The 72,089-nt window shown below is 46.6% G+C and overlaps 1 protein-coding gene across 1 annotated transcript; it reads left to right on the plus strand.

The window, feature by feature from the left end:
* Window positions 1-18,523: 18,523 nt before the first annotated feature.
* On the plus strand, window positions 18,524-35,604 carry GOLGA5 (golgin A5). The gene is made up of 13 exons (XM_069737015.1): window positions 18,524-18,709; window positions 19,758-20,314; window positions 20,524-20,745; window positions 29,682-29,901; window positions 29,978-30,101; window positions 30,197-30,400; window positions 30,560-30,730; window positions 31,531-31,659; window positions 31,793-31,891; window positions 32,278-32,497; window positions 32,585-32,690; window positions 33,811-33,874; window positions 35,046-35,604. The coding sequence occupies exons 2-13, from the start codon at window positions 19,801-19,803 to the stop codon at window positions 35,124-35,126; spliced, it is 2,154 nt and encodes a 717-aa protein (XP_069593116.1). The 5' UTR covers window positions 18,524-18,709; window positions 19,758-19,800; the 3' UTR covers window positions 35,127-35,604.
* Window positions 35,605-72,089: the final 36,485 nt, after the last annotated feature.

Here is a 72,089-nt window from a genome sequence, read left to right on the forward strand (position 1 = left end):
CCTCTAGTGTGGTGTGATAGGATTAGGGATTGCGGTCAGCAGAGTTCCCACGTCTCAGAGCTCGTCCTATGTTATTAGTTACCATCAGGTCATTTTCAGTGCTCTTAATCACCAGGTCCATTGTGGTTCTAAATCACCTGTTCATAACAGGAAATATGCTGGACACACTGGGGGCAATATGCTGGACACACTGGGGGCAATATGCTGGACACACTGGGGGCAATATGCTGGACACACTGGGGGCAGTATGCTGGACACACTGGGGGCAGGATGCTGGACACACTGGGGGCAGGATGCTGGACACACTGTGGCAGAATACTGGACACACTGGGGGCAATATTCTGGAGGCACTGGGGCAGATTGCTGGACACACTGGGGGCAATATGCTGGACACACTGGGGCAGGATGCTGGACACACTGGGGGCCGGATGCTGGACACATTGGGGGCAGAGATGCTGGACATTGGGGGCAGAGATCCTGGACATTGGGGGCAGAGATGCTGGACACACTGGGGGCAGGACTGGAGACAGATGGGGCAGGATTGGAGACATGGGCAGAATGTTCAGTAGATACGAGGCATGATTGGAGACACGGGGCAGAATGAAAGACATCGGGCAGGATTGGAGACAGATCGTGCAGGATCATGGGGCCGGATGGATTCGATGGAGACTGATGGGGCAGGATGGGGAGATCATATAGGGCAGAATGGATACTCATGAGGGCAGGATGGGAGAACATATGGCTGGAGCCAGGAATGAGATTCAAGGGCCTGGATGGGGGATATTATTTTTACCATAGGGGCTAATTAAGGTATATTATTACTGCAGTGATGTATTTATTTATTTATTTTTGAGGACACTGTTTTAAATGGGGGGGGGGGGGCGGTCCTGTTACTGTGTTGAGTGACACTATGTTGCCTCTTTTTCTTCATGTGGTGTAATGTAGAAGTTAGGAAAAATTAAGTAATGTGTTCTGCAAGCAGAGCTAACTGTGTTATTTCATGCAGAGACGAGTCCTGGCTGGATGATGTGATGGCAGTCTGTGTTGGATGAAAGATGAAGGACTTCACCTAGAGACGTCACTGGTGAGTCAGTGTTACCTATATACTGACACTATACACTGTATACTATATACAGAGGTCATGTGTATAATGTCACCGGTGATCACTGTATTACTTCTACACAGACACTGCATACTAAGTACAGATCTCCTGTGAATACTGGCACTTATGGTGATAGTATTGTGTTTTTTGGGTTTTTTTCTTCCTAACTGAAGGGTAAATTGACTAGATCAATGGATGTTTGACAGGTTATAGTTTCACACAGCAACTATTTTTCTGGAATAATCTGGTTGAGGTATATGATGACCCCGTCGCATGACCCCGTCGCATGACCCCTTCGCATGACCCCATCACATGACCCAGTCACAAGACCGGGGGGCCCACAGTGTCTGAACAGCCCGGGGCCCTGGCTACCCTCAATCCACCCCTAATTATACTATATGGAGCACTATCAGGAGTGCATTATACTATATGGAGCACTATGAGGCGTATATTATACAATATGGAGGACTGTTGTGAATTCTGTGGCAGAGCTCCCTCCTGTGGTCACAAGTGGTACTTCGGCTGATTCTCTCTGTGAGCTTCTGTTGGTGGAGGGAAGTGGTACTGCGGCTTCTGAGTTTCCTCCCTCAGGTGATCTGGTGAGGTCGTTAGGTGCTTCTCTACTTAACTCCACCTGATGCTTTGATCCTGGCTTCCTGTCAATGTTCCAGTGTTGGACTTGCTTTTCCCTGGATCATTCCTGTGGCCTGCTGCTCTGCATAGCTAAGTTCTTCTTTGCTATTTGTTTGCTATTTTTTCTGTCCAGCTTGTCTATTTTGTTGCTGGAAGCTCTGGGACGCAAAGGGTGTACCTCCGTGCCGTTAGTTCGGTACGGAGGGTCTTTTTGCCCCCTTTGCGTGGTTTTCTTTAGGGTTTTGTGTAGACCGCAAAGTTACCTTTTCTATCCTCGCTCTGTTAAGAAAGTCGGGCCTCACTTTGCTGAATCTATTTCATCTCTACGTTTGTCTTTTTATCTTAACTCACAGTCATTATATGTGGGGGGCTGCCTTTTCCTTTGGGGTATTTCTCTGAGGCAAGGTAGGCTTATTTTCTATCTTCAGGCTAGTTAGTTTCTCAGGCTGTGCCGAGTTGCATAGGCAGAGTTAGGCGCAATCCACGGCTGCCTCTAGTGTTGTTTGGAGAGGATTAGGGATTGCGGTCTGCAGAGTTCCCACGTCTCAGAGCTCGTTCTATGATTTTGGGTTATTGTCAGATCACTGTATGTGCTCTGACCGCTATGTCCATTGTGGTACTGAATTGCCTTTCATAACAGTACAGGAAGCCAAAAGTACTAATGATTCTCAATAGAGGGAAAAAAGAAGTTCTGAGACCATTTTTTTTTCTTTGCACTGTGTTTTGCCTTTTTTTTCCCAGAGACATTTGGGTGGTTCAGTACACAGGTGTAGCGATGGACATTAGAAGTCTGTCTTCATTTGTGGATCAGCTCTCGGGAAGAGTATAAAAGATTCAAGACACTATTGATCAGAAATCTATGTTAGAACCAAGAATTCCTATTCCTGATTTGTTTTTTGGAGATAGAACTAAGTTTCTGAGTTTCAAAAATAATTGTAAATTATTTCTGGCCTTGAAACCTCGCTCCTCTGGTGATCCAGTTCAACAGGTTTTGATTGTTATTTCTTTTTTGCGCGGCGACCCTCAGGACTGGGCATTTTCTCTTGCGCCAGGAGATCCTGCATTGAGTAATATCGATGCGTTTTTCCTGGCCCTCGGATTGCTGTACGATGAACCTAATTCAGTGGATCAGGCAGAGAAAAATTTGCTGGCTCTTTGTCAGGGTCAGGATGAGATAGAGGTATATTGTCAGAAATTTAGAAAGTGGTCCGTGCTCACTCAATGGAATGAATCTGCGCTGGCAGCTATGTTCAGAAAGGGTCTCTCTGAAGCCCTTAAGGATGTCATGGTGGGATTTCCTATGCCTGCTGGTTTGAATGAGTCTATGTCTTTGGCCATTCTGATCGGTCGACGCTTGCGTGAGCGTAAATCTGTGCACCATTTGGCGGTATTACCTGAGCTTAAACCTGAGCCTATGCAGTGCGATAGGACTTTGACCAGAGTTGAACGGCAAGAACACAGACGTCTGAATGGGCTGTGTTTCTACTGTGGTGATTCCACTCATGCTATCTCTGATTGTCCTAAGCGCACTAAGCGGTTCGCTAGGTCTGCCACCATTGGTACGGTACAGTCAAAATTTCTTCTGTCCGTTACCTTGATCTGTTCTTTGTCATCGTATTCTGTCATGGCATTTGTGGATTCAGGCACTGCCCTGAATTTGATGGACTTGGAGTATGCTAAGCATTGTGGGTTTCTCTTAGAGCCCTTGCAGTGTCCTATTCCATTGAGAGGAATTGATGCCACGCCTTTGGCCAAGAATAAGCCTCAATACTGGACCCAGCTGACCATGTGCATGGCTCCTGCACATCAGGAGGTTATTCGCTTTCTGGTGTTGCATAATCTGCATGATGTGGTCGTGTTGGGGTTGCCATGGCTAGAAGCCCATAATCCAGTATTAGATTGGAAATCCATGTCGGTGTCCAGCTGGGGTTGTCAGGGGGTACATGGTGATGTTCCATTTCTGTCAATTTCGTCATCCACCCCTTCTGAGGTTCCAGAGTTCTTGTCTGATTACCGGGATGTATTTGATGAGCCCAAGTCCGATGCCCTACCTCCGCATAGGGATTGTGATTGTGCTATCAATTTGATTCCTGGTAGTAAATTCCCAAAAGGTCGGTTTAATTTATCCGTGCCTGAGCACGCCGCTATGCGCAGTTATGTGAAGGAATCCCTGGAGAAGGGGCATATTCGCCCGTCATCGTCACCATTAGGAGCAGGGTTCTTTTTTGTAGCCAAGAAGGATGGTTCGCTGAGACCTTGTATAGATTACCGCCTTCTAAATAAGATCACGGTTAAATTTCAGTACCCCTTGCCATTGTTATCTGATTTGTTTGCTCGGATTAAGGGGGCTAGTTGGTTCAGCAAGATAGATCTTTGTGGTGCGTATAATCTGGTGCGAATCAGGCGAGGAGATGAATGGAAAACTGCATTTAATACGCCCGAGGGTCATTTTGAGTATCTAGTGATGCCATTCGGACTTGCCAATGCTCCATCAGTGTTTCAGTCCTTTATGCATGACATCTTCTGAGAGTACCTGGATAAATTACTGATTGTGTACTTGGATGACATTTTTATCTTCTCGGATGATTGGGAGTCTCATGTGAAGCAGGTCAGAACAGTTTTTCAGGTCCTGCGTGCTAATTCTTTGTTTGTGAAGGGATCAAAGTGTCTCTTTGGTGTGCAGAAGGTTTCATTTTTGGGGTTCATCTTTTCCCCTTCTACTATCGAGATGGATCCTGTTAAGGTCCAAGCCATCCATGATTGGACTCAGCCGACATCTCTGAAAAGTCTGCAAAAGTTCCTGGGCTTTGCTAATTTTTATCGTCGCTTCATCTGCAATTTTTCTAGTATTGCCAAACCATTGACCGATTTGACCAAGAAGGGTGCTGATTTGGTCAATTGGTCTTCTGCTGCTGTGGAAGCTTTTCAGGAGTTGAAGCGTCGTTTTTCTTCTGCCCCTGTGTTGTGTCAACCAGATGTTTCTCTTCCGTTCCAGGTCGAGGTTGATGCTTCTGAGATTGGAGCAGGGGCTGTTTTGTCGCAGAGAGGTTCTGATTGCTCAGTGATGAAACCATGCGCTTTTTTTTCCAGGAAGTTTTCGCCTGCTGAGCGAAATTATGATGTGGGCAACCGAGAGTTGCTGGCCATGAAGTGAGCATTCGAGGAGTGGCGTCATTGGCTTGAAGGAGCTAAGCATCGCGTGGTGGTATTGACTGATCATAAGAACTTGACTTATCTTGAGTCTGCTAAGCGGTTAAATCCTAGACAGGCTCGTTGGTCGCTGTTTTTTGCCCGTTTTGACTTTGTGATTTCGTACCTTCCGGGCTCTAAAAATGTGAAGGCGGATGCTCTGTCTAGGAGTTTTGTGCCCGACTCTCCGGGTTTGTCTGAGCCGGCGGGTATCCTCAAGGAAGGAGTAATTGTGTCTGCCATCTCCCCTGATTTGCGGCGGGTGCTGCAAAAATTTCAGGCTAATAAACCTGATCGTTGTCCAGCGGAGAAACTGCTTGTCCCTGATAGGTGGACCAATAAAGTTATCTCTGAGGTTCATTGTTCGGTGTTGGCTGGTCATCCTGGAATCTTTGGTACCAGAGAGTTAGTGGCTAGATCCTTTTGGTGGCCGTCTCTGTCGCGGGATGTGCGTGCTTTTGTGCAGTCCTGTGGGATTTGTGCTCGGGCTAAGCCCTGCTGTTCTCGTGCCAGTGGGTTGCTTTTGCCCTTGCCGGTCCCGAAAAGGCCTTGGACACATATCTCTATGGATTTTATTTCTGATCTTCCCATTTCTCAAAAGATGTCAGTCATTTGGGTGGTCTGTGATCGCTTTTCTAAGATGGTCCAGCTGGTACCCTTGTCTAAATTGCCTTCCTCCTCTGATTTGGTGCCATTGTTCTTCCAGCATGTGGTTCGTTTACATGGCATTCCAGAGAATATAGTTTCTGACAGAGGTTCCCAGTTTGTTTCAAGGTTTTGGCGAGCCTTTTGTGGTAGGATGGGCATTGACTTGTCTTTTTCCTCGTCTTTCCATCCTCAGACTAATGGCCAGACCGAACGAACCAATCAGACCTTGGAAACATATCTGAGATGCTTTGTTTCTGCCGATCAGGATGACTGGGTGTCCTTTTTGCCTTTGGCTGAGTTCGCCCTTAATAATCGGGCCAGCTCGGCTACCTTGGTTTCGCCATTTTTCTGCAATTCTGGGTTCCATCCTCGTTTCTCTTCAGGACAGGTTGAGTCTTCGGACTGTCCTGGTGTGGATACTGTGGTGGACAGGTTGCAGCAGATTTGGACTCATGTAGTGGACAATTTGACCTTGTCCCAGGAGAAGGCTCAACGTTTCGCTAATCGCAGACGCCGTGTGGGTCCCCGACTTCGTGTTGGGAATCTGGTTTGGTTATCTTCTCGTCATATTCCTATGAAGGTTTCCTCTCCTAAGTTTAAACCTCGTTTCATTGGTCCGTATAGGATTTCTGAGGTTCTTAATCCTGTGTCTTTTCGTCTGACCCTTCCAGATTCTTTTTCCATACATAAAGTATTCCATAGGTCATTGTTGCGGAGATACGTGGCACCTATGGTTCCATCTGTTGATCCTCCTGCCCAGGTTGTGGTGGAGGGGGAATTGGAGTATATTGTGGAGAAGATTTTGGATTCTCGTGTTTCTAGACGGAAACTCCAGTATCTGGTTAAATGGAAGGGTTATGCTCAGGAAGATAATTCCTGGGTTTTTGCCTCTGATGTCCATGCTCCCGATCTTGTTCGTGCCTTTCATGTGGCTCATCCTGGTCGGCCTGGGGGCTCTGGTGAGGGTTCGGTGACCCCTCCTCAAGGGGGGGGGGGTACTGTTGTGAATTCTGTGGCAGAGCTCCCTCCTGTGGTCACAAGTGGTACTTCGGCTGATTCTCTCTGTGAGCTTCTGTTGGTGGAGGGAAGTGGTACTGCGGCTTCTGAGTTTCCTCCCTCAGGTGATCTGGTGAGGTCGTTAGGTGCTTCTCTACTTAACTCCACCTGATGCTTTGATCCTGGCTTCCTGTCAATGTTCCAGTGTTGGACTTGCTTTTCCCTGGATCATTCCTGTGGCCTGCTGCTCTGCATAGCTAAGTTCTTCTTTGCTATTTGTTTGCTATTTTTTCTGTCCAGCTTGTCTATTTTGTTGCTGGAAGCTCTGGGACGCAAAGGGTGTACCTCCGTGCCGTTAGTTCGGTACGGAGGGTCTTTTTGCCCCCTTTGCGTGGTTTTCTTTAGGGTTTTGTGTAGACCGCAAAGTTACCTTTTCTATCCTCGCTCTGTTAAGAAAGTCGGGCCTCACTTTGCTGAATCTATTTCATCTCTACGTTTGTCTTTTCATCTTAACTCACAGTCATTATATGTGGGGGGCTGCCTTTTCCTTTGGGGTATTTCTCTGAGGCAAGGTAGGCTTATTTTCTATCTTCAGGCTAGTTAGTTTCTCAGGCTGTGCCGAGTTGCATAGGCAGAGTTAGGCGCAATCCACGGCTGCCTCTAGTGTTGTTTGGAGAGGATTAGGGATTGCGGTCTGCAGAGTTCCCACGTCTCAGAGCTCGTTCTATGATTTTGGGTTATTGTCAGATCACTGTATGTGCTCTGACCGCTATGTCCATTGTGGTACTGAATTGCCTTTCATAACAGAGGACTGAGCAGTGTATTATACTACATGGAGCACTATGAGGAGTGTATTATTATTATTATACATTTTTATAGCGCCATTAATTCCATGGCGCTTTACATGTGAATACGGGGCAAATATAGACAAATACATTAAACATGAGCAGATAACAAGGCACACGAGTACATAAGGAGGGAGGACCCTGCCCGCGAGGGCTCACAGTCTGCAGGGGGTGGGTGAGGATACACTAGGAGAGGGAAGAGCTGGCTGTACGGCTGTTCAGTAGGTTGAGGATCACTGCAGGCTGTAGGCTTGTCGGAAGAGATGAGTCTTCAGGTTCTTTTTGAAGGTTTCTATGGTAGGCGCAAGTCTGATGTGTTGGGGTAGAGAGTTCCAGAGTATGGGGGAAGCACGGGAGAAGTCTTGGATGCGGTTATGGGAAGAAGAGATGAGAGGGGAGTAGAGAAGGAGGTCTTGGGAGGATCGGAGGTCGCGTGTAGGTAGGTACCGGGAGACCATGTCACAGATGTATGGAGGAGACAGGTTGTGGATGGCTTTGTATGTCAGTGTGAGGGTTTTGAACTGGAGTCTCTGGGCGATAGGAAGCCAGTGAAGGGCTTGACACAGGGGAGAGGCTGGGGAATAGCGGGGGGACAGGTGGATTAGTCGGGCAGCAGAGTGTAGGATGGATTGGAGTGGTGCCAGAGTGCTAGAGGGGAGTCCAGAGAGTAGGAGGTTGCAGTAGTCGAGGCGGGAGATGATAAGGGCATGCACTAGCGTTTTTGCAGTGTTGCGGTCAAGGAAAGCACGGATCCGGGAAATATTTTTGAGTTTGAGACGACAGGAGGAGGCAAGGGCTTGGATATGTGGCTTGAAAGAGAGGGCAGAGTCGAGGATCACCCCGAGGCACCGGGCGTGTGGGACTGGGGATAGTGAGCAGCCATTGACATTGATGGATAGGTCTGGTGGAGGGGTAGAGTGAGATGGGGGAAAGATGATGAATTCTGTTTTGTCCATGTTCAGTTGTAGAAAGCGAGCAGAAAAGAAGGCTGAAATGGCAGACAGACAGTGCGGGATTTTGGTAAGCAAGGAGGAGAGGTCAGGTCCGGAGAGGTAGATCTGCGTGTCGTCAGCGTAGAGATGGTACTGCATACCGTGGGATTCTATGAGCTGTCCCAGGCCGAAAGTGTAGATGGAGAAGAGTAGGGGTCCTAGAACAGAGCCTTGAGGAACACCGACTGACAAGGGGCGAAGTGAGGAGGTGGAGTGGGGGAGGGAGACACTGAATGTTCGGTCTGTCAGATATGACGAGATCCAGGAAAGGGCCAAGTCTGTGATGCCAAGGGATGAGAGGATTTGTAGCAAAAGGGAGTGGTCTACAGTGTCAAAGGCAGAAGACAAGTCCAGGAGAAGGAGGACAGAGTAGTGTCGCTTGCTCCTGGCAGTTAGTAGGTCATTGGTGACTTTAGTTAGGGCAGTTTCAGTTGAGTGATGGGAACGGAAGCCTGATTGTAACCGATCAAAGAGGGAGCAGGAGGAGAAGTGGGAGGACAGTTCAAGATGGACGTGTTGCTCCAGCAATTTGGAGGCATAAGGGAGAAGAGATATTGGGCGATAGCTAGACACAGAGGATGGGTCGAGGGAGGGCTTTTTGAGGATGGGTGTGATCTTGGCATGCTTGAAGGATGAGGGAAAGACACCTGTTGTGAGTGAGAGGTTGAAGAGGTGTGTTAGGGTTGGGATGAAGACCGTGGAAAGGTTAGGGATGAGGTGGGATGGGAGCGGGTCAAGCGTGCAGGTGGTGAGGTGTGATCTTGACAGGAGGGTGGAGAGCTGATCTTCTGTCATGGTGGTGTATTATACTATATGGAGGATGGAGCTGTGTATTTTAATATATGGAGGACTGTGAGGAGTGTATAATACTTTATGGAGGACTGAGAAGTGTATTATACTATATGGAGGACTGAGGAGTGTATTATACTATATGGAGGACTGAGGAGTGTATTATACTATATGGAGGACTGAGGAATGTATAATACTATATGGAGGACTGAGGAGTGTATTTTACTATATGGAGGACTGAGTAGTGTATTATACTATATGGAGGACTGAGGAGTGTATTATACTATATGGAGGACTGAGGAGTGTATTATACTATATGGAGGACTATGAGGGGTGCATTATACTATATGGAGCACTATGAGAAGTGTAGTATACTATATACTATATAGTAGAATACACTCCCCATAGTCCTCCATATAGTAGAATACACTCCTCAGTCCTCCATATAGTATTATACACTCCTCAGTCCTCCATATAGTATTATACACTCCTCAGTCTAAGAGGAGTGTATAATACTATATGGAGGATTGAGGAGTGTATAATACTATATGGAGGACTGAGGAGTGTATTATACTATATGGAGGACTGAGGAGTGTATTCTACTATGTGGAGGACTATGGGGAGTGTATTCTACTATATGGAGGACTATGGGGAGTGTATTATACTATATGGAGGACTATGGGGCACATTATATTATATGGAGTACTATGGGAAGTGTATTATACTATATGGAGGACTGAGGTGCACATTATAATATATGGAGGACTATGGTGTGTATTATACTAACAAGCAAAATGCTGCATATTCATCAAGTGATTGGATTGTTTATGCCGGAACAAAAATCATTGTTCACAGCAGCACATCGCCGCTGTAAACTGTAGATGTGCTGCTGATAACATGATACTGTATGGGGACAGATTGATCTAATAGTGATTGTTCTGTCCCCATTATTCTTTCTCAGTTGGTGTAAAGAGGCCGGGAAACAAGTGTCGAATGGCTTCAATATTGTCGATCACAGTCGTTTAGCGGCCTGAATTCAGCGCACGTAAATACAACAGAAATGCTTTGGTGTGATGTGCAATATGTTATAATTTGAGGCCACATTTTAAACTTTTGCCCTAGGGCCCCATTTTGCCTAAAACCGGCCCTGAATATTGCATAGCACTCGGACCGCTGTTAACCTAATGGGCAGCTCCCATCACCGTATTTTTTCTCTGGCGTATTCAGCGTACGAGTGAAATCGATTGTACTCGTATATCGCCCGAGTCTCATCAATACAAGTCTATGGGTGCGAGAAAAAATCGGACACCACACGGACCATCAGTGTGACTTGCGAGAAATACGCACACATTTTCCTCATTTCAGCCCATTGAGCCATTAAATTCATTGGGGAAAAGCAGTGAGAAATGTAAAGCCATATGGATGTCATACGGATGCATAGGTGCGAGAAAATCGCATCATCGCATTGCAAACGTATTACATACAGATGCCCCTACAGAGAACACTCGTGTGACTCTTGGCCGAGAAAATCGGACTGATTTTTCATACGTTAAGTGTGACTCCAGCCTTAGAGTAATGATGGCCGAATCGGAATATTTGGTAGGACTGGTTAGCTATATAATGTGCATGGGGTCGTCCTAAATCTCAATACAAGATGTTGGGGTTGACAATTTAAAAATGTTGAATGACATCAACTTGCCCAATTCACTTCTCCCAGAAGGGATAAACAGCTGCCAAAGATGTCTGGGAGGAGACAGGGGAGTCTGAAGGGGGACAGAGGAGTCTGGAAGGGGACAGAGGAGTCTGGAGGGGGCAGGGGAGTCTGGTGGGGGAAATGGAGTCTGGAGGAAGACAGCAGAGTCTGGAGGGGGACAGTGGAGTCTGGAGGAAAACAGAAAAATCTGGAGGGGAAAGGGAGTCTGATGGAAGACAGAAAAGTCTGGAGGGGGCAATGGAGACTGGAGGAAGACAGCGGAGCCTGGAGTAAGACAGCGGAGTCTGGAGGGGGACAGCGGAGTCTGGAGGAGGACAGCGGAGTCTGGAGGGGATAGCGGAGTCTGGAGGAAGACAGCGGAGTCTGGAGGAAGACAGCGGAGTCTGGAGGAAGACAGAGGAGTCTGGAGGAAGACAACGGGGTCTGGAGGGGGCAGTGGATTCTGGTTGAAGACAGCGGAGTCTGGAGGGGGCAGGGGAGTCTGGAGGAAGACAGCGGAGTCTGGAGTAGGCAGCGGAGTCTGGTTGAAGACAGCAGAGTCTGGAGGAGGCAGGGGAGTCTGGAGGAAGACAGCGGAGTCTGGAGTAGGCAGCGGAGTCTGGTTGAAGACAGCAGAGTCTGGAGGGGGCAGGGGAGTCTGGAGGAAGACAGCGGAGTCTGGAGGGGGACAGCAGAATCTGGAGGAAGACAGCGGAGTCTGGAGGGGGCAGCGGAGTCTGGAGGAAGACAGCGGAGTCTGGAGGGGGCAGGGGAGTCTGGAGGGGGCAGGGGAGTCTGGAGGAAGACAGCGGAGTCTGGAGGAAGACAGCGAAGTCTGGAGGAAGACAGCGGAGTCTGGAGGGGGACAGCGGAGTCTGGATGGGGACAGCGGAGTCTGGATGGGGACAGCGGAGTCTGGAGGAAGACAGCGGAGTCTGGAGGGGGACAGCGGAGTCTGGAGAAAGACTGCAGAGTCTGGAGGGGGCAGGGGAGTCTGGAGGAAGACAGCAGAGTCTGAAGGAAGACAGAGGAGTCTGAGGGGGACAGAAAAGTCTGGAAGGGGACAAGAGTCTGGAGGACAGAAAAAAAAGTCTGGAGGAGGTGGGCAGGGGAGTCTGGAGGAGAATAAGCAACCACCAATGATGTCTGGAGTGGGAAAGGGGAGTCTGAAGGAGATTTGGAGGTAAAAGTGAATTATGGAGGAGGGGACAGAGGGGCCTGTAGGGGCCAGAGACCTTGCAGGAGCGCAGTGGTTCAGGTGCTGGTAGGTCAAGGTGTATGGGAGGATCGGGAGCCATTCTGGTTGGGGTAATGAGCTCAGGTCCTGGCAGTGGTGTCCCAGGACTGTGCCGTCCATCGCAGCCTCATCCCGCCACCACATGCCCCTCACACTCATGCCCTCACACTTTCTCTCTCTCTCTATATATATATATCTATATATATAATTGTCTAAGGGTTTTTCCGTCTGTCTGTCTATCTGTCTGTCTGTCTGTCTTTCTGTCTGTCTGTCCTGGAAATCCCGCCTCTCTGATTGGTCGAGGCCGCCAGGCCTTGACCAATCAGCAACGGGCACAGCGACGATGATATCATAAAGGACGTAGAAATCCCACGTTTCTGATTCAGCGACGGGCACAGTCTGCTGCGAATTCTGGAATCATCATTGTCCTCCACTGCTGTCAAGTGCCGCCATTGTGTAGGGTGCGTGCCTGCGTCTCCCTGTATGTAGAATGGGTCGTAAACGAAAATACGCCAATGAGGATTACAGAAAAGCAGCAGCAGCAGCAGCAAGAAAACGACAACATCGGGAACAGGAGACATCACAACAAACTGACGCCAGACAAGCCCAGGATGTGGAATCTCACAGACAACGTCGCCAACAGGAGACACCACAAGAAACTGACGCCAGACAAGCCCAGGATGTGGAATCTCACAGACAACGTCGCCAACAGGAGACACCACAAGAAACTGACGCCAGACAAGCCCAGGATGTGGAATCTCACAGACAACGTCGCCAACAGGAGACACCACAAGAAACTGACGCCAGACAAGCCCAGGATGTGGAATCTCACAGACAACGTCGCCAACAGGAGACACCACAAGAAACTGACGCCAGACAAGCCCAGGATGTGGAATCTCACAACGTCGCCAACAGGAGACACCACAAGAAACTGACGCCAGACAAGCCCAGGATGCGGAATCTCACAGACAACGTCGCCAACAGGAGACACCACAACAAACTGTTGTGCAACAGGAACAACATGATCGCCAAATTCATAAAAAACGAATGCTCTACCAACTAAGGCACGACCAGGACAATATTCAACAACTTGCACATCATGTAACAGACAATGAAAGTACAATTCATGAACACTACTGTGGGAATATGAATGCAGTTTGCTCTAAATGCGACTCTCTGAATTTCATTGATGAAAAACCATCTGATAATCAGTTTACTCAATGCTGCCAAAAAAGAAAAGTTATGCTACCGAGACCTCACTACTCAGATCTGTTTGAGCAGTTAATGAAAGGAATGCATCAACATAGTAGAAATTTTATGGAAAATATCAGAAGCATCAACAGTTCTCATGCGTTTGCTTCATTCGGTGCCAACATTGCACCGCCCCCTGGATTCGGACTTTATTGTTTTGAAATTCACGGCCAGATCTACCATCGCACTGGAACACTTCACCCAGAAATAGGACAACCACCAAAATTTCCACAATTATACATCATTGATACAAATGAGGTTACAGAACAAAGGATGAACCTAAAAGAAAACGAAAGGTGTGATGCTGAACTGATGAACCAAATTGCTGTACATTTACAAAAAATAAGCCCATTTGCTGCCGCATATCGCATGCTAAAAGACGTTCAAGCTGAGGAGGAACAGAGGGCTATACAAAATGGTACTGCAATGCCTTCTATTGTCATGGCCATTAAACAAGAACGTAAACAGGATCCCCGACTTTACAACAAGCCACGTGTAAGTGAGGTCACAGTTGTTTTTCAAAACGATGATGGAGAACCTCCTTTTCAAAGGGATATATTAGTCCATCTTAAGCCAGACCAAAACAACCCTTTGGTTCCTAAGACACAACGAATTAGCATTTTGCACAGCAACCTTGATGCTCTTCTGTATCCGCTATTCTTTCCAAGAGGTGAACAAGGGTGGCATGAAAACCTAAACCAACAAGGAACTTCAAGAAGAATTACACAGCTGCAATACTACAGTTTTCGTCTGTCTGTCCGAAATTACTTCAATCCTATTTTAAACGGTGGGAAACTGACACAACAGTACTTAGTTGACGCATATGTTAAAATTGAAGCTAATCGTCTAAATTTCATAAGAATGAACCAAAAACAACTTAAAGTTGAAGACTACTGCGTTCTTCAAGAACATTTGCAAAAACAATCAATTGAAAAGGGAATTCCAATTGGAAAAACAGTAATCCTCCCGTCGTCGTTTGAAGGTAGCCCCCGCAACATGCAACAGCGTTATCAAGATGCAATGGCAATAGTAACAAAGTTTGGAAGACCTGACATTTTTGTCACAATGACCTGTAATCCTAAATGGCCAGAAATTACCGAAAATCTAGAACCCTGGCAAAAAGTTGAACACAGGCCGGACTTAGTCGCACGCGGATTTCGACTGAAACTCATCAGCCTTTTGAAAGACATCAAAAATGGACTTTTTGGAAGAGTCGTAGCAATGGTACACGTCATAGAGTTTCAGAAACGAGGTCTCCCACATGCGCATATACTAATTATCTTAGACACGGATTCCAAGATTCGTACGGAGGAAGAAATCGACAATATAGTGTGGGCTGAAATTCCTAACCAAGAAAAGTATCCAGAACTGTATAATATTGTAGTCTCTCATATGGTTCATGGCCCATGCGGTGTAGCAAATCCAAAAAGTCCATGCATGGAAAACGGAAAGTGTACAAAAGGGTTTCCAAAGGAGTTGAAACAGCACACTGTTAAAGACTTGGATGGCTACCCATCCTACCGGCGACAACACATTGATAACATTGCTTGCAACAATAAAATTATAAATAACTCATGGATAGTCCCATACAACCCGTACTTATCAAAATGCTACAACTGTCACATCAACATAGAAGTCTGTGCTTCAATAAAAAGTGTAAAATATCTCTTCAAGTACATCTACAAGGGGCATGACAAAGCTAACATCGAAATACAACAGAAAACAGTCAATCACGATGAATCATCAACTTTTGTTGACTCAAGATATGTCAGTGCTCCAGAAGCAGCTTGGAGGATATTTGCATTTCCAATGCATTCACAGTCCCATGCCATTATACGTTTAGCTATTCATTTACCAAATCAACAGCAGCTTTATTTCTTTGAAGATGCTGAAGTCAAAGATGTCTCAAAAACTTTAAGCACGACATCAACATTAATGGAATGGTTTTTGCTGAACCAACGTGACGAAAACGCAAGGCAGTATTTGTACCGAGAGATTCCAGAGCATTACGTTTGGAATAAAACTTGGAATCCAAGACAACGAGGAGTTAGCAGAATAATTGGACGCATGTATACTGTTAGTGTCAAGGATCAAGAAAGATATTGCCTTCGGCTGTTACTACTACATATCAAAAGAGCTAAAACGTATGACGATTTGAAAACAGTTAACGGAGTATTGCACGATACATTTAAAGCTGCAGCTTTGGCCTTAGGACTTCTATTGGATGATACTGTGTGGAAACTTACTTTAGAAGACGCAGTTACTCTACATATGCCTAAGCAACTTCGTGAATTGTTTGCCTACATCTGTGTATTTGGACCGCCTACAAATCCAGCTCAACTTTGGACAAATTTTAAAGAACATCTAATCGAGGACTACTGCCTACGTCTTCACAGCAGAAGTGGAAGTTGTCAAAATTGCGAATCATATGCCATGCAAAATGTCCAAAATATCTTACTACTACATGGAAAAACGTTTTCAGACTTTAATTTGCCCCAGCCTGCCATTCAAGTTCCACAAGTTCCAGAGTATGACGAAGCTTATGAATTATTGCTGGCAACAGAGAAGACAAACTCCTTAAATGAACAACAACGGATTGCATATGACACTATTGTGAGCGCTATAGAAAACCAAGCAGATGCAAGGCCAAAATGTTTCTTTATTGACGGTCCAGGAGGGAGCGGTAAAACATACCTCTATGAAGCTTTAATGCATCACGTTAGAGGGTTGGGAAAAGTCGTATTGCCATCGGCTACAACAGGGATTGCAGCAAACCTTTTACGAGGAGGTCGCACTATCCATTCACTCTTTGGGATACCAGTTCCAGTCAACGAAATCTCTATTTCCAGAATAAAACAAGACACATTTGCAGGAAGACTGTTAAAAAATGCACGTTTTCATACTTGACGAGTGCACCATGGCACCCAAATACGCTTTGAGCTTAATTGACAGACTTCTGCGTGAAGTAATGACTACAAATGTTGCTGAAAAAAATAAAATTCCGTTTGGAGGTAAAGTTTTTGTCATTGGTGGAGATTTTAGGCAATGCCTTCCAGTCATACCAAATGGAACAAGAACAGATGTTATCGAGTCCAGCTTAAAAATGGCTGACCTTTCGAAACAGTTCAATAAACTCCAACTAATTAACAATATGCGATCTTCGGACCCAGAGTATAGCAACTGGCTTCTTAAACTTGGCAACGGTGAACTTAGCAACCAATACAACCTTGGAGAAGATATTATTGAAATACCAGAAGACATGTTGTGCACTGACTGCATCGTAACTGATGTTTTTGGACAATGCATTGAAATTGATGTGAACGACCAAAGCAGTGTTGAGAGGGCCTCTTCTCATGCAATTCTCTGTCCCAAGAATGATGCCGTGGCTCTGCTAAATTCCCGTGTGATGGATAGAATGCCTAGTGAGTATAAGTTGTATAAAAGTGATGATTCAGTGGATGTGGACAATGAAGATGAACGAGAGCATTATCCAGTTGAATTTTTAAATAGTCTTATGCCATCAGGAATGCCATCCCACAGACTTCAACTGAAAGTTGGAACAATCATAATGTTGCTGCGGAATCTAAATATGAAAAATGGTCTATGTAATGGAACTCGCCTTATTGTTACTGGACTCCATTCTCACGTCATTCAAGCAAGAGTGATCACTGGATCAGCAAAAGGAGATGAAGTGTTCATTCCACGCATTGATTTATGTCCTTCAGACATGGGTCTTCCATTTAGGCTTCGGCGTCGACAGTTTCCAATAAAACCAGCTTTTGCCATGACAATAAACAAGTCACAAGGTCAAACTCTACACCGTGTTGGCATATATCTACCGCAGCCCGTTTTTGGTCATGGACAACTCTACGTTGCATTTTCAAGAGTTAAAATGAGATCCAACATCAAGGTGCAAGTTCTTCCTACCCCTTTACAAGGAAAGTTGCTTATAGGTAGTCAAAAGGTATTCACAAGAAATGTGGTGTACAAAAATATTTTGGCTTGATATTGTTAATAAATGTATTATAGTGTCAATGTCCTTCTTTTGTCCGATGATTTATTTAAATACAGTTACAGTTCATGTAATGTGGTTTGATGATCTGTTTCATAATTTCATTCAATTGTGTTAAGTTCTATGACGTAGATGTCATAATGGTTGCCATGGTGACAATGTCATAAAGGTTGCCTCAACCAATCAGCGACGGGCACAGTCTGCCGCAAATTCTGGAATCATCATTGTCCATATACTACAGGGACATGCATATTCTAGAATACCCGATGCGTTAGAATCGGGCCACAATCTAGTCTATATATATAATTGTCTAAGGGTTTTTCCGTCTGTCTGTCTGTCTGTCTGTCTGTCTGTCTGTCCTGGAAATCCCGCCTCTCTGATTGGTCGAGGCCGCCAGGCACAGCGACGATGATGTCATAAAGGACGTAGATATCCCGCGTCTCTGATTGGTCGAGGCCGCTAGGCCTCGACCAATCAGCAACGGGCACAGCGACGATTATGTCATAATGGTTGCCATGGCGACGATGATGTCATAAAGGTTGCCTCGACCAATCAGCGACGGGCACAGTCTGCCGCAAATTCTGGAATCATCATTGTCCATATACTACGGGGACATGCATATTCTAGAATACCCGATGCGTTAGAATCGGGCCACAATCTAGTTTATATATAACACCTTAATAATAATGATCTAGAAGATCAATCGGTGAATGAACATTATAAAAACAAAAGCTAGCTAACAATTCCTGATACGAGGACTAACAATTCCTGATACGAGGACGGAGAGGGAAAAGTAAAAAACAGTTACGGGTCTCGGAAAAACGGGAGGAAAAGACAAAAGCGCAAAAGCAATAAGTGGCCGACAGAAGGAAGGGGTTAACTACAAGAAGCGGAAACGCGTCGCTTGCGATCTCTCGTGTGCGGTCTGCGGAGTATAAGGGGTGTGTGCATTGTTTATACTTTTTTTTTTTTGCACATTTATTTTTCAGTGATGTATAGAAACTGGAAAGCTGAAGGAAAGAGGCTGGTGGTTTCTATGGCTACGGAGGACCGCAGCTGCCAGCTGTCGACGCCTCTATGGTAGGGCTCGTCTCTGTGCACAGACTGGCAGGGCTTCTCTATCCCTGCGCTGCCTCGTCTCTATGGTGATCCTCCGTGTACAGACAGGCAGGGCCGCTCTGGCCGCAGTCGCGGAGCTGTCAGGCCCCGTCAGGCAGCGCTGCGGGCACCTTGTTTGGGGACCTGACGTGTCCCAGCAGTTCCGGGTCCACGTCTCCGGTGGGGGATGGAGCTGATGGCGGAGCGGAGGCAGTGAGGAGCCGGTAAGTCCCCGCCAGCAGTGCGTTCTCTTCTATGCCAGGCTGTTTCCTCTGCAGGTCCGGTTCCTCCTGCTGCACCGGCATCAGCACCTTGGTCCCTCCATGGCTGCCTTTTATTCCGTCACTGTGCCGTATGCATAGCGACTGAGCACAGAGTTCCACCACTTATGTCTAGAACAATCTCTGCTTGCTGTCAGTGAGTGGAATCCTCATAGCTGAGAGTTTGTTACAGTTGTATCCAGTCTACCCTGCAGACTGATACATTGTAACAAACCATCAGCACGGGTGTAACTGGGACTTGACAATGTAGAGTCAGGAGAGGGAGATGTGGATTGTTCTGCAGCTGATAGTAAATGGTTTATCATGAGCTATTACTGGATTCACAGCTACACTGCTTAGTACTGTTGTATAATATCCAGTATGCTGATACTGCTTTCTAGTAAGGGCACAGTCAAGATGGCCGTGTAAATCAGACCTCAGAGTGTCTGGTGGCTGTCCTGAGCACGACGGCTGCATAGAAGTATATGAAGCTGTTACACTCGGAGCACCACGGGCCTGTCCGTGCATCGCAGTCTGATCTATACAGCCATCTGTCTGCTCCCTAAGTGTTCCATCTCTCCTCGGAGCTGGATTCACAGCAATACTGCTCAGCACTGCTGTATAGTGTTTTCATTGCTGCTTCTGATCGCTTGTTGTATAGAGGCAGGAGAGTAGAAATCCCTCTTAGCAGCTCGCCTTCACCACAAGCTCCAAGGCAACTGAAAGATAATCTGCAGCTGGGAAAACTAGTGACAAATGTTGGATCCAAGTCATATCATGCTCAGTGACTCCAACGACAAAGAGAATATATAAATTTCTCTGCACAAATACATAATATGCCAAGGTTTGCAACCACTTTCTGCCATAATTTTGGCTCACAGTCCTAATAACCCACTCACCCCCCCCAGAGTATTTTAGAAATGCTGAAGTATTTGAGGTTTTTCTGTTCTTGTTATTCTGCAAAGCTACAACTCCCAGCATTCCCTGACAGTCCCTGTGCTTTCTTTCTCAGGTCATGATTTAGAAGTCTTGAAGACCACCACATTGTTCCGGCCATGTCTTGGTTTTCTGATCTGGCCGGTAGAGCGGAGGATCTCCTAAACTTAGTGGATCAAGGAGCAGCAACTGCTTTAAGCAACAGCAAAGATGGCTTCTCCACTCTGGAGAGCTCCACGGACTATTTCCCAGAGAAACCACAAGAGAAGAGTCAGAGTTCTGGAAAGTCCAGCTTCATCTCCTCAGCGGCTGATAACATAAAACACCAGAAGGCCACGCTGCTAGCCGGCACGGCCAATGTGAAATCCACCACGAGGACGAGCAGAGAAGTGTCACACACTGTCTCCACCAACTCGTCATCTCAGCGGACGGCCAGCCAGTTTGTAAGACGCAAGAAATCGGAGCCGGATGATGAACTGCTATTTGATTTCCTCAACAGCTCAGATAAAGGGCACAATGGGGCCTTGGAGACAAAGAGAGAGAGCAGCAAGGAGACGGCCACCGTCAGTCTGTCCGAAAGAAGTAACCTGCAAAGTGTCAAACCACCTGAAGCCTTCACCCCAAAGACCCACGGTAATGAAACCTAGGCGGGCAGAGAGTAAGGGGATACTGCATTTTTCCTCCATCCTGTTGTGCCCTTTTCTTCAAGATACCTATAAACTGTGCTGGCGCTGTGGGAAGAAAGGAAAAGACCATTTGTGACTGTTAATTTCTTTTGGAGAGGGTAAAGGAAGGGCCAGGGAGGATTTACTAATTGTAACTGTTTTTCTGTTACTGTTCAGGTGATCTCAATAAGTCACAGTCTGTACAAATTGCTCCAGAGGACAAAAAACTGGACCCGGGAGCATCAGCACCGACCCCTGGTCCTGTCCAGACAAATGGAGATCAGAAGTCCCAAGAACTGTCCAATCTCCGCTTGGAGAATCAGCTGCTGAGGAGCGAAGTTCAGTCTCTGAACCAGGAGATGGCAGGATTGATCCAGCGCTCGAAAGAGACACAAGAAGGTAATGCTGAAGCCCAGTGTAATACATATAAAACTCCCTCCATATTGCTGCCGACCCCTGAGCCTTCTTTTTCCATTTGGACATCATATGACCTCTCAACGCATAGGTGATGTTCTTTACCACCATGTCCACATATGAACACTACAGCCAATTACTGGACACAGGGTTGATGCTTTTCAGCTACTGATTCGATTCAGTGATCGCATGATGTTCCAGCTAATGATCAGCGAATATGCTTGGATAACGTGTTATCCGAGTATCTTGGGCATGCTCGAATAATATGTTCGAGTCCCTGCGGCTGCATGTTTTGCGGATAACGGCCACAGTGGCTCGAACATATTATTTGAGCACGCCCAAGATACTCGGATAACACGTTATCTGAGCTCCTTCGTTCTTTACTAGTTCTAGCCAGAAGAGAAGGTTCAGTCACTGTCTGTGGAACCAGCAGTGGTGTGAAGGGGAATTGGCATGAGAATGAATAATAAACACATTACTCAACTGTCTAAATATATTTCATACGATACGAAACACTTTATCATATTCATTAATGATCTGGTAGAAGGTTTACACAGTAAAATATCGATATTTGCAGATGATACAAAACTATGTAAAGCAGTTAATACAAGAGAAGATAGTATTCTGCTACAGATGGATCTGGATAAGTTGGAAACTTGGGCTGAAAGGTGGCAGATGAGGTTTAACAATGATAAATGTAAGGTTATACACATGGGAAGAAGGAATCAATATCACCATTACACACTGAATGGGAAACCACTGGGTAAATCTGACAGGGAGAAGGACTTGGGGATCCTAGCTAATGATAAACTTACCTGGAGCAGCCAGTGCCAGGCAGCAGCTGCCAAGGCAAACAGGATCATGGGGTGCATTAAAAGAGGTCTGGATACACATGATGAGAGCATTATACTGCCTCTGTACAAATCCCTAGTTAGACCGCACATGGAGTACTGTGTCCAGTTTTGGGCACCGGTGCTCAGGAAGGATATAATGGAACTAGAGAGAGTACAAAGGAGGGCAACAAAATTAATAAAGGGGGTGGGAGAACTACAATACCCAGATAGATTAGCGAAATTAGGATTATTTAGTCTAGAAAAAAGACGACTGAGGGGCGATCTAATAACCATGTATAAGTATATAAGGGGACAATACAAATATCTCGCTGAGGATCTGTTTATACCAAGGAAGGTGACGGGCACAAGGGGGCATTCTTTGCGTCTGGAGGAGAGAAGGTTTTTCCACCAACATAGAAGAGGATTCTTTACTGTTAGGGCAGTGAAAATCTGGAATTGCTTGCCTGAGGAGGTGGTGATGGCGAACTCAGTCGAGGGGTTCAAGAGAGGCCTGGATGTCTTCCTGGAGCAGAACAATATTGTATCATACAATTAAGTTCTGTAGAAGGACGTAGATCTGGGGATTTATTATGATGGAATATAGGCTGAACTGGATGGACAAATGTCTTTTCTTTATCGCCTCTCATTGGGGGACACAGGAACCATGGGTGTATGCTGCTGCCACTAGGAGGCTGACACTATGCAAATAAAAAAGTTAGCTCCTCCTCTGCAGTGTACACCCCACCGACTGGCATTATACTCTTCAGTTTTAGCTTAGTGTCAGTAGGAGGTGGACACGGGTCTTTCATTAGACCCTTATCTACCTCAATGTGCGTCGTTTCCTTTACACCGAGAGTGATCCCCCCCATCCCAGGCTGGGCCGCCTCTCTGTCACAATCGGTGGCCGATTTAACACGGGTATCTCAAACCTTGGTGTCCGCGCTGGATCGGTTACCCCTGCAGACCCCTGCCGTGGCCAGCGGGTCGCAGGAACCGCCACCCGAGACCTCCTTGCCAAGCTACAAAAGGTCCAGACAGGAACGTCGGTCTGAGTCCTCTTCGCGTTCCATCTCGCCGCCCGGCCCTCCCCCGCGGTTGGTGTCGCACCGTTCCTCCTCCCCTGAGTCAGGCGAGGCTTTATCTGATGCGCCCTCAGAGGAGATTTCGGAGCTGGATCCTAGCCAAATCGCCACCATGAGTGAGTCGGTCCAGAACCTCATTCGGGCTATAAACCAAACCTGTGGCATTAAGGATCCCTCTACGGAACCCGCAGATCAGGCGGTTTCGTTTAGACGGGCCAAAACCACCTTCAAAATTTTTTGCTCCTCATCCTGAATTCGAGGAAATCCTGGCCAGAGAGAGAGAGAATCCGACCAGACGTTTTCAGAGGGGAAAACGCCTGGGGGTGTTATATCCTTTTTCACCAGATCTTACCGCCAATTGGACGGTCTCTCCCTCGGTGGATCCCCCTGTTTCCAGGCTGTCCACCAACACGGTGCTTCCACTGTCCGGCGGAGCGTCTCTGAAGGATTCTAACGACAGAGTTATAGAATCCTTCGCGAAATCTGCCTTTGAAGCGGCTTCAGCAGCGCTATGCCCAGCCTTTGCTTCCACTTGGGCTTCAAAATCCATCTCAAAATGGGCCAAGGATCTACGGCGAGGTATCCTGGACGGGGCTCCTCCCGCGCAATTAGCGGAACTTGCCAACCAGATTTCCCACGCGGGTGAATACCTGGTTTCCGCCTCCCTGGATGTCGCCTCTTGTGCGGCTCAGGCTTCCAGCAATGCCGTTGCCATCTGCCGGACCGTTTGGCTCAAGGCCTGGCAGGCGGACTTGTCCTCCAAAAAGTCCCTCACTAGTCTGCCCTTCCAGGGCTCTCGTCTCTTTGGTTCCCAGCTGGACCAGATCATTAAGGACGCCACTGGGGGCACAAGTTCCCTTCTCCCCCAGGCTAAACCTCGTCGCCCTCCCCCTAGACGGCAGTTTCGCTCGTTTCGGCCTTTTCGTCGCTTCGCTGCATCAAACTCCTTTTCCCAGCAGCAACAGAGGCCACAGGCACGTCAAGAGAAGAAGGCGGTGTCCTTCAGGCCCACTCCGTCCTGGCGTCCTCGCTATTCCCAGGGTAGATCGTCCAGGCCCAGGACTGGAAGATCCACTTCCGCATGACTCTCGGCAAGACTCCAGCCCAACTCCCAGGTTGGGGGGCCGTCTTCTCCGTTTCAGGGACGTCTGGATTTCCGCAGTAGAGGATGCATGGGTCAGGGAAGTTGTATCCTCGGGATACAAAATAGAGTTCGCCTCCCGACCCAGGGATCGTTTCTTCCAATCTCGTCCTCCAAAAGATCCCGCTTTGTTTCTGGGCTTCTTCGCAGCCATCGCTTCTCTGCTAAAATCCGGGGTAATTGTTCCCGTCCCAGAAAAGGAACGGTACACGGGTTTCTACTCGAACCTCTTTGTGGTACCGAAAAAAGACGGCAAGGTTCGTCCCATTCTGGACCTCAAATTGCTGAACAGGAGGGTTCGCCTGAGACACTTCAGGATGGAATCCCTTCGTTCAGTAATTGCTTCCATGGAGGCTCAGGAATTTCTATGCTCTATAGATATCCAGGACGCCTACCTACATGTTCCAATATTTCCCGGACATCACCGTTTCCTGCGCTTTGCAGTGCAACAAGATCATTTTCAGTTCGTCGCCCTGCCGTTCGGTCTCGCAACCGCGCCAAGGGTGTTCACGAAAATCATGGCGGCGCTGATGGCCATTTTGAGGGTCAGAGGCTTGGTCCTGTTCCCATACCTCGACGACATCCTCATCAAGGCTCCGTCCTTTGCTCAGGCCCACGAAAGCTTGTCCATTGTTCTCGACACCTTATCCCGTTTCGGATGGGTGGTCAACCGGAAGAAGTCCTGCCTTATTCCTTCTCAGCGCATCATCTTTCTGGGCATGCTCTTCGACACTCGTCAGTCCAGAGTCTTCCTTCCCAAAGACAAGAGATCCACCCTTTGTCGGGACATACTCTTGCTCCAGGGTCCTCGGCCTCCCTCCCTCCGATCGGCCATGAAGGTTCTGGGGAGGATGGTAGCTACCTTGGAAGCGATTCCCTTCGCCCAATTCCATTCTCGACCCCTTCAGCAAGCCATTCTGTCTCAGTGGGACAGGTCGGTCTTCTCCCTGGATCGGCCGATCAGACTCTCCTTTCGGGTCAAGCGGTCTCTCAACTGGTGGCTGACGTCTCCTCTCATCTCCCAGGGCAGGTCCTTCCTTCCGGTTCACTGGCAGGTGGTGACAACGGATGCCAGCCTGATCGGCTGGGGTGCGGTTTTTCGCCACCTGACGGTTCAGGGCCGTTGGTCGCCGCAGGAGTCTGCGCTGCCGATCAACGTCCTCGAAATTCGGGCCATCTTTCTGTCCCTCCGCCATTGGGAAAGGATCCTCAGGGGCCTTCCAGTCCGGATCCAGACGGACAACGCCACGGCTGTGGCATATGTCAACCATCAGGGGGGGACTCGGAGCTCCTTGGCCCTTGCCGAGGTATCCAAGATCCTCCTTTGGGCAGAGGCAACGGTTCCGGTGATATCCGCGGTGCATATCCCCGGCGTAGAAAACTGGGCCGCCGACTTCCTCAGCCGCGAGGGTCTCGCGGCGGGGGAATGGTCCCTGCATCCGGAGGTCTTCCATCAGATTTGTCTTCGATGGGGAACTCCGGATGTGGATCTCACGGCGTCTCGAATCAACAGGAAGGTTCCGCAATTCGTCTCCAGGTCCCGCGATCCTCTCGCAGTGGGCGTCGATGCTCTGGCCATTCCTTGGTCACAGTTCGAGCTGCCCTACCTGTTCCCACCCCTTCCATTACTTCCCAAACTGTTGAAGAAGATCAAAGCGGAAGGGGTGACGGTCATCCTGATCGCCCCGGATTGGCCCAGGAGAGCTTGGTTCGCGGAGCTCGTCAACCTTCTCGCGGACGCTCCCTGGTGCCTTCCAGACAGGCCCGATCTGCTGTCCCAGGGTCCGATCTGCCACCCGAATTCTCGGTCGCTCAGTTTAACGGCGTGGCTGTTGAGACCGCGGTTCTAAGAGCGTCTGGCCTTTCGGACCGGGTGATTCACACCATGATTCAGGCTCGGAAGCCTTCGTCTTCCAGGATCTACTACCGCACCTGGAAGGCCTACTTCCGTTGGTGCGAGTCCAACCGCGTGCCGCCTATGGTTTTTTCTCTGCCTTCTCTTTTGGCCTTCCTTCAGGCAGGACTGGATTCGGGCCTGGCTCTTAGTTCCCTGAAGGGTCAGGTCTCTGCGCTTTCCATCCTCTTTCAGAAGACCTTGGCCTCTCGGCCACAGGTTAAGACCTTCTTTCAGGGGGTAGCCCACGCCGTCCCGCCGTTTAGGGCCCCTGTGGAGGCTTGGGACCTAAACCTGGTACTGGACGTTTTGAAGGTTTCTCCCTTTGAACCTCTTAGGGAGATTCCTCTATCAGTTTTATCTTGGAAGGTGGCCTTTCTTGTGGCCATCACGTCCATTCGCCGCGTTTCCGAGCTGGCGGCACTGTCTTGCCGCCCTCCGTTTTTGGTCATTCACCAGGACAAGGTGGTCTTCCGACCTCCACCTTCTTTTCTTCCAAAGGTGGTTTCCACCTTCCACCTCAACAAGGACATCGTTCTACCTTCCTTTTGTCCAGCTCCGACTCATCCTCTGGAGCGATCGTTGAACAAGCTAGACCTAGTCAGGGCAGTGAGGATTTATCTGGATAGAACATCCTCTTTCCGGAAGACGGATTCTTTTTTCGTCATTCCTGATGGCACACGCAGAGGCCAGCCGGCTTCTAAAGCGACTATTGCTCGCTGGATCAGAACGGCAATTTTAGAGGCTTACCGGGTCAAGAACAGAGTGCCTCCTCCTGGGATTAAGGCTCACTCTACCCGGGCAGTCGGCGCCTCCTGGGCGGTGCACCACAGGGCTTCCGCCCTACAGCTTTGCAAAGCAGCAACTTGGTCTTCCATCCACACGTTCGCCAAATTTTACAAGGTCCATACCTACGCATCGGCGGACGCCAGCCTAGGCAGAAGGATCCTGCAGGCGGCAGTGGTGAGTCCTCTGACCTGATGGAAGTCCGTTTTCCCGCCCTTGGGACTGCTTTGGGACGTCCCATGGTTCCTGTGTCCCCCAATGAGAGGCGATAAAGAAAACAGGATTTTTGGTTGCTTACCGTAAAATCTGTTTCTTGAAGCCTCCATTGGGGGACACAGCACCCTCCCAATGTTTTCTGTTGTTATCTGTTCTATGACTGTTCTCACGTTACAGTTCTCAAGTTTGTGGTTATGGTTTTTCAACCTTGTTTCATTATCTCCTACTGCTTTCTCACTAACTGAAGAGTATAATGCCAGTCGGTGGGGTGTACACTGCAGAGGAGGAGCTAACTTTTTTATTTGCATAGTGTCAGCCTCCTAGTGGCAGCAGCATACACCCATGGTTCCTGTGTCCCCCAATGGAGGCTTCAAGAAACAGATTTTACGGTAAGCAACCAAAAATCCTGTTTTTTCGGCCTTACTAACTATGTAACTATGTATCAACAAAGTCAGAACCCACCCTTTTATATTCCTCGTCCCCCACAATGGCCCCTACAATCACTGAGTCATCTGAGAATTTTTGGAGGTGACAGATCTAATTTATACCGAAAGTCAGCTGTATACAATGTGAAGAGGAAGGGCGACAGCACTGTACTTTAGGGGGCTCCAACACTGCTCCGTACACTGCCAGATACCACCTCCTCCATCCTTACAAACTGCGGGCTGTCTGTCAGGTAGTTGTTTATCCAGTTCACCATCCCCTCATCTACCGCCATATCAGTCAGCTTATTACGTAGTAAGGGCGGCTGTACGGTATTGAAAGCACTTGAGAAGTCAAAGAACATAGCGTGCACTACAGTTCCATCATTGTCCAAGAATGAATGTACTGTATGTAGTGTAGACCCTCACCCTCGGGCACAAGTAGGCAAGTATTATTCTCTCCCAACGACTTTATAGCATGCGATGTTAAGGCCACTGGATGATAACATGTAGATAAATTAATTAACTAAAATATTGAATAAGATCTTGATTCAAATGACAGTGAAATATTATCCAGGGTGTCACGTTTTATAAAATGTGTGTATAAAAAAACCCAAAAACATTTATACAAAGGTGTATGTAGGGGGGGGAATCATAATCGGAACAGCAACACAACTGAGTTACATGTCTGCCAAGCTGCAGTCTAAAGAAATACAGCTCCCGAGACCTGTGTCTCAACTATCAGAGGAAGTACACACACTGGTGTTGCCAGTGAAGTGTCTAACAGATGAAATAAATCTCCTCGGCTGACTGAGCACGTAGGACTGAGACTGGAGAAAGAAATCCTGTGTGTTTAGTCAGCAGAATCTTGGAAAACCTTCTTTAAATGGAATCGGTCAGGTGATTCATGCCCAAACCACAGAGTGCAACATAAATCGCAACCTCGGTGCACGATTGTAGCTAGGTATTTTCTCTGAAACCGAAGAGCATTTCAGATAATAAAATATGCAGAGAAAATCTGTCCAGAAACTATAGCCATAGATTAGACTGTTCTAGCACTGCACCCGGCCGGCTCTTCCCAGCTCAGCAGGTGATTGACAGGTCTTCTGTCATGTATATGCTAGAGACACTGTTGCAATGCTGGGAAGAGCCGTCCGGAAGCATCTTCAGCTTTGATCCTCGTCCCGATATTCACAAGATAGTCAAGATTTTCACTAGGACCTTTTTATTACACAATATGCCATTTCATCTTGTTTGATACACCACAAGAAATTTTGAAAAGTCTCCCCTAACCAGCAAGTGCTCAGACGTTATAGAAGATAAAATTGTGCAGGTCAGATATCCTATAAAAAGAGTTATTTAAAGGGAACCTGTCACCCCCCAAAATCGAGGGTGAGCTAAGCCCACCAGCATCAGGGGCTTATCTACAGCATTCTGGAATGCTGTAGATAAGCCCCCGATGTATCCTAAAAGATGAGAAAAATAGGTTATATTATACTGGTCCGATCCGATGGGCGTTGCGCTCCGGTCCAGGACCTCCCATCTTTATAGGATGACGTCCTCTTCTGGTCTTCACGCTGTGGCTCTGGCGCAAGCGTACATTGTCTGCCCTGTTGAGGGAAGAGCAAAGTACTGCAGTGCGCAGGCGCCGGGAAGGGTCAGAGAGGCCCAGCGCCTGCGCACTGCAGCACTTTGCTCTGCCCTCAACAGGGCAGACCAAGTACGCCTGCACCGGAGCCGCAGCATGAAGATCAGAAGAGGATGTCATCTGATGAAGATGGGAGGCGCCGGATCGGATCGTGACACCCATCGGACCGGACCGGGACCGCCCCTGGTTGAGTATAATATAACCTCTTTTCCTTATCTTTTAGGATACATCGGGGCCTTATCTACAGCATTCCAGAATGCTGTAGATAAGCCCCTGATGCTGGTGGGCTTAGCTCACCCTCGTTTTTGGGGGTGACCGGTTCCCTTTATAAACTCTAAAACAATTAATTTATTAAAGTACACTAGCAGAACATTTGGTGGAATACCCATGTTAGTGATAAATAATTAAGGACCAGTGTGAGATTCCCCCTCTGTACAGTGAAGCCTCTTCACCAATCTCTGGCCATGATTGCATCTAAGACAAAAATGGGACTCCTCGCTGAAGAAGACAGACCCCCATTCCAGTCTCCTTATGGGGACAACATGGGCAATGCTTCACGTGAAGAGGCTTTATGGGGTCTTATTGCCAGGACTATGCTGTGGGGAGTGAACCCCTTTAGTCTTCATTCCTGGCATTACATTGATTTGCTGGTGGCAGTAAAGGATGGTCTGTCATAAAAGGCTAAACTCTGTGATGCAGAGTGACTTGCCTGGGATATTGCAGTGCCACGCTCAGAACTATAAATGTGATGACGTTTACGAGGGACCATGGAGCCTCGGTTATATCCCCGGGATTACATACATTTCCATCTAGTGAAGTGCTGCTCTTACTCCCGATTCCCTATGTGTTCATGCACTTGAGTTGTCAATGTTACGAATAATAAGACTGTTTCATTACAGAACTGAATGAAGCCCGGGAACGGGTAGAGAAGTGGAATGGGGATAATTCCAAGAGTGATCGTACGACGAGGGAGCTCCGCGCTCAGGTAGATGACATGACGGAGGCCATAGCTGCAAAAGACTCCCAACTTGCGGTGCTGAAGGTGCGGTTGCAGGAAGCTGACCAATTACTGAGCAGCCGCACGGAGGCCCTAGAGAAAATGCAGAATGAGAAGTCCAGGTATGAGGTTGGGGTTCTGTGGGTCGCCTGCTACTTGCCACCTGCAGATCTTCATGTATTGGTGTATAATTGACAGGATTCTGCAGGACCACAATGAAGGGAGCAGCCTGCACAGCCAGGCATTGCACACTGTGCAGGAGAGGCTGCGGGATGCAGAAGCCTCTCTGAAAAGGGAGCAAGATGGTTTCCAACAGATGCAGGTATGAAATACAAGCCAATATGTATGTACCCATCACATGAAGGAGAGAAGTGCTCTACCATTCTGGATCTTCGTTTTTATCCATATAATCCTCAGAATGAATTTGCAACTCGTCTGAGTAAGATGGAAGCAGAGCGCCAGAACCTGGCCGAGTCAGTCATTGCTGCAGAAAAGAAGCACATGGAGGAGAAGAAGAGAGGCGATGATCTACAGCAACAACTGAAGGCTGCAAAATCTGCCTCAGAGACCATGAAACAGGAAATGGCGGATTACAAACAAAAGGCAACGCGCATCCTACAGGTACAGGCAGGACGGCAGCGGCAATCGCTGTACAATACGGGAGGGTTGGTCATTCTGCAGTGGGAATTTCCTAGTTATCACAAGTTATCTGGGTATATATTGAGATGTTCATGGTTGCAATAGATAACCCTGCTGTTATTTTTCTAAACTTTTCCACAGTCCAAGGAAAAATTGATCAACAGTCTAAAGGAAGGGTCTGGCATAGAAGGACTAGACAGTCACACGGCCAACAGCATGGAACTGGAGGAGATGAGGCACGAGCGAGACCTGCAGAGAGAAGAGATCCAAAAACTTCTGACCCAAATACAGCAACTAAAGACTGAGCTACAGGTGAGAGTAAGAGAGATCAGTGGTAACATCTCTGAGAATGCCTCCTATCCATCACTAGAGATCAGCGGTGACATCACTGAGAATGCCTCCTATCCATCACTAGAGATCAGCGGTGACCTCACTGAGAATGCCTCCTATCCATCACTAGAGATCAGCGGTGACCTCACTGAGAATGCCCCCTATCCATCACTAGAGATCAGCGGTGACATCACTGAGAATGCCTCCTATCCATCACTAGAGATCAGCGGTGACCTCACTGAGAATGCCTCCTATCCATCACTAGAGATCAGCGGTGACATCACTGAGAATGCCTCCTATCCATCACTAGAGATCAGCGGTGACCTCACTGAGAATGCCTCCTATCCATCACTAGAGATCAGCGGTGACCTCACTGAGAATGCCCCCTATCCATCACTAGAGATCAGCGGTGATATAACTGAGAATGCCTCCTATCCATCACTAGAGATCAGCGGTGACCTCACTGAGAATGCCTCCTATCCATCACTAGAGATCAGCGGTGACATCACTGAGAATGCCTCCTATCCATCACTAGAGATCAGCGATGACATCACTGAGAATGCCTCCTATCCATCACTAGAGATCAGCGATGACATCACTGAGAATGCCTCCTATCCATCACTAGAGATCAGCGGTGACATCACTGAGAATGCCTCCTATCCATCACTAGAGATCAGCGGTGACCTCACTGAGAATGCAGCTTGTTTAATGTTCGAGGACGTTTTGTCTTACAAGATTCCATTTTCTAGCTTTTTACATTGTATTTATTTGATCCCTTGCAGGATCTGGAGACGCAGCAGATGAGTGAAGCAGAGTCGGCCCGGGAACAGCTTCAGGATCTTCAGGAGCAGATTGCCGACCAGAGAAGAGCAAAGCAGGAACTGGAGGCAGAACTTGAGCGCCAAAAACAGGTAAACACTCAGTTATTAGGAGCCGACATCTGCAGGACGCAGTGAACACTGAGGGGACGTGTGCGGTTTCAGTAATGTGTCATCAGCACGGGGGAGTTGATAGTTTGCATTGTTTCATTTCCTCGGCTTCCAGGAATTGCAGTATACACAGGAGGATCTGTACAGGACAAAGAATACTTTGCAGGGAAGGATCAGAGACCGAGAGGATGAAATCCAGAAACTCAGAAATCAGGTATTGCCCTCGTCTGCTTCTGTCTGAGTAAATTACAACAACGCTGATAACAAAAATTGGACAAAGACATGAAGGAGTATAATTAAATGGGTTGTCTGAAGACTATTTGGGCAGGAGGACATAATTGAGGATGGTTGTCCTCTCTGGCATCTTCGGTGTCCGCCACAACAATGGCTGGCTTGTAATTCTACATTATAGTTGTCGAATACAACACCTTATATATTGGAGGATGCGGCCACAAAAGGGTAGAGGACTGCGGTGGAGGAACGGTAAATGGGTCCCTTGTAGCTGATGATAGATTAGTCCATGGTGGCAGTGGGTCCCTCTCCGCTCTCTGGCAGCTGCATATACAGCTTGTCTGTCCTTGCTATAATCCCTCCACGCAGCTCACCAACAAAGCGTTAAGCAGCAGCAGTGAGAGCGAGCTGGAGAACCGGCTGCACCAGCTGACAGAGACCCTGATCCAGAAGCAGACGGTACTGGAGAGCCTGAGCACAGAGAAGAACTCGCTGGTCTATCAGCTGGAGAGGCTGGAGCATCAGCTGAAGAGCGTGCAGGGCAGCAGCGGCTCCACCATAAATATGGCCGCCGTGGACAGCGGGGACAGTACGTAGACTTGACGTCTGTGGGGAGATTTATAAACCTCGATCTTGTGGATGCACGAGTTATCTACCTTCTCCCTTCACTTTATAGGCGCTCGATTAAGAAATGTTCCAGTCCTGTTCAGTGATGCGGACACAAACATCGCAGGAATGTACGGAAAGGTCCGGAAAGCTGCCAGCACTATTGACAAGTTCAGGTACACATCACCTTCCCATATGGAGATGCTGTATTATTATATTATGGAAAACTTCTGCAACTTAGTGTTTGTTCTTTTTTTTTTTTTTTTTTTCTGCATTCAGACCCAAGTTGTAAAATGAAATTCTTTTATTCATTGACAACAGGAAGAGGGTTTGAAATGACAATAAAAGACAAAAAAAGCCAAAGTATTTCTTGTACAAGTATCACTTGCTAGCTCAGCACTGGATATTGCAGACTGCCAGGAGCAGGATCCATATATTACAGGGGTGTTCACTTTCAGTAAAGTTGTCTCCACAGTGTGTAACTGGCATACAATAACTGACTCATCAGGTCCTCGCCCCCCTCAGTCCAGCACCATCTTTTCACCATTACTTCAGTCCCGGTGTCACATCACCGCTGTAGTCGGTCGCCGTGCTCGACGCTCGGTCAGAGGTGGCCGCGACGCTGAGCTCCGGATAGAGCGGTGACCTGCACTGTGGATGACGTTACTGCAGCAGCGGTAGGAGGCCGGTGCTACACCCCGGGAGGGAGACTACCTGCTGAGCTTATTGTAGGTTCTTGCACACTTTGGGGGTGTTTTTACTGAATGTAGACCACCTCTTTCATATCAGCTTCAGGATATAGTGCAGAATCAGTCTCACAGCTGAATGTTTGCTCTTAAGGTGAAATATCTTAAATTTGGGGATCACTGCTGTGGTGTAATGTTAGTACTTCTACATTAAAGGGACTCTGTCACCTGAATTTGGCGGGACTGGTTTTGGGTCATATGGGCGGAGTTTTCGGGTGTTTGAATCACCCTTTCCTTACCTGCTGGCTGCAATATTGGATTGAAGTTCATTCTCTGTCCTCCATAGTACACGCCTGCACAAAGCAATCTTGCCTTGTGCAGGCGTGTACTATGGAGGACAGAGAATGAACTTCAATCCACTATTGCAGCCAGCATGCAGCCAGTGGGTAAGGAAAGGGTGAATCAAACACCCGAAAACTCCGCCCATATGACCCAAAACCAGTCCCGCCAAATTCAGGTGACAGGTTCCCTTTAAGGCTGTGGATAAGTCACTCTGCTTTATCGCTTTGTTCCCCGCCTCTTAAATTGACAGATTTCTTTTTCTTCCCAGCATCCGACTCGGGGTATTCTTACGTCGATATCCCATTGCCCGGGTATTTATTATTATTTATATGGTAAGTATTTTTCAGGGGGTTTTGTTTTTTTTTTTTAAAGTAAATCCTTATAGTGGTTCTTGTGTAGGGCATTTATAGCATAAGGATATACTGTAAATCTGATATAAATGTCCATTAAACACGTTTATCACTTGAAGACACGTGGTCCCAAAAGATCAAAGTCTAGATAAATATTTACACCTCGTACGCGCCTCATCAAGTCCAGTACTGTCTCCATGCTGATTTTTCTGGTCCTGGTGTTCTGGCTGCAGCTGTGATGACACCGACAACTCGCATCACCGCTGCAGCCAGTCACTGAGCTCGGTGGCTCCACTGATATGAATGTCGTGAGAGTGGTGATTGACTGACTGCCCTGTAGTGGCTTCACCGCTGCAGTCAAAATGCAGGGCCCAGAGCACCAGCGAGGGGCCCACACTGAATTCGGGAGGGTACTAGCTGTAGTGGGATCTTTACCTGTAGCTTATTGTTTGGGGGCCACTTCTCTAAAAGCTTAAAACTCTTTAAATATGGGTTTCTGCGTTGGGACTATTCACATCTGTCTGGAAAACGGGGACTCTTTGAACAATGTCAGGATTGCAGAAGGGGCAATTTTGAAAATTGCAGAGAACCTGCATGAGATATTCAGACATATCTGGTCGAGAAGCCATGAATGTCTCAGATGGGAGAAGTCTTTTAACTTAAATTGTACAGAAAATAATGACAAGATAGTAATTTATCCTAAAGGCGATCGAGAAAGAGATGGAGGTGCTGATAACAAGGGGAATTGTGATGTTAAATGACTGGGTTCAATAGACTCCCAGAACCTGAGATTTCCACTGTATATAGACCGCCATTCCTGCCTGGCCACAAAGGCCTCATTTATGCCCTTAATCCATGATCCATACTTGCATTAGGTGTAGAGACTGGACCCAGCATTCAGCTTGAAAAGACAGCTGTGCCAGGCATTGTTGTCTCTTAGGCCTTTGCTCCTAGTCTGTCATCATTGCTGACAATTGACGGCAGCTTTCAAGAAGCCGCCTGGTGCAGTAATCCAATAGCACAAGTATGGAACATGTTATTAAAGCATTTTTATTCTGTACAGCGGCTAATCCCTCTGTATGACGCATATACGTTCGGAGCCAAGGCGACGTTGTCACACTTCCACTTTCTGACTTTCTTGCTTTTCTTACAGGCATTACTTCATCTTTGGGTAATGATCGTCCTTCTTACATACACCCCAGAAATGCACCATGACCACCCCCCTGGGAAATAGCATCCGGTGTATGGACGGCCGGTGTGAGGAGCGCAGATCTGTTTTCTGCATAGCTTAGGTAACAGTGATTCTTCTATAGCTGATACAGCTCCTGGGGGTCCCGGTGTGGGGTCTTCTGATGACACGTCCATGGTTCTGTGAATGGTGGATATTTTGGGTCCATTTCCTTTCCAAAGCTTCCACCTCCTGCGGTTATGTGACCTTACTTTGCTAACCCCTCTGCTGCTATCCCCATCCGGAGCAGACGACCGCCCTGCATCAGCTGCCCAGACAGGGGTGTCTCCTGTATTTTATCATTCAGGAACACTAACTTTACATGGAGCGCACCTGTCTCCCGGTCTGGTTGCCGAACTCTTCTCCTTTGCACTTGTATCATTTTAAAATGTAAATAATTTTTTTCTTTAATCTGTACATTATCTGTGGACTTGTCATACGACCTGTGCAATCTTTTAGAGAATACAATGAAAGATTAATAAAACACCGTGTTTTTTGTTTTTTTTTTAAATCATTTTACTATTCTATATTTATTCGGACTCCCATGACAGCACTACGAGAGAGGGGATCCGCCCTTCAGGAACAGGAAACCTACAGATACAAAAGGGCGGTACCTCTCCCCATGCATCAGTTGTCTAACATCTCAAATAGTGACTGGGTCCGAGGTATTATTTCAGAAGGTCTGAAATTAGAATTTATTCACTGGCCTCGGGATAAATTTATGTTAACCCCCTTACGTTCCTCCACTATTGAACAGACGGCTTTGGAGGCAGAAGTTGTGAGTTTATGCCTCAAAAACGTGCTGATTGAAGTTCCAGAGTCAGAAAGAGGGAGTGGATTCTACTCTCCCCTTTTTCTGATCCAGAAACCAGACAGATCATTTAGGACTATCATTAACCTTAAATCCCTGAATGAATACCTGGTTAAAGCCACATTTAAAATGGAGTCAATCAGCTCTGCAATTAAAATGTTGTTCAAACACTGCTTCATGGTAGTTGTGGACTTAAAAGATGCGTATTATCATGTTCCTATCCATGAAAACTTTCAGAGGTTTCTACGTGTGGCGGTGTCTATGGGGGGTATTGTTCGACATTTTCAATTTAGAGCCCTTCCCTTCGGCCTCTCAACGTCTCCCCGAGTATTCACTAAAGTAGTTGCGGAGGTCATGGCGCATTTACGTGAATCTGATATCCTCATAATCCCTTATCTGGATGATTTCCTGATAGTTGGGAACTCAGCAGACCATTGCCTTGCTCAGGTAAAAACAGCTATATCTAAGCTAGAGAATCTGGGCTGGATCGTGAATTATGAAAAATCCCGATTACAACCCCTAAAAAACCAGAGATTCCTAGGTCTGCTGTTAGATTCCGAGTCCCAACAATGCTGTCTTCCAACTGATAAACTGCGCCATATCCAACAACAGGTATTAAAAGCAATTAAAGAACCAACCATGACTCTTAGACAGGCTATGTCCTTGTTAGGTTCCCTAACTTCCTGTATTCCCGCCGTCCGTTGGGCCCAGTTCCACTCCAGACCTTTACAGTTTGACGTACTGAATTATGACAGAGTCTTACAGGGTTCCTTGCAGGGTCAGATGACATTGAGTCCAGAGGTTCTGACATCTCTTAGATGGTGGCTAAGGGAAGACAATCTGTCAGCAGGAGTTCCCTGGGTGACTCAAGTGACTCGGGTAGTTACGACGGACGCCAGCCCCACAGGGTGGGGGGCACACATGGGTGACGTGGTAGTCCAGGGTCTATGGGACCCCCAAACATCAGCCTCTTCTAATCAAAAGGAGTTGTTGGCGATTGAATTATCAATTAAGGAACTCCTCGTGTATCTACAGGGTCACCATGTCAAAATCCTCTCCGACAATCAGGTGGCAGTGGCCTACGTGAATCACCAAGGTGGAACACGCTCCGAGTCCCTGATGGAAATAGCGGACCGCCTGCTCCAGATAGCGGAAAATCATTTTCTATCTTTAGCAGCAGTACATATAAAAGGGAAGGAAAATATAAAGGCGGACTTTCTAAGTCGAAACACCTTAAGACAAGGAGAGTGGTCTCTGAACACAAAAATCTTCAACCAGATTGTCCGCAGGTGGGGTCATCCAGAGGTGGACCTATTTGCCAACAAGGACAACAGAAAAACGAAAAAATTCTGTTCCTTGAATCCCAGGGAATATCCGCTGGTAGTGGATGCCTTCCTGATCAGATGGGATTTCCGGTTGGCTTATGCGTTTCCCCCGCTAAACCTGTTGCCTCTGGTGGTCAGAAAGATAAGGGAGGATCAAGCGAGAATCATACTGATTGCTCCGTTCTGGCCCCGAAGGGCTTGGTTCTCCTGGCTCAGGACCATGTCGGTGGAAGACCCCTGGGTACTGCCAGACATCCCGGACCTACTTCATCAAGGTCCGATCAACCATCCACAAGTGAAGGGTCTACATTTGACGGCATGGTCTTTGAAAGGTCACTGTTAAAAAACAGAGGATTTTCTCCAAATCTCATTGATACCCTTATGAAGAGTAGAAAACTCATAACAACTAAGATCTACTCTAGAACTTGGAGGAAGTTTCTGGCCTCTTCAAATTTTAATATCGAAGAGGGTTTACCAATCAACCAGATTCTAGAATTCCTGCAGAGAGGGCTAGAGCTAAATCTATCCACGAGTACGCTAAAAGTACAAGTCTCAGCCCTAGGGGCCTTATTTTCTTGCAACATTGCTGGTAATTATTGGGTATCAAGGTTCATCAAAGCAGCTAGTAGATCCAGACCTATACACAGGAATAGGTCAATGCCTTGGGATCTTAACCTAGTCCTCTCAGCCTTGACTAAAGAACCGTTTGAGCCTTTACATTCAGCCTCACTTAAATTACTATCCCTCAAAACAGCATTTTTGGTGGCAATTACATCTGCTCGTAGGGTAGGAGACATACAGGCTCTTTCTAGGCTGTCCCCCTATACAGAGTTTCTACAGGACAGGGTAGTCCTCAGACCAGATCCAGCTTACTTACCAAAAGTGGCCTCAGAATTTCATAGATCTCAGGAGATAGTTCTACCATCATTTCTCCCTAATCCTTCTAATTCCAAAGAGGAGTTACTCCATACGTTAGATGTTAGGAGATGTCTCTTAGAATATATATCAGTCACTGATGCTTGGAAGAGAGAGGAGGCGTTGTTTCTATCTTTCCAAGGTCCCAGGAAAGGTCTTAGAGTGTCGAAGTACACGCTAGCGAAGTGGATTAGGGAGGCTATCTCTCTGGCTTATACTGCAGGTGGAGGTCCAGCTCCGCAGAATCTGAGGGCACATTCCACTCGGGCCATGGCTGCATCCTGGGCTGAGAGATCTGGAGTTTCCATCGACCAGATATGTAAGGCAGCTACGTGGTCATCCCCTTCCACCTTTTTCAAGCACTATAGGTTGGACTTGGGGTTCTCTTCTGATCTCACCTTCGGGTTAAGGGTGCTACAGGCTATAGTCCCTCCCTAAGGTAGTTTACATCTCTGTAATTCTCTCGTAGTGCTGTCATGGGAGTCCGAATAAAGCATTAAGCTACTTACTGGTAGCGGCATTTTTCGGAGGCCCATGACAGCACCCTTAGTTCCCTCCCTATTCACGTGGGGGTTGCACTTCCCATAATGTATATAATGAGATAGATAGATCTCACGTGTGGTATATAGTTCATTATGATTGATTATTTTTGGACATAAACTGTATATAATGTATGTTTGTGTGCTACTAACCGCGGTAGTCCTCTCAGGCTCTAATATACAACTGATGCATGGGGAGAGGTACCGCCCTTTTGTATCTGTAGGTTTCCTGTTCCTGAAGGGCGGATCCCCTCTCTCGTAGTGCTGTCATGGGCCTCCGAAAAATGCCGCTACCAGTAAGTAGCTTAATGCTTTTTTGCTAAATACCCTGTAAATTCAGTACAGGGAAGGCACCCCTGTGCTGTGGGTCCTTGTGTACGATCTACAATGTTGGGGAAGCTTTTCCGGTTTACAGGCTGAACAGTTTCTTCCTCGCTCTCGTCTGCGTTCGTTACACTGTGTCGTACACATATCTGCTCTAAACATGAAGAGCACTGAGTGAGCAGGACCCAGCGTGCAAGAAGCGCTGGCGGGAAGAGGTCACGGGGCAATGTCGCCGTCACCTGAAGTCGGATCTTCCCAACAGGTGGGACCATCCTCACACAGTTTGGGATGTGATTTTACCACTTTGCTTGGATAGCGATGAAATGCTGAAAGCTTTAATGGATTTTTTCAGAGAAACACTATGATAAATGTTTAACTTAAATCTGATCCTGGGAAAAAAATGTGACGCCAACAACTCTCTGTGGCAAAAGATAATCCCACAACTTTCCCAGATTTAGTAATAGCAAATGTGGATGGGGCTGATAATGATGGGACAGACAAGGGGAAAACAGGCTGACGGCAGCGCTCACTATAGTCATCACCCAGCTTTCCTGCGAACAGAACCTGAAAACAGAAATATTTTTTATGTGGCTGGAGAAGGCAGCTCCTCCGCTGTGGGTATGTATCGTCATGGTTAGTGCTCAGGTCATTCAGTGTTGTCATGGGGAAATTTGATCTAAATAATCCTACCCATTAATTATAAAGGGCATGTCCTCTGTCGCCCACTTATCCACTTAGGCATTAACTTGCTGAGAAGGGGCTGTGTAATAAGCTATGGTCGCCTATGCACCCCATTCGTCGTCATTAGGACTGTCGGAGATACCTGACTAGAGCACATGCTCCATTAAATAGTTTCTGTTATTAATGATGCTTTAACAATAGTAAATAACTTCGGCATGGGACAAGAAGTGTTGTCATGGGGTCATTGCAGTAGAGATTAGACTTGTAGAAAAGCTTGATAATCTGCAATGCACAAGGCTTCTCCCCCTCTAATATTAATCCCTGGGAAGTTCCCCTTTAAGGTCGCTGGCTCCTTTTTGCGCAGTCACATGCTCTGAGTACACATCCCGGGCCTCAATTATGGTAAGTAAACGGCGATCGGATAATTGAGGCTGAATATATCTTGTTTTCATCATGGAATAATGGAGTTGTGCGCCGGCTGCTCCTCCACATGCCGTCTGTACACAGGACACCAGCCCTTTATTACGCTGCCGTGTTTGTCAGTGATTAGCGCACGCGGAGCCCATTCACTCGCTTTGTCCGCAGTAACACGGCCACCGCCGCCTTTCATATCCTTGTTTGTCTCCATACTTGCTCCTTTATATATTTTTTTCCATTTTATTTTTTTATTGAATTTCTGACTAACTGTGTAAGGAGAAAAGGCGATCGCAGCACCGTTGTTTAGTTAATGAGCCAGTGGCTGCACGTTATCTACGCAGGGGATTTTTTATTTTGCAGGAAATTGACTACAAACTGAACATCTGCCGCTGCCCTGGATTATCAGTAACCGCCGCTTCTCGCTGCTTTACAACCTCCTTTTAATTAAAGCGTAATCCGCATGTAAAATGTAAAAGTGGCGCTGAACCATAAAAACGGAAGAGACCGCTGCAAAACTGGATGCACTAAAAGGAGAATCACCTGCTCTAAAAATAGAATACAAGCATCTGAGAAAATAGTCCATAGAGATGTCCAGAAGACAACACTACCTGGGCCAGGGATCTGGAAAAGGAAGTGTTGTCATCAGGACACCAAGGAAGAGAGGAGAAGATAAAACCTGGATTATCACTATGTGAGTTTTGACCTTACGATCACACTGAGCCATCAGAGGCAGGAAGTGTATGCTAGGGGATACAGGATGAGAACATTGCTGGAAGAAAGTGTCTGCATTGAATCCTCATAAATTGGGGTTTGTTAACCTGCGTCCACACAAGATGGGATCTATACCGGTTTAGCCCATGGGGTCGGGTGTGGAGAATAGGGGGCAGCCCTGGGAATATTGAGAAGTCACAGGAACTTCATGAATTTGTCTATAAAAGTGTAAAAATCTAATGTACATCAGTAACCATAGAAACGTAAAACAAAAACAATAAGGCTGTGTGCATACGTTGCAGTTTTTCCCGATAAAAACGCTATAAAACCGCATACAATAAGCATCCCATCATTTAGAATGAATTTCGCATGTTTTGTGCACATGATGCGTTTTTTTCCGTTCATTAATTTTGCGGATTTCCCACTACAAAATGCATTGGGAAATGTCCGGAAAAAACTGCGGCAAAAACGCATGCGTTTTTTTTGTGGATTTCTTGCAGAAAATGTCTGGTTTTTCTCAGGAATTTTCTGCGAGAAATCCTGAACGTGTGCACATAACCTAAAGAGGCAAACTGCAGGACAGGAGAAATGGTATTGTGCAGTGTATATACAGGAGAGGAAGAGTGGTACTGTGCAGTGTATATATACAGGACAGGAGGAGTGGTACTGTGCAGTGTGTATATATACAGGACAAGAGGAGTGGTACTGTGCAGTGTATGTGTGTATATATATATATATATATATATATATATATATATATATACACAGGACAAAAGGAATGGTACTGTACAGTGTATATATACAGGACAGGGGGAGTGGTACTGTGCAGAGTATATATACAGGACAGGGGCAGTGGTACTGTGCAGAGTATATATACAGGACAGGAGGAGTGGTACTGTGCAGTGTATATATACAGGACAGGAGAAGTGGTACTGTGCAGTGTGTATATATACAGGACAAGAGGAGTGGTACTGTGCAGAGTATGTATACAGAACAGGAGAAGTGGTACTGTGCAGTGTGTATATATACAGGACAGGGGGAGTGGTACTGTGCAGAGTATATATACAGAACAGGAGGAGTGGTACTGTGCAGTGTATATATATATACAGGACAGGAGAAGTGGTGCTGTGCAGTGTATATATACAGGACAGGAGGAGTGGTACTGTGCAGTGTGTATATATACAGGACAGGAGGAGTGGTACTGTGCAGTGTATATATACAGGACAAGAGGAGTGGTGCTGTGCAGTGTATATATACTAGATACATTGCTTAAACCCCGCCTAACCCCGCCCTCTGCACACCTTCCCCCAATAGGTCATATAATGTTGTGTATCAGGAAATAAAGTCCAGTTGCTGTGACGTTCCCACTACTTGTGGAAGTACGAGCATGCAATGAGTTTGAATCAGCTTTTGTCTGACTCATTCTTATCCGGTACCAACATGCTCTTAATCTGATTTGGAATGACTGGTGGATGAAGGGTATTGTCGTGACGACCCCGACAATTTGGCGCAACCAACGTGGGGCGTGGCCGGCGATCCGAGACCCCCTGGACCCATGCCTGGACGTCCGTGGATGACACCCGTAGTGGCTGACCTCGAGGACTGATCACCCTCCAAACACGGTAAGTGGAGATCACATACTATGTATGTGTCACACTTGCTAGTGTTTCAGCCATTATTGGTTAGTCTGTGGTCTCCTTGGGTCTGGGGAGTGACCGGTCGAGTGGTGAGACCGAGCGCGATCCCGTGCCACGCTTCAAACCAGCAACTGAGAGACGTCACACTCTGCGCGTCCTCGTGTACTCCACACCTCCTCCACCGGTTATTGTACTCCATTCAACCACCCTACCCGTGACTATTGTCTAGTAGTGATGGAGTGAAAGATTGAAGAAGTTGTGGATTGGGGGCGGCTGAGAGAAAGGGATAGGAGACGCAGCCTCTGTGATATTGTACATGTTGGTAATTAAGACGTCCCAAGTGGGGGGACCACCAGAATCACATTGGTAATTAAGACGTCCCAAGTGGGGGGACCACCAGAATCACATTGGTAATTAAGACGTCCCAAGTGGGGGGACCACCAGAATCACATTGGTAATTAAGACGTCCCAAGTGGGGGGACCACCAGAATCACATTGGTAATTAAGACGTCCCAAGTGGGGGGACCACCAGAATCTCAGTGGAGGGGTCTCATTAGGAGACCGCCTCCCAACGTTTAGAATATCGTGACAGGGCAGACTGTAATCACTGGTTTTCAGGTTAGGGAAAAATATTGAGCGCGAGGCTCTTTATTCATAACACGTCGAGCGCGAGGCTCCGTGTTAGGACACAAGTGTTGCTGTCGCTGTCAGCGGCCTGCTGCAGAAGGGCGTAGTATTCTGTGAGTCATGTTGCGTCTCTTATAGCAGAAGAAGTCCGTGCCCCACGAGTTAAGTGAGGATGCTGTAACAAGATGAGCTGCTTTGTGGGGTGGGAATGGGGGGCTTTGGGATCGAAGGGGGCTGTTTGAAGGGGGAGGGGGGGGGAAATACTCTATATTGAAAATGTAAATGTAACATGTTAATTGCCTTGTTATTCTTAATAAAAATTTATTTGAATTAAAAAGTGAGGATGCTGTAGAAGTCAAGACAATAGTAGAGTCACGGGAGGGCAAGAAGGCAGTCAAGAATGTTGAGAGGTTGATGGAGAGGAAAGATGAAAGGATGCAGAGCCCGTGTTTGGTTATAAAATACCTCAATCATTGGTTTTTCTGAGGTGTTCTGGCATAGGAATTGTGTGAAGGTTTTGTAGAAATATATCCTAGAGTGCCGAGAAGTTCTATGGGCGTCTTATGGTAGTGTTTAAAGATTTGGGGTTTTCACTGTATAATAAAGCCCATTCACACGTTTTTGTGGTAGCTTTGATGTCCGAGTTTTAAATCTGAATTGAAAGAGGCAATAATGTCAGTTAGACCTGACATCGAGAATTCCACTCCGGACGATGCATTAAAAGTAGTACAAAGTTTCCAGAAGAACTTAACCCATTCTGTATCAGCAGCTGCAGCGATCTTTACTCGCTCTCTAGCCCCCACCGCTCTCAGCCCACAGCTGCAAGGACACAGCTCCCAGCTCTGTTCCTTATCAGTGGCCCAAGCAGAAGACTCCAGCTCCAGCCCCCCTCCCCTACACAAATCCAGTGTCATATTCCAATATTCATTTTAACCCTGTGTCTGGAAATCTCTCTCGCCATGTTAATTCTCAGACCAAGACAAGACAGATGGATTTGTAAACATTGCGGTCAGACAAACCCAGACTGGAGAAATAGTTGTATAATCTGTGCTGCAACCCAACCTAAGTGAATTACGCTGAATCCTGTCCAGATAAGATCACATGTAGTGATATAAGAAGCTGACACAGGATTGTGGGTAGTGGGGACATTAACTTTTGGGAGTAAGCTGACAGTAATCCTTTTGGGAAGGAGCTGTAGACCAGCATGTCATGTCACCCCCAACCGGTCATCTAGTCACCCCCACCACCAGAGAACCAACCACATCAGGTAGTGTAAGACAGAAACAGGAGTATTATCCCTGGAAGCCTTCTGACTAGCTAGCTACGCTAAAATAATTGGCTGACCCTGAGAACAAACCTTTCCCATTATACAGACAAAGACAATATGATGGACGTATAAGTGCACCTGAGCAGACCTAGAGAGTTGGTGAGCCAAGATGATGGTCAGATGGTCCTTACGTTATATAACCCCTATGTAGATGAGTATAATGAGATGTGTATCTTACATGCCCTTTCCCAATCAGTTTGTAAAAAAAAAATAGGGGGGATAGTATTGTTAACCCTGGCAGTTAGAATATCCCTATGTCACGCTGCTTCAGTATGTGGGTAATTTTTTGTTTTTGTTTTTTTTTGTTGTGTGCACAGACAGAGCAGGAAGCCATTGTTGCCACTGTTAGTTTTCGCAAGTATCTGGCAGATCTGAACTGTCGGGTTTCGGCCTCGAAACTTCGGTTCTGCCTTGGTCAAGTGATATTTTTGGGTCACTGTCTCCTTCAGGGTGCCAGACACCTCACAGAAGAAAGAAAAAAAATAGCCTTCAGCTACAAAGGATGTGACTGAACTCCAGCGTTTTCTTGGATTATGTACTTATTGTTGTCAGTGGATACCGGACACATCCCGCATAATGCTACCTCTCTATAAGGCCCTGAAAGACTGTTCAAGATATGCTGATGATTTTGGCAGATTTCACACTGGATACGCTGTTATTACGGAAGATACTGTAGTGCACGCAGCTGCACTCCGTCCCTCCCTCACTGTCAGCACAGGAAGTAGAACTTCAGGCTCTGTCTACTGCATGTGTTCTGGCCAAAGACAGGCGGGCTAATAAATACACGGACTCACAGTATGCATTTGGTATTGCTCATGATTTCGGAGCCCTATGGGCCAATCGAGGGTTTGTTACTACCGCCGGGACTCAGTGAAGAATGCTGAAGCTGTTAAAACCCTTATGGACTCAATCGAATTACCTACCCAGGTGGCCATTATCAAAGTTAAGGAGCATGGTACTATGGAACAGTCCACAGACTGTTGGTAACGCCTTTGCGGATATGCAAGCAAAAGCCGCTGCTCTTCTGCCCGTTGAACAGACCATACCAGCTATGGTGACCACACGCTCTCAGCGTAAACAGTTACAAGAAACACTGACTCTACAGGAACCTGATGATCTACGCCAGGCTGAGGTCTTCTGCCAGACCCCGCGAGACCGCTTAATGACGATGCAGAGAATGTCTCCAAAGGAAGAAGTGAAGCAGTGGAAAGCTGATGGAGCATGTATGGACAATGGTCGCTGGAAAAAGGACCAACTTGTGTGTCTCCCTAAGCGGATGTACCCTGCTATTGCCACGTGGGCGCATGGGCCCACACATCGAGGTATCTGTCAGACCTGCAATCCCGGTCAACTTCAACGTGTACCCCCGAAGCACCTTACTAAGCCCGACTATCCTTTCCAAAAGCTCCAGGTGGACCACCTCACGTTGCCTAAGTCTGGAAGGTATGAATATTGTCTGGTGGTTGTCGACATGTTCTCCAGTTGGCCAGAAGCATTCCCCGTTACCAACGTGACTGCAAAGATCACAGCAAAGAAACTGGTGATGGAAGTTATATGCAGATATGGTGTTCCAGAAGTTGCTGAAAGTGACCAAGGCCCGGACTTTTCTTCTCATGTGTATCAGGAGGTTCTGACAATTCTTGGATCCACTGTAGCCCTCCATACTCCATACCATCCAAAATCTAGTGGGAAAGTTAAGAGGCTGAACGGCACACTGAAGGGACAATTGACCAAAATGATGCAGGAGACTACGGCTCCATGGCCAGGGCTCTTACACATTTGTACTACCCCTATTGCAAAATATGGCCTGTCCCCATATGAGATATTGTTTGGTGCTAGGTTCTCAGTTGCAAATTTTCAGTCTCAGTAGTTGTCAGAAGAAATTGACCGTGCTGTTCAATATGTTATCCAGCTTCGTAAAAAAATGTTGCTAACACCCATGTTTTAGTTTCTTCTTCCCTTCCAGATTCAGCAGAAACCGACACTGGTCACAATTTGAAGCCTGGTGGTTTTATGGTCGTAAAAAGCTATGTCAGAAAACACGGACTAGAACCCTTGTATGATGGTCCCTACCAAGTCCTCCTCATTATTCTTATGACAGTAAAGCTGGAAGGAAGGCCGACGTGGATCCACGTATCGCACTGCAAGCTGGTCAAACAGACTAGTAGCAAATAAGGGGACATAATGTTTTAGTTTTTCGTATTTCCATATAATAATATTGGTAACCGCATGGGACAGTCTAAATTCCCCAATATCCTTGAATAATAAGTTTGTACAATATCATGAAAGATTAGTAGTACAGATGGGTATAGCCAATAAAATTGTCAGTTATACAAATGTGGGATAAATTGGTTAGGGCCACAGATTATCCAGATGATCAAATTTGGGATATATTGGATATACTTAATACCACTGCCTGTGTTATGAATCTTTTGAATGATTTAAAGCCCACTGATTGCTCAGATTATGTCCCACTAATTCATGAAGAACCCAAACTAAAGGTCCCAGGAGGGATAACTGTGTTAGCTGATAATTATACCTGCTATAATTCCCACGACACTACAGGTACACCAGTAGGGGTCTTCGAGACAGGTTTCTGCAAAGAGAACAGTTCCCTGGATACTGACTTGCTAGCTAATCATACACAGTATATGTATGATATTTATTGGTTATGTGGAGATGGTAAGCTCCGTCCTAGGTTGCCTATTGCCTGGACAGGTCAATGCACCCTTGTTAAATTAGCCATGCAGTTCAAGATTTTACCTTGGGATCCAGAGACACCTGATGAATATACCAGAACGAGGAGAAGTCTTGATCAGCTCCACATGAGTTATGAAGAATATCCATTGGTATATGTCGATGGCATTGGAGCCAAGGGGGGTGCCTGACCAATTTAAAGCCCAGAACCAGATCTATGCTAGCTTTGCTTCTTTAATCCCACAGGTGCAGATTAATAAAAATGTTGATTGGATCAATTATATATATTACAGTGAACAAAGGTTTGTCAATTTTACCTGTGATGCTTTCCAGGGTATAGTTGAGGAATTGGGCCCTAACACTAGAATGACCCTCCAAAACCGACTCGCCCTTGATATGATCTTAGCTGAGAAAGGAGGAGTCTGTGGGATGGTGGGAGAGGAATGTTGTACCTATATCCCTCAGAACTCTGGGGTAAATGGAAAGACCATGATAGCCCTTAAAAAGATAAATGGGTTAGCAGCAGAATTAAAAACTAGTGTTGGAGTAGACACATCATTCTTTTCCGGTTGGTTGGGTGGGCTTAAAGGATTCCTTCAACAAGCTTGTCTGGTACTGATTGCCCTTCTTGTAGTTGGATCGATAATTCTCTGTTGTGTTATTCCCCTGTATAAAAAGGTTATCACTAAGGCAACTCTGACTGGCACCTTCCTCAACCAAGAAGTAGACCCACTAGAGTACGATGGCACTGATCCAGGGGAGATCCCTAAGCATGTCCCCCTCAAGAAGATAGACAAAACCCCTTACTCTCAGATGATGCTAAGAGATTTAGTTTAGGGACAGCGGGAGAACTCCATGTGAACCTAGTGAAGGGTTCAGCTGCCTGGAGGCCTCTCACAAAGGGAGAGTTTCTGAGGTGTCTGGATGAAGAAATCCACCTCCTCTTTCCCCATCACATGGACAGTCTCGAAGGATCTTTCTTTTTAGGGAAAAACTTAGTGTTTAGGGGGGATTGTCAAGGTGAAAATATATGTCTTTATACACTTTTGTACTTTTATATATTCTTATGCTGTGAAACAATAAGTTTTTCCCCTTCGCTTGCTAATGCATATGTAATTGTATTTAACATGGCTGCCAGTATTCACCTTTGCCCCAGATTCACTCTGCTGAAGAAACAAGTTTCACATTCCAGAAGCCAAGTATCATTTCTCTGGAAATCGAAACTTAACGTGACGCCTTAGTTTTTGTTCTTGCCAAGAATCTACTTTCGTTTCTGAAGGTAAAGTATCGTTTCTGGAGAAATGGAAACTTAAAGTGACGTGGAGGAAGGAGGATCCATCATATGACGTCAGACCAACCAGAAGGACTGAATACTAGATACATTGCTTAAACCCCGCCTAACCCCGCCCTCTGCACACCTTCCCCCAATAGGTCATGTAATGTTGTGTATCAGGAAATAAAGTCCAGTTGCTGTGACGTTCCCACTACTTGTGGAAGTACGAGCATGCAATGAGTTTGAATCAGCTTTTGTCTGACTCATTCTTATCCGGTACCAACATGCTCTTAATCTGATTTGGAATGACTGGTGGATGAAGGGTATTGTCGTGACGACCCCGACAATTTGGCGCAACCAACGTGGGGAGTGGCCGGCGATCCGAGACCCCCTGGACCCATGCCTGGACGTCCGTGGATGACACCCGTAGTGGCTGACCTCGAGGACTGATCACCCTCTCTGAACCCTGTTCACACAGGTTATATACAGATGATCAGGTTTTTAAATACATCAGATAGGGATTGCATACATTAGTTAGGACTGCTCTGATAAGGGTATACCGTGAAGATTGGTAGAGCAGCTTAGTATACATTTTTTGCAAAAAACGTATCAACCAAATACCCTGTTTTTTACATCTTTTACTAGCACTTGCGGATTACTGCAACATTTTTTCAAACTGAGTGTTTTTGGTTTCACTATTCTCTTTTGTGTCTTCAGGTTTCTTGGTGGTGTGTGAACATGATCATACAGACTTGTTCACTGTGCAAGTAGCCCATGTGTTCCTGTTTCCATAATTGTTCTCTTGTGTCTACAAGACTGGGGAGTTCCACCACTCCTCTTGGGCTATCTGCACAAAAGCTGTTCTACCCTGTATGCACACATGGATTTTTCCTCTCTGAACCCTGTTCACACAGGTTATATACAGATGATCAGGTTTTTAAATACATCAGATAGGGATTGCATACATTAGTTAGGACTGCTCTGATAAGGGTATACCGTGAAGATTGGTAGAGCAGCTTAGTATACATTTTTTGCAAAAAACGTATCAACCAAATACCCTGTTTTTTACATCTTTTACTAGCACTTGCGGATTACTGCAACATTTTTTCAAACTGAGTGTTTTTGGTTTCACTATTCTCTTTTGTGTCTTGTGGAAGTACGAGCATGCAATGAGTTTGAACCAGCTTTTGTCTGACTCATTCTTATCCGGTACCAACATGCTCTTAATCTGATTTGGAATGACTGGTGGATGAAGGGTATTGTCGTGACGACCCCGACACATATACAGTGGGGCAAAAAAGTATTTAGTCAGTCAGCAATAGTGCAAGTTCCACCACTTAAAAAGATGAGAGGCGTCTGTAATTTACATCATAGGTAGACCTTAACTATGGGAGACAAACTGAGAAAAAAAAATCCAGAAAATCACATTGTCTGTTTTTTTAACATTTTATTTGCATATTATGGTGGAAAATAAGTATTTGGTCAGAAACAAAATTTCATCTCAATACTTTGTAATATATCCTTTGTTGGCAATGACAGAGGTCAAACGTTTTCTGTAAGTCTTAACAAGGTTGCCACACACTGTTGTTGGTATGTTGGCCCATTCCTCCATGCAGATCTCCTCTAGAGCAGTGATGTTTTTGGCTTTTCGCTTGGCAACACGGACTTTCAACTCCCTCCAAAGGTTTTCTATATGGTTGAGATCTGGAGACTGACTAGGCCACTCCAGGACCTTGAAATGCTTCTTACGAAGCCACTTCTTCATTGCCCTGGCGGTGTGCTTTGGATCATTGTCATGTTGAAAGACCCAGCCACGTTTCATCTTCAATGCCCTTGCTGATGGAAGGAGGTTTGCACTCAAAATCTCACGATACATGGCCCCATTCATTCTTTCATGTACCCGGATCAGTCGTCCTGGCCCCTTTCCAGAGAAACAGCCCCAAAGCATGATGTTTCCACCACCATGCTTTACAGTAGGTATGGTGTTTGATGGATGCAACTCAGTATTCTTTTTCCTCCAAACACGACAAGTTGTGTTTCTACCAAACAGTTCCAGTTTGGTTTCATCAGACGATAGGACATTCTCCCAAAACTCCTCTGGATCATCCAAATGCTCTCTAGCAAACTTCAGACGGGCCCGGACATGTACTGGCTTAAGCAGTGGGACACGTCTGGCACTGCAGGATCTGAGTCCATGGTGGCGTAGTGTGTTACTTATGGTAGGCCTTGTAACATTGGTCCCAGCTCTCTGCAGTTCATTCACTAGGTCCCCCCGCGTGGTTCTGGGATTTTTGCTCACCGTTCTTGTGATCATTCTGACCCCACGGGGTGGGATTTTGCGTGGAGCCCCAGATCGAGGGAGATTATCAGTGGTCTTGTATGTCTTCCATTTTCTAATTATTGCTCCCACTGTTGATTTCTTCACTCCAAGCTGGTTGGCTATTGCAGATTCAGTCTTCCCAGCCTGGTGCAGGGCTACAATTTTGTTTGGTGTCCTTTAACAGCTCTTTGGTCTTCACCATAGTGGAGTTTGGAGTCAGACTGTTTGAGGGTGTGCACAGGTGTCTTTTTATACTGATAAGTTTAAACAGGTGCCGTTACTAAAGGTAATGAGTGGAGGAAAGAGGAGACTCTTAACCCCTTAGTGACAGAGCCAATTTGGCACTTAATGACCGAGCCAATTTTTGCAATTCTGACCACTGTCACTTTATGAGGTTATAACTCTGGAACGCTTCAACGGATCCCGCTGATTCTGAGATTGTTTTTTCGTGACATATTGTACTTCATGTTAGTGGTAACATTTCTTCGATATTACTTGCAATTATTTATGAAAAAAACGGAAATATGGCGAAAATTTTTAAAATTTTGCAATTTTCAAACTTTGTATTTTTATGCCCTTAAATCAGAGAGATATGTCACGAAAAATAGTTAATAAATAACATTTCCCACATGTCTACTTTACATCAGCACAATTTTGGAAACAAAATTTTTTTTGTTAGGGAGTTATAAGGGTTAAAAGTTGACCAGCAATTTCTCATTTTTACAACACCATTTTTTTTTAGGGACCACATCACATTTGAAGTCATTTTGAGGGGTCTATATGATAGAAAATACCCAAGTGTGACACCATTCTAAAAACTACACCCCTCAAGGTTCTCAAAACCACATTCAAGAAGTTTATTAACCCTTTACGTGCTTCACAGGAACTGAAACAATGTGGAAAAAAAAAATGAACATTTAACTTTTTTTTGCAAACATCTTAATTCAGAACCATTTTTTTTATTTTCACAAGTGTAAAAACAGAAATGTAACCATAAATTTTGTTATGCAATTTCTCCTGAATACGCCAATACCCCATATGTGGGGGTAAACCACTTTTTGGGCTCACCGCAGAACTTAGAAGTGAAGGAGCGCCGTTTGACTTTTTCAATGCAGAATTGGCTGGAATTGAGATCGGACGCCATGTCACGTTTAGAGAGCCCCTGATGTGCCTAAACAGTGGAAACCCCCCACAAGTGACACCATTTTGGAAACTAGACCCCTTAAGGAACTTATCTAGATGTGTGGTGAGCACTTTGAACCCCCAAGTGCTTCACAGAAGTTTATAACGTAGAGCCGTGAAAATAAAAAATCGCTTTTGTTTACACAAAAATTATTTTTTCGCCCACAAATTCTTATTTTCACAAGGGTAACAGGAGAAATTAGACCACAAAAGTTGTTGTGCGATTTCTCCTGAATACGTCGATACCCCATATGTGAGGGTAAACCACTGTTTGGGCGCACCGCAGAGCTTGGAAGTAAAGGAACGCCGTTTTACTTTTTAAATGTAGAATTGGCTGGAATTGAGATTGGACGCCATGTCGCGTTTGAAGAGGCCCTGATGTGCCTAAACAGTGGAAACCCACCACAAGTGACCCCATTTTGGAAACTAGACCCCTTAAGGAACTTATCTAGATGTGTGGTGAGCACTTTGAACCCCCATGTGCTTCACAGAAGTTTATAATGTAGAGCCGTGAAAAAAAAAATCGAATTTTTTCGACAAAAATGATCTTTTTGCCCACAAATTTTTATTTTCACAAGGGTAACAGGAGAAATTAGACCACAAAAGTTGTTGTGCAATTTCTCCTGAGTACGCTGATACCCAATATGTGGGGGTAAACCACTGTTAGGGCGCACCGCAGAGCTTGGAAGAGAAGGAGTGCCGTTTTACTTTTTCAATGTAGAATTGGCTGGAATTGAGATTGGACGCCATGTCGCGTTTGGAGAGCCCCTGATGTGCCTAAACAGTGGAAACCCCACACAAGTGACACCATTTTGGAAACTAGACCCCTTAAGGAACTTATCTAGATGTGTGGTGAGCACTTTGAACCCCCATGTGCTTCACAGAAGTTTATAATGTAGAGCCGTGAAAAAAAAAATCGAATTTTTTCTACAAAAATGATTTTTTTGCCCACAAATTTTTATTTTCACATGGGTAACAGGAGAAATTAGACCACTAAAGTTGTTGTGCAATTTCTCCTGAGTACGTCAATACCCAATATGTGGGGGTAAACCACTGTTTGGGCGCACCGCAGAGCTTGGAAGAGAAAGAGTGCCGTTTTACTTTTTCAATGTAGAATTGGCTGGAATTGAGATCGGACGCCATGTCGCGTTTGGAGAGCCCCTGATGTACCTAAACAGTAGAAATCCCCCACAAGTGACCCCATTTTGGAAACTAGACCCCCCATGGAACTTATCTAGATGTGTGGTGAGAACTTTGAATGCCCAAGTGCTTCACAGAAGTTTAGAATGCAGAGTCGTGAAAATAAAAAATATATTTTTTTCCACAAAAAAGATATTGTAGCCCCCAAGTTTTTATTTTCACAAGGGTAACAGGAGAAATTGGACTGCAATAGTTGTTGTCCAATTTATCCCGAGTACGCTGATACGCCATATGTGGGGGTAAACCACTGTTTGGGCGCACGGCAGAGCTCGGAAGGGAAGGAGCGCCTTTTTGGAATGCAGACTTTGATAGAATGGTCTGTGGGCATTATGTTGCGATTGCAGAGCCCCTGATGTACCTAAACTGTAGTAACCCCCCACAAGTGACCCCATTTTGGAAACTAGACCCCCCAAGGAACTTATCTAGATGTGTGGTGAGAACTTTGAATGCCCAAGTGCTTCACAGAAGTTTAGAATGCAGAGTCGTGAAAATAAAAAATATTTTTTTTTTTTCACAAAAAAGATATTGTAGCCCCCAAGTTTTTATTTTCACAAGGGTAACAGGAGAAATTGGACCACTAAAGTTGTTGTCCAATTTATCCTGTGTATGCTGATGCCCCATATGTGAGGGTAAACCACTGTTTGAGCGCACGGCAGAGCTCGGAAGGGAAGGAGCGCCGTTTTGGAATGCAGACTTAGATAGAATGGTCTGTGGGCGTTATGTTTCGTTTGCAGAGCTCCTGATGTACCTAAACAGTAGTAACCCCCCACAGTGACCCCGTTTTAGAAACTAGACCCCCCAAGGAACTTATACAAATGTGTGGTGAGAACTTTGAATGCCCAAGTGCTTCACAGAAATTTATAATGCAGAGTCATAAAAAAAATATATATATATTTTTCCACAAAAAAAGATTTTGTAGCCCCCAAGTTTTTATTTTCACAAGGGTAACAAGAGAAATTGGACACCAGAAGTTGTTGTCCAATTTATCCCGAGTACGCTGATGCCCCATATGTGGGGGTAACCCACTGTTTGGGCGCACGGCAGAGCTCAGAAGGGAGGGAGCACCATTTGACTTTTTGAGCACAAAATTGGCTGTCGTGTTTGGAGACCCCCTGATGTAACTAAACAGTGGAAACCCCCCAATTCTAGCTCCAACCCTAACCCCAACACACCCCTAACCCTAATCCCAACCTGATCCATAATCCTAATCACTAACCCTAACCATAATCACAACCCTTACCCCAAAACAACCCTAATGTCAACCCTAACCATAACCCTAATCAAAACCCTAAATCCAACACACCCCTAATCCTAATCTCAACCCTAAGGGTACCGTCACACTATACGATTTACCTACGATCACGACCAGCGATATGACCTGGCCGTGATCGTAGGTAAATCGTAGTGTGGTCGCTGGGGAGCTGTCACACAGACAGCTCTCCAGCGACCAACGATGCCGAGGTCCCTGGGTAACCAGGGTAAACATCGGGTAACTAAGCGCAGGACCGCGCTTAGTTACCCGATGTTTACCCTGGTTACAAGCGTTAAACTAAAAAAAAACAAACAGCACATACTTACATTCTGGTGTCCGTCAGGTCCCTTGCAGTCTGGTTCCCGCACTCAGTGACTGCCGGCCGTAAAGTGAAAGTGAAAGCACAGCCGCTGTGCTCTGCTTTCACTTTACGGCCGGCAGTCACAGTGCGGGAAGCAGACTGCAAGGGACCTGACGGACACCAGAATGTAAGTATGTGCTGTTTGTTTTTTTTTAGTTTAACGCTTGTAACCAGGGTAAACATCGGGTAACTAAGTGCGGTCCTGCGCTTAGTTACCCGATGTTTACCCTGGTTACAAGCGAACGCATCGCTGGATCGCATCGCTAGATCGCTAGATCGGTGTCACACACACCGATCTAGCGATGACAGCGGGAGATCCAGCGATGAAAGAAAGTTCCATACGATCTGCTACGACGTACGATTCTCAGCAGGATCCCTGATCGCTGCTGCGTGTCAGACACAGCGATATCGTAACGATATCGCTGGAACGTCACGAATCGTACCGTCGTAGCGATCGAAATGTTATAGTGTGACGGTACCCTAACCTCAAACCTAACCCTAATCCCATTACACCCCTAATCACAACCCTAACCCTAATCACAACCCTAACCTTAACCCTAATCCCAAACCTAACCCTAATCCCAAGCGTAACCCTAATGCCAACCTTAACCCTAATACCAACCGTAATCCAAACCCTAACCCTAATCCCAAATCTAACCCTAACTTTAGCCCCAATCCTAGCCCTAACTTTAGCCCCAACCCTAACCCTAGCCCTAAGGCTACTTTCACACTTGCGTCGTTTGGCATCCGTCGCAATCCGTCGTTTTGGACAAGACACGGATCCTGCAAATGTGCCCGCAGGATGCGTTTTTTGCCCATAGACTTGTATTGCCGACGGATCGTGACGGATGGACACACGTCGCGTCCGTCGTGCACTGGATCAGTTGTGTTTTGGCGGACCGTCGGCACAAAAAAAGTTCAATGAAACGTTTTTTTGTACGTCGCATCCGCCATTTCTGACCGCACATGCGTGGCCGTAACTCCGCCCCCTCCTCCCCAGGACATAGATTGGGCAGCAGATGCGTTGAAAAACTACAGCCGCTGCCCACGTTGTGCACAATTTTCACAACGTGCGTCGGTATGTCAGGCCGACGCATTGCGACGGCCCCGTACCGACGTAAGTGTGAAAATTTAGCCCCAACCCTAACCCTAAATTTAGCCCCAACCCTAACCCTAAATTTAGCCCCAACCCTAGCCCTAACCCTAGCCCTAACCCTAGCCATAACCCTAGCCCTAACCCTAGCCCTAACCCTACCCCTAACCCTAGCCCTACCCCTAACCCTAGCCCTAACCCTAGCCCTAACCCTACCCCTAATTTTAGACCCAACTGCTGTTCTCCTGCCGGCCGGCAGATGGAGACAGATGGCGGGCGCATGCGCATTTTCTTTTGCCGGTGGCCAGGAGGAGCAGCAGGAGGATCCAGGGACGCAGGTGAGTATTGTAGGGTCCCCGAATCCCCCTATTTCTCTGTCCTCTGATGTGCGATCACATCAGAGGACAGAGAATTACACTTTACTTTTTTTTTTGCGGTCGCCGGTAAACAGTTAATTACCGGCGATCGCAAATCAGGGGTCGGTAAAACCGACCCAGATCATGCTCTTTGGGGTCTCGGCTACCCCCGGCAGCCGAGACCCCAAAGATTTTCACGGGGCCGGCCGGCGGGCGCACTGCGCATGCGCCCGCCATTTTTAAGATGGTGGCGCCCACCGGGAGCCACGAGGAGCACCGGGGGAGATAGGTAACATAGTAACATAGTAACATAGTTAGTAAGGCCAAAAAAAGACATTTGTCCATCCAGTTCAGCCTATATTCCATCATAATAAATCCCCAGATCTACGTCCTTCTACAGAACCTAATAATTGTATGATACAATATTGTTCTGCTCCAGGAAGACCCTGGAGGTAAGTATTGGGGGGCCACCTGGGACCCCTTTTCTCTGTCCTCCGATGTGCGATCACATCGGAGGACAGAAATTAAAAAGAGATCGCTTTTTTTTTTTTGCGATCGCCGATAAACGGTTAATTACCGGCGATCGCAAATGCGGGGAGGGTAAAAACCCCCCGAATCATGTTCTCTGGGGTCTCGGCTACCCCCGGCAGCCGAGACCCCGGAGAAAATCCGACTCTGGGGGGCGCTATTTACTTTTTCCACAGCGCCGTTAATTAACGGCGCTGTGGTTTAAGTACCCTTAGAGGCCGCCGTTAAAAGGCGTATCGGCGGTCGCTAAGGAGTTAAAGAAGAAGTTACAGGTCTGTGAGAGCCAGAAATCTTGATTGTTTGTTTCTGACCAAATACTTATTTTCCACCATAATATGCAAAAAAAATTATAAAAAAACAGACAATGTGATTTTCTGGATTTTTTTTCTCAGTTTGTCTCCCATACAGGGCCGTATTTGCCACTAGGCACGTGAGGGCACGTGCCTAGGGCGGGGACAATGCAGGGGGCGGCACCTGAGCAAGGTTGTTTTTTTTTTTTTTAAAGCTGGGTCACCCCCTGAACGACCTCGCCCCCCCGCCCCAACTGGCCGCCCACCCTCCCTCCCTCCCTCCCGCCTCCCACCCGCCCTCCTTGAAGACAATACTCACCCTGCTGCTCCAGCGATGCCTGGTCTCGGCGTCTTGAGCTCGTCCTTAATGAGCGGTCACGTGGTACCGCTAATTAAGGTCATGAATATGCGCATATTCATGACCTTAATGAGCAGAGCGGTATCACCTGACCGCTCACGCAGGAAGAAGGTGCAGCGCGCCGGGAGTCGGGACAGCCAGAGGGACGTCGCGGCCGCGCGGTGAGGAGCAGGTGAGTATGAGGGATGGGGGGACAGGGGAGGGGGAAAGAAGGAGGACGGTAAGCCGCGCCATTCAAGATGGGGGGTGGAGGAATATGAGCCATGCATACAGGTGTGGGGGGTGGAGGAATATGAGCCATGCACACGGGGAGGGGGGGTGGAGGAATATGAGCCATGCACACGGGGGGGGGGGTGGAGGAATATGAGCCATGCATACAGGGGGGGTGGAATGTGAGCCATGCATACAGGGGGGGGGGGGTGGAATATGAGCCATGCATACAGGGGGGGGTGGAATATGAGCCATGCATACAGGGGGGGGGGTGGAATATGAGCCATGCATACAGGGGGGGGTGGAATATGAGCCATGCATAGAGGGGGGGGGTGGAATATGAGCCATTCATACAGGGGGGTGGGAAATATGAGCCATGCATACAGGGGGGTGGGGAATATGAGCCATGCATACAAGAGGGGGGGTCATTATACAGTATGGAGAACTGTGTGTGGCCATAATACAGTATTGAGCATCATGTGTGGCCATTATACAGTATGGAGCATCATGTGGCCGTTATACAGGATGGAGCATCATGTGTGGCCGTTATACAGTATGGAGCATTGTGTGGCCATTATACAGTATTGAGCATCATGTGGAGCCATTATACAGTATGGAGCATTGTGTGGCCATTATACAGGATGGAGCATCATGTGTGGCCATTATACAGGATGGAGCATCATGTGTGGCCATTATACAGTATGGAGCATCATGTGTGGCCATTATACAGTATGGAGCATCATGTGTGGCCATTATACAGTATGGAGCAGTGTGTGGCCATTATACAGTATGGAGCATCATGTGTGGCCGTTATACAGGATGGAGCATCATGTGTGGCCGTTATACAGTATGGAGCATCATGTGCTGCCAATGTACAGTATGGAGCATCATGTGCGGTCATTATACAGTATTGAGCATCATGTGTGGTCATTATACAGTATGGAGCATCACGTGCGGCCATTATACAGTATGGAGCATTGTGTGGCCATTATACAGGATGGAGCATCATGTGTGGCCGTTATACAGGATGGAGCATCATGTGTGGCCGTTATACAGGATGGAGCATCATGTGGCCGTTATACAGGATGGAGCATCATGTGTGGCCGTTATACAGGATGGAGCATCATGTGTGGCCGTTATACAGGATGGAGCATCATGTGTGGCCATTATACAGTATGGAGCATCATGTGTGGCCATTATACAGTATTGAGCATCATGTGTGGTCATTATACAGTATGGAGCATCACGTGCGGCCATTATACAGTATGGAGCATCACGTGCGGCCGTTATACAGTATGGAGCATCATGTGTGGCCGTTATACAGGATGGAGCATCATGTGTGGCCGTTATACAGTATGGAGCATCACGTGCGGCCATTATACAGTATGGAGCATTGTGTGGCCATTATACAGGATGGAGCATCATGTGTGGCCGTTATACAGCATGGAGCATCATGTGGCCGTTATACAGGATGGAGCATCATGTGGCCGTTATACAGGATGGAGCATCATGTGTGGCCGTTATACAGGATGGAGCATCATGTGTGGCCATTATACAGGATGGAGCATCATGTGTGGCCATTATACAGTATGGAGCATCATGTGTGGCCATTACACAGTATTGAGCATCATGTGTGGTCATTATACAGTATGGAGCATCATGTGCGGCAATTATACAGTATGGAGCATCACGTGCGGCCGTTATACAGTATGGAGCATCATGTGTGGCCGTTATACAGGATGGAGCATCACGTGCGGCCATTATACAGTATGGAGCATTGTGTGGCCATTATACAGGATGGAGCATCATGTGTGGCCGTTATACAGGATGGAGCATCATGTGTGGCCGTTATACAGGATGGAGCATCATGTGGCCGTTATACAGGATGGAGCATCATGTGTGGCCGTTATACAGGATGGAGCATTATGTGTGGCCATTATACAGGATGGAGCATCATGTGTGGCCATTATACAGGATGGAGCATCATGTGTGGCCAATGGCCATTATACAGTATTGAGCATCATGTGTGGCCATTATACAGTATGGAGCACTGTGTGGCCATATTTTTTTTGTTTATAATTATTGTATATAAAAGTGTGATCAGCAGTGCTAAATGGCTGTGGTTGGGACGTGGATATGGGTGTGACTAGTTGTGAAATGGGTGTGGTCAGAGGTGTGGCCAAAATTTGCCGCGGCGCACCTAGTGCGCCGCAAACTTCAGAACTCCTTCCCTTTTTCAAAAGTTGGGGGGTATGGTACCACATTTGCCAGATCATGGCAAGTTCCGCAAATCCTAGGGAATGAATGAGGTTGAACGCAGTGTTGCCGTAAGTGATCCGGTACGCGGCAGATGCAGAAAAACTGCCGATCTGATGCAAAAGGCAACTGCTGATAGTGTCTTACTCACCAAAGTGGGAGGCAGCACTAAAAGTGCCTAGGGCAGCAGAAACTCTAAATACGGCCCTGCTCCCATAGTTGAGGTCTACCTATGATGTAAATTACAGACGCCTCTCATCTTTTTAAGTGGTGGAACTTGCACTATTGCTGACTGACTAAATACTTTTTTGCCCCACTGTATATACAGGAGAAGTGGTACTGTGCAGTGTGTATATATACAGGACAGGGGGAGTGGTACTGTGCAGTGTATATATACAGGACAGGGGGAGTGGTACTGTGCAGTGTATATATATACAGGACAGGAGAAGAGGTACTGTGCAGTGCATATATATATACAGGAGAAGTGGTACTGTGCAGTGTGTATATATACAGGACAGGGGGAGTGGTACTGTGCAGTGTATATATACAGGACAGGAGAAGAGGTACTGTGCAGTGTATGTACACAGGACAGGAATGGTACTGTGCAGTGTGTATATATACAGGACAGGGGGAGTGGTACTGTGCAGAGTATATATACAGGACAGGGGGAGTGGTACTGTGCAGAGTATATATACAGGACAGGGGGAGTGGTACTGTGCAGTGTATATATACAGGACAGGAGGAGTGGTGCTGTGCAGTGTGTATATATATATACAGGAAAGGGGGAGTGGTACTGTGCAGTGTATATATACAGGACAGGAGAAGCGGTACTGTGCAGTGTGTATATATACAGGACAGGGGGAGTGGTACTGTGCAGTGTATATATACAGGACAGGAGAAGCGGTACTGTGCAGTGTGTATATATACAGGACAGGGGGAGTGGTACTGTGCAGTGTATATACACAGGACAGGAGGAGTGGTACTGTGCAGTGTATATACATAGGACAGGAGGAGTGGTACTGTGCAGTGTATATATACAGGACAGGAGGAGTGATACTGTGCAGTGTATATATATACAGGACAGGAGAAGTGGTACTGTGCAGTGTATATACAGTACAGGAGGAGTGGTACTGTGCAGTGTATATATACAGTACATGAGTGGTACTGTGCAGTGTATATACAGTACAGGAGTGGTGCTGTGCAGTGTATATATACAGTACAGGAGTGGTACTGTGCAGTGTATATATACAGGACAGGAGAAGTACTGTGCAGTGTATATATACAGGACAGGAGAAGTGGTACTGTGTAGTGTGTATATACAAGACAGGAAAAGCGGTACTGTGCAGTGTGTATATAGAGGAGAGGAGGAGTGGTACTGTGTAGTGTGTATATACAGGACAGGAGGAGTGGTGCTGTGCAGTGTATATATACAGGACAGGAGTGGTGCTGTGCAGTGTATATATACAGGACAGGAGGAGTGGTACTGTGCAGTGTATATATACAGGACAGGAGGAGTGGTACTGTGCAGTGTATATATACAGGACAGGAGGAGTGGTACTGTGCAGTGTATATACACAGGACAGGAGGAGTGGTACTGTGCAGTGTATATATACAGGACAGGAGGAGTGGTACTGTGCAGTGTATATACACAGGACAGGAGGAGTGGTACTGTGCAGTGTATATATACAGGACAGGGGGAGTGGTACTGTGCAGTGTATATATATACAGGACAGGAGAAGAGGTACTGTGCAGTGCATATATATACAGGAGAAGTGGTACTGTGCAGTGTGTATACAGGGCAGGGGGAGTGGTACTGTGCAGTGTATATATACAGGACAGGAGAAGAGGTACTGTGCAGTGTATATATACAGGACAGGAGAAGAGGTACTGTGCAGTGTATGTACACAGGACAGGAATGGTACTGTGCAGTGTGTATATATACAGGACAGGGGGAGTGGTACTGTGCAGAGTATATACACAGGACAGGGGGAGTGGTACTGTGCAGAGTATATATACAGGACAGGAGGAGTGGTACTGTGCAGTGTATATATACAGGACAGGAGGAGTGGTGCTGTGCAGTGTGTATATATATACAGGACAGGGGAAGTGGTACTGTGCAGTGTATATATACAGGACAGGAGGAGTGGTACTGTGTAATGTATATATACAGGACAGGAGGAGTGGTACTGTGCAGTATATATATAAAGGACAGGAGTGGAACTGCAGTGTACATATACACAGGACAGGAGGAGTGCTACTGTGCAGTGTATATATACAGGACAGGAGGAGTGGTACTGTGCAGTGTATATATACAGGACAGGAGGAGTGGTACTGTGCAGTGTATACAGGTCCTTCTCAAAAAATTAGCATATAGTGTTAAATTTCATTATTTACCATAATGTAATGATTACAATTAAACTTTCATATATTATAGATTCATTATCCACCAACTGAAATTTGTCAAGTCTTTTATTGTTTTAATACTGATGATTTTGGCATACAACTCCTGATAACCCAAAAAACCTGTCTCAATAAATTAGCATATCAAGAAAAGGTTCTCTAAACGACCTATTACCCTAATCTTCTGAATCAACTAATTAACTCTAAACACATGCAAAAGATACCTGAGGCTTTTATAAACTCCCTGCCTGGTTCATTACTCAAAACCCCCATCATGGGTAAGGGTACCGTCACACTATAACATTTCGATCGCTACGACGGTACGATTCGTGACGTTCCAGCGATATCGTTACGATATCGCTGTGTCTGACACGCAGCAGCGATCAGGGATCCTGCTGAGAATCGTACGTCGTAGCAGATCGTATGGAACTTTCTTTCATCGCTGGATCTCCCGCTGTCATCGCTAGATCGGTGTGTGTGACACCGATCTAGCGATCTAGCGATGCGATCCAGCGATGCGTTCGCTTGTAACCAGGGTAAACATCGGGTAACTAAGCGCAGGACCGCGCTTAGTTACCCGATGTTTACCCTGGTTACAAGCGTTAAACTAAAAAAAAAAAAACAGCACATACTTACATTCTGGTGTCCGTCAGGTCCCTTGCCGTCTGCTTCCCGCACTGTGACTGCCGGCCATAAAGTGAAAGCAGAGCACAGCGGCTGTGCTTTCACTTTCACTTTACGGCTGGCAGTCACTGAGTGCGGGAAGCAGACTGCAAGGGACCTGACGGACACCAGAATGTAAGTATGTGCTGTTTTTTTTTTTTTAGTTTAACGCTTGTAACCAGGGTAAACATCGGGTAACTAAGCGCGGTCCTGCGCTTAGTTACCCGATGTTTACCCTGGTTACCCAGGGACCTCGGCATCGTTGGTCGCTGGAGAGCTGTCTGTGTGACAGCTCCCAGCGACCACACTACGATTTACCTACGATCACGGCCAGGTCATATCGCTGGTCGTGATCGTAGGTAAATCGTATAGTGTGACGGTACCCTAAGACTAGCGACCTGACAGATGTCAAGAAGGCCATCATTGACACCCTCAAGCAAGAGAGTAAGACCCAGAAAGAAATTTCTCAACAAATAGGCTGTTCCCAGAGTGCTGTATCAAGGCACCTCAATGGTAAGTCTGTTGGAAGGAAACAATGTGGCAGAAAACGCTGTACAACGAGAAGAGGAGACCGGACCCTGAGGAAGATTGTGGAGAAGGACCGATTCCAGACCTTGGGGAACCTGAGGAAGCAGTGGACTGAGTCTGGTGTGGAAACATCCAGAGCCACCGTGCACAGGCGTGTGCAGGAAATGGGCTACAGGTGCCGCATTCCCCAGGTAAAGCCACTTTTGAACCATAAACAGCGGCAGAGGCGCCTGACCTGGGCTACAGAGAAGCAGCACTGGACTGTTGCTAAGTGGTCCCAAGTACTTTTTTCTGATGAAAGCAAATTTTGCATGTCATTCGGAAATCAAGGTGCCAGAGTCTGGAGGAAGACTGGGGAGAAGGAAATGCCAAAATGCCTGAAGTCCAGTGTCAAGTACCCACAGTCAGTGATGGTGTGGGGTGCCATGTCAGCTGCTGGTGTTGGTCCACTGTGTTTCATCAAGGGCAGGGTCAATGCAGCTAGCTATCAGGAGATTTTGGAGCACTTCATGCTTCCATCGGCTGAAATGCTTTATGGAGATGAAGATTTCATTTTTCAGCACGACCTGGCACCTGCTCACAGTGCCAAAACCACTGGTAAATGGTTTACTGACCATGGTATTACTGTGCTCAATTGGCCTGCCAACTCTCCTGACCTGAACCCCATAGAGAATCTGTGGGATATTGTGAAGAGAAAGTTGAGAGACGCAAGACCCAACACTCTGGATGAGCTTAAGGCCGCTATTGAAGCATCCTGGGCCTCCATAACATCTCAGCAGTGTCACAGGCTGATTGCCTCCATGCCACGCCGCATTGAAGCAGTCATTTCTGCCAAAGGATTCCCGACCAAGTATTGAGTGCATAACTGAACATTATTATTTGTTGGTTTTTTTGTTTGTTATTAAAAAACACTTTTATTTGATTGGATGGGTGAAATATGCTAATTTATTGAGACAGGTTTTTTGGGTTATCAGGAGTTGTATGCCAAAATCATCAGTATTAAAACAATAAAAGACCTGACAAATTTCAGTTGGTGGATAATGAATCTATAATATATGAAAGTTTAATTGTAATCATTACATTATGGTAAATAATGAAATTTAACACTATATGCTAATTTTTTGAGAAGGACCTGTATATACAGGACAGGAGGAGTGGTACTGTGCAGTGTATATATACAGGACAGGAGGAGTGGTACTGTGCAGTGTATATTTACAGGACAGGAGGAGTGCTACTGTGCAGTGTATATATACAGGACAGGAGGAGTGGTACTGGTCAGTGTATATATACAGGACAGGAGGAGTGGTACTGTGCAGTGTATATATACAGGATAGGAGGAGTGGTACTGTGCAGTGTATATATACAGGACAGGAGGAGTGGTGCTGTGCAGTGTATATATACAGGACAGGAAGAGTGGTGCTGTACAGTGTATATATACAGGACAGGAGGAGTGGTACTGTGCAGTGTATATATACAGTACAGGAGGAGTGGTACCGTGCAGTGTATATATACAGGACAGGAGGAGTGGTACCGTGCAGTGTATATATACAGTACAGGAGGAGTGGTACTGGGCAGTGTACATATACAGGACAGGAGGAGTGGTACTGGGCAGTGTATATATACAGGACAGGAGGAGTGGTGCCGTGCAGTGTATATATACAGGACAGGAGGAGTGGTGCCGTGCAGTGTATATATACAGGACAGGAGGAGCGGCACCGTGCAGTGTATATATACAGGACAGGAGGAGCGGTACCGTGCAGTGTATATATACAGGACAGGAGGAGTGGTACTGTGCAGTGTATATATACAGGACAGGAGGAGTGGTACTGTGCAGTGTATATATACAGGACAGAAGAAGTGGTACTGTGCAATGTATATATACAGGACAGGAGGAGTGGTACTGTGCAGAGTATATACACAGGACAGGGGGAGTGGTACTGTGCAGAGTATATATACAGGACAGGAGGAGTGGTACTGTGCAGTGTATATATACAGGACAGGAGGAGTGGTGCTGTGCAGTGTATATATACAGGACAGGAGGAGTGGTACTGTGCAGTGTATATATACAGGACAGGAGGAGTGGTACTGTGCAGTGTATATATACAGGACAGGAGGAGTGGTACTGTGCAGTATATATACAGGACAGGGGGAGTGGTACTGTGCAGTGTATATATACAGGACAGGAGGAGTGGTACTGTGCAGTGTATATATACAGGACAGGAGGAGTGGTACTGTGCAGTGTATATATACAGGACAGGACGAGTGGTACTGTGCAGTGTATATATACAGGACAGGAGGAGTGGTACTGTGCAGTGTATATATACAGGACAGAGGAAGTGGTACTGTGCAATGGATATATACAGGACAGGAGGAGTGGTACTGTGCAGAGTATATACACAGGACAGGGGGAGTGGTACTGTGCAGAGTATATATACAGGACAGGAGGAGTGGTACTGTGCAGTGTATATATACAGGACAGGAGGAGTGGTGCTGTGCAGTGTATATATACAGGACAGGAATGGTACTGTGCAGTGTATATATACAGTACAGGAGAAGTGGTACTGTGCAGTGTATATATACAGGACAGGAGGAGTGGTACTGTGCAGTGTATATATACAGGACAGGAGGAGTGGTACTGTGCAGTGTATATATACAGGACAGGAGGAGTGGTACTGTGCAGTGTATATATACAGGACAGGAGGAGTGGTACTGTGCAGTGTATATATACAGGACAGGAGGTTTGGTACTGTGCAGTATATATACAGGACAGGGGGAGTGGTACTGTGCAGTGTATATATACAGGACAGGAGGAGTGGTACTGTGCAGTGTATATATACAGGACAGGAGGAGTGGTACTGTGCAGAGTATATACACAAGACAGGGGGAGTGGTACTGTGCAGAGTATATATACAGGACAGGAGGAGTGGTACTGTGCAGTGTATATATACAGGACAGGAGGAGTGGTACTGTGCAGAGTATATACACAAGACAGGGGGAGTGGTACTGTGCAGTGTATATATACAGGACAGGAGGAGTGGTGCTGTGCAGTGTGTATATATATACAGGACAGGGGGAGTGGTACTGTGCAGTGTATATATACAGGACAGGAGGAGTGGTACTGTGTAATGTATATATACAGGACAGGAGGAGTGGTACTGTGCAGTATATATATAAAGGACAGGAGTGGAACTGCAGTGTACATATACACAGGACAGGAGGAGTGCTACTGTGCAGTGTATATATACAGTACAGGAGGAGTGGTACCGTGCAGTGTATATATACAGGACAGGAGGAGTGGTACTGTGCAGTGTATATATACAGGACAGGAGGAGCGGTACCGTGCAGTGTATATACACAGGACAGGAGGAGTGGTACTGTGCAGCGTATATATACAGGACAGGAGGAGTGGTACTGTGCAGTGTATATATACAGGACAGGAGGAGTGGTACTGTGCAGTGTATATATACAGGACAGGAGGAGTGGTACTGTGCAGTGTATATATACAGGACAGGAGGAGTGGTACTGTGCAGTGTATATATACAGGACAGGGGGAGTGGTACTGTGCAGAGTATATATACAGGACAGGAGGAGTGGTACTGTGCAGTGTATATACACAGGACAGGAGGAGTGGTGCTGTGCAGTGTGTATATATATACAGGACAGGGGGAGTGGTACTGTGCAGTGTATATATACAGGACAGGAGGAGTGGTACTGTGCAGAGTATATATACAGGACAGGTGGAGTGGTACTGTGCAGTGTATATATACAGGACAGGAGGAGTGGTGCTGTGCAGTGTGTATATATATACAGGACAGGGGGAGTGGTACTGTGCAGTGTATATATACAGGACAGGAGGAGTGGTACTGTGTAATATATATACAGGACAGGAGGAGTGGTACTGTGCAGTATATATATAAAGGACAGGAGTGGAACTGCAGTGTACATATACACAGGACAGGAGGAGTGCTACTGTGCAGTGTATATATACAGTACAGGAGGAGTGGTACCGTGCAGTGTATATATAGAGGACAGGAGGAGTGGTACTGGGCAGTGTATATATACAGGACAGGAGGAGTGGTGCCGTGCAGTGTATATATACAGGACAGGAGGAGTGGTGCCGTGCAGTGTATATATACAGGACAGGAGGAGCGGCACCGTGCAGTGTATATATACAGGACAGGAGGAGCGGTACCGTGCAGTGTATATACACAGGACAGGAGAAGTGGTACTGTGCAGCGTATATATACAGGACAGGAGGAGTGGTACTGTGCAGTGTATATATACAGGACAGGAGGAGTGGTACTGTGCAGTGTATATATACAGGACAGGAGGAGTGGTACTGTGCAGTGTATATATACAGGACAGGAGGAGTGGTGCTGTGCAGTGTGTATATATATACAGGACAGGGGGAGTGGTACTGTGCAGTGTATATATACAGGACAGGAGGAGTGATACTGTGTAATGTATATATACAGGACAGGAGGAGTGGTACTGTGCAGTATATATATAAAGGACAGGAGTGGAACTGCAGTGTACATATACACAGGACAGGAGGAGTGCTACTGTGCAGTGTATATATACAGTACAGGAGGAGTGGTACCGTGCAGTGTATATATACAGGACAGGAGGAGTGGTACTGGGCAGTGTATATATACAGGACAGGAGGAGTGGTGCCGTGCAGTGTATATATACAGGACAGGAGGAGTGGTGCCGTGCAGTGTATATATACAGGACAGGAGGAGCAGCACCGTGCAGTGTATATATACAGGACAGGAGGAGCGGTACCGTGCAGTGTATATACACAGGACAGGAGGAGTGGTACTGTGCAGCGTATATATACAGGACAGGAGGAGTGGTACTGTGCAGTGTATATATACAGGACAGGAGGAGTGGTACTGTGCAGTGAATATATACAGGATAGGTGGTACTGTGCAGTGTATATATACAGGACAGGAGGAGTGGTACTGTGCAGTGTATATATACAGGACAGAAGAAGTGGTACTGTGCAGTGTATATATACAGGACAGTAGGAGTGGTACTGTGCAGTGTATATTTACAGGACAGGAGGAGTACTACTGCACAGTGTATATACAGGACAGGAGGAGTGGTACTGTGCAGTGTATATATACAGGATAGGAGGAGTGGTGCTGTGCAGTGTATATATACAGGACAGGAGGAGTGGTACTTTGCAGTGTATATTTACAGGACAGGAGGAGTAGTACTGCACAGTGTATATACAGGACAGGAGGAGTGGTACTGTGCAGTGTATATATACAGGATAGGAGGAGTGGTGCTGTGCAGTGTATATATACAGGACAGGAGGAGCGGTACCGTGCAGTGTATATATACAGGACAGGAGGAGCGGTACCGTGCAGTGTATATATACAGGACAGGAGGAGCGGTACCGTACAGTGTATATATACAGGACAGGAGGAGTGGTACTGTGCAGTGTATATATACAGGACAGGAGGAGCGGTGCCGTGCAGTGTATATATACAGGACAGGAGGAGTGGTACCGTGCAGTGTATATATACAGGACAGGAGGAGTGGTGCTGTGCAGTGTATATATACAGGACAGGAGGAGTGGTACTGTGCAGTGTATATATACAGTACAGGAGGAGAGGTGCTGTGCAGTGTATATATACAGGACACGAGGAGTGGTGCTGTGCAGTGTATATATACAGGACAGGAGGAGCGGTACTGTGCAGTGTATATATACAGTACAGGAGGAGTGGTGCTGTGCAGTGTATATATACAGGACAGGAGGAGTGGTACTGTACAGTGTATATACACAGGACAGGAGGAGTGATGCTGTGCAGTATATATACAGGACAGTAGGAGTGGTGCTGTACAGTGTATATATACAGGACAGGAGGAGTGGTACCGTGCAGTGTATATATACAGGACAGGAGGAGTGGTAGTGTGCAGTGTATATATACAGGACAGGAGGAGTGGTACTGTGCAGTGTATATATACAGGACAGGAGGAGTGGTACTGTGCAGTGTATATATACAGGACAGGAGGAGTGGTACTGTGCAGTGTATATATACAGGACAGAAGAAGTGGTACTGTGCAGTGTATATATACAGGACAGTAGGAGTGGTACTGTACAGTGTATATATACAGGACAGGAGGAGTGGTACTGTGCAGTGTATATTTACAGGACAGGAGGAGTACTACTGCACAGTGTATATACAGGACAGGAGGAGTGGTACTGTGCAGTGTATATATAGAGGATAGGAGGAGTGGTGCTGTGCAGTGTATATATACAGGACAGGAGGAGTGGTACTGTGCAGTGTATATTTACAGGACAGGAGGAGTAGTACTGCACAGTGTATATACAGGACAGGAGGAGTGGTACTGTGCAGTGTATATATACAGGATAGGAGGAGTGGTGCTGTGCAGTGTATATATACAGGACAGGAGGAGTGGTACTGTGCAGTGTATATATACAGAACAGGAGGAGTGGTACTGTGCAGTGTATATTTACAGGACAGGAGGAGTAGTACTGCACAGTGTATATACAGGACAGGAGGAGTGGTACTGTGCAGTGTATATATACAGGATAGGAGGAGTGGTGCTGTGCAGTGTATATATACAGGACAGGAGGAGTGGTACTGTGCAGTGTATATATACAGGACAGGAGGAGTGGTACTGTGCAGTGTATATATACAGGACAGAAGAAGTGGTACTGTGCAGTGTATATATACAGGACAGGAGGAGTGGTACTGTGCAGTGTATATTTACAGGACAGGAGGAGTAGTACTGCACAGTGTATATACAGGACAGGAGGAGTGGTACTGTGCAGTGTATATATACAGGACAGGAGGAGTGGTGCTGTGCAGTGTATATATACAGGACAGGAGGAGTGGTACTGTACAGTGTATGTACACAGGACAGGAGGAGTGATGCTGTGCAGTATATATACAGGACAGAAGGAGAGGTGCGGTACAGTGTATATATACAGGACAGGAGGAGTGGTACCGTGCAGTGTATATATACAGTACAGGAGGAGTGGTGCCGTGCAGTGTATATATACAGGACAGGAGGAGTGGTGCCGTGCAGTGTATATATACAGGACAGGAGGAGTGGCGCCGTGCAGTGTATATATACAGGACAGGAGGAGCGGCACCGTGCAGTGTATATATACAGGACAGGAGGAGCGGCACCGTGCAGTGTATATATACAGGACAGGAGGAGCAGTACCGTGCAGTGTATATATACAGGACAGGAGGAGCGGTACCGTGCAGTGTATATATACAGGACAGGAGGAGCGGTACCGTGCAGTGTATATATACAGGACAGGAGGAGCGGTACTGTGCAGTGTATATATACAGCACAGGAGGAGTGGTACTGTGCAGTGTATATATACAGGACAGGAGGAGCGGTGCCGTGCAGTGTATATATACAGGACAGGAGGAGCGGTGCCGTGCAGTGTATATATACAGGACAGGAGGAGCGGTACTGTGCAGTGTATATATACAGGACAGGAGGAGTGGTACTGTGCAGTGTATATATACAGGACAGGAGGAGCGGTACTGTGCAGTGTATATATACAGGACAGGAGGAGCCGTACTGTGCAGTGTATATATACAGGACAGGAGGAGTGGTGTTGTGCAGTGTATATATACAGGACAGGAGGAGTGGTACTGTGTAGTGTATATATACAGGACAGGAGGAGTGGTACTGTGCAGTGTATATATACAGGACAGGAGGAGTGGTACTGTGCAGTGTATATATACAGGACAGGAGGAGTGGTACTGTACAGTGTATATATACAGGACAGGAGGAGTGGTACTGTGCAGTGTATATATACAGGACAGGAGGAGTGGTACTGTGCAGTGTATATATACAGGACAGGAGGAGTGGTACTGTGCAGTGTATATATACAGGACAGGAGGAGTGGTACTGTGCAGTGTATATATACAGGACAGGAGGAGAGGTACTGTGCAGCGTATATATACACAGGAGAGGAGAAGGGGTACTGTGCAGTGTATATATACAGGACAGGAGGAGTGGTACTGTGCAGTGTATATATACAGGACAGGGGGTGTGGTACTGTACAGTGTATATATACAGGACAGGAGGAGAGGTACTGTGCAGTGTATATATACAGGACAGGAGGAGTGGTACTGTGCAGTGTATATATACAGGACAGGAGGAGTGGTACTGTGCAGTGTATATATACAGGACAGGGGGTGTGGTACTGTACAGTGTATATATACAGGACAGGAGGAGAGGTACTGTGCAGTGTATATATACAGGACAGGAGGAGAGGTACTGTGCAGTGTATATATACAGGACAGGAGGAGTGGTACTGTACAGTGTATATATACAGGACAGGAGGAGTGGTACTGTGCAGTGTATATATACAGGACAGGAGGAGTGGTACTGTGCAGTGTATATATACAGGACAGGAGGAGAGGTACTGTGCAGTGTATATATACAGGACAGGAGGAGTGGTACTGTACAGTGTATATATACAGGACAGGAGGAGTGGTACTGTGCAGTGTATATATACAGGACAGGAGGAGTGGTACTGTGCAGTGTATATATACAGGACAGGAGGAGAGGTACTGTGCAGTGTATATATACAGGACAGGAGGAGTGGTACTGTGCAGTGTATATATACAGGACAGGAGGAGAGGTACTGTGCAGTGTATATATACAGGACAGGAGGAGTGGTAC

Source organism: Ranitomeya imitator, chromosome 1 (genome assembly GCF_032444005.1).
Source record: "Ranitomeya imitator isolate aRanImi1 chromosome 1, aRanImi1.pri, whole genome shotgun sequence".
NCBI classification, from domain to species: Eukaryota; Metazoa; Chordata; class Amphibia; order Anura; family Dendrobatidae; genus Ranitomeya; species Ranitomeya imitator.

Coding starts and splice junctions, on each gene's coding strand:
- GOLGA5 (XM_069737015.1), top strand. CDS start 19,801: ATGTCTTGGTTTTCTGATCTGGCCGGTAGAGCGGAGGATCTCCTAAAC. Junction 31,892..32,277: donor TCCAGAAACTCAGAAATCAG/GTATTGCCCTCG, acceptor CCCTCCACGCAG/CTCACCAACAAAGCGTTAAG. Junction 32,498..32,584: donor CGCCGTGGACAGCGGGGACA/GTACGTAGACTT, acceptor TTCACTTTATAG/GCGCTCGATTAAGAAATGTT.